Source organism: Carlito syrichta, unplaced genomic scaffold (assembly GCF_000164805.1).
Source record: "Carlito syrichta isolate Samal-C Ts95f unplaced genomic scaffold, Tarsius_syrichta-2.0.1 Scaffold303280, whole genome shotgun sequence".
Lineage (NCBI taxonomy): Eukaryota > Metazoa > Chordata > Mammalia > Primates > Tarsiidae > Carlito > Carlito syrichta.
The window spans coordinates 3,724-65,461 of NW_007247376.1; the positions used below are offsets into that span (position 1 = coordinate 3,724).

Here is a 61,738-nt window from a genome sequence, read left to right on the forward strand (position 1 = left end):
AGACTCACGGTGGGCAGGATGTCTCAGTCACAGGAGAGGTGGCAGTGATCCCAGCAGATCTTCCCTGAAGGGGCTTCAAGGACTGAAGTCATGGATCGCCTCCAGCCCAGGTGGTGCAATGTGCTACTGGCGGCAGCTGTGGCAGCTGCAGCAGTTGCGGCGGCAGTATCTGCACTGCAGTGGATGTCCAGTCCACTGCGATGCCCCAGCGGTGGCAACGGCTGGGCTTTGTATGAAGAGCAGGCTGCAATTTTGGGGTCTGCAGCCCTTGGGGCGAGAGCCAGAGACCCACTGCAGTTCTCCTTTGCAGAGGGTTTCACAAACCTGGTTGCCCCATCGCCATCTTGCCAGAAGTCCTCTAATAATTTTCTTTATAGATGAAAAACAAATTTTCAAAACGTGCTCTGAAAACAAAACATTACCAAGAAAATATAAGAAAGCCCCCAAATTAGGAGCAAAACCATATTCGTGATTTGAAAATTTGATGCATGAAAATGTTACTTCATTGTAAATTGAACTGCACATTGAAGCTCATACTGAGAAAAATCCCAGCAGAGTGTCTTTTTGAAATTGACAGATTCATATTTTTATCATTTATTTGGGTAAAACCTTTCTTGCCTTCAACAAAACAGCAGAAAATCCATCAAACTGGCTCAACTATGGGTTTTGCAACTCTCTCATCTAGTGTTGATAGATGGTTGGAACAATACTGTGGAATTGGGATTTCAAAGGACAGAAATGCAGTGTACGAGAAGCTAATTTACTTTGGGGATGAAGTAGTTTCTAAATGTAACATCACAGGTCACTGCATGGGGCAAGTTGAGGGGAAGGAGGTCAATGTATCTCTGGACCTCATGCATGACAGCATCCATGTAAGGCATGCAGCTCCTGTACTGCATGCAGGGGTTCCGGTGTCTCCCAATCACTTGATCAATCTCTTCTTGAATTTTAGCTGGTAAGATATGAAAATAAATGATGGAAAAGGAGAAAAATAGCACATTTGTTGTAGCAGTTCAAGGTGATGCAGTTAAAGCATGATGGAGGGGCCCAACAACATTACTAACTTGAATAATATTCCCAAAAGTACACCTCAACATATAAGGAGAATTTCCATAATATGAGCATACAACTTTCCTACCAACTATGCATTGGGAGGCATCAGTGCATACCTATTAATTAGCATACATGACAACTAATAAAAATTGAAGTAATGAAATATTTCAAAAGGTAAAAACAGCACAATTAAGTCAAAGATTAACAATACTTACAGAAAGAAAAACAGGAATCAAATGTTATGTTTCATCACAATAATATATGAAATTTAGAATTAAATTGTAATGGATTTATATATGCATATGTAGCTTTTGTGTCTTTGTGTGTTTGTGTGTGTGTGTGTGTGTGTGTGTGTGTGTGTGCAACTTGCAATGGGACTCACTTCATGTTTCCACTTCCCAAATATGGTTACTATGAACATTGTACACACTTTTCTAAAATTTATGTTCATGCTCCTAAATAATGATTCTCTGTTTAGATTTCTTACTTGACCATTAATAGATCATATTTAATAAGAATTTTCATTTCTGACTCTACCTCATATAGGCACACACTCACAAACAGGTATACACACACACACACACACACACACAGAGGATCCTCCATACTTTGGCTAGAATATATTGATACCAAAATTTCTGATTATATTAATATTGATTATTTACATCATCATGAGCATATACATATTTTTACCTGCTGAGACAACTATTGTTGCATTGCATTTTTTTGTACTTTTCTGGGACTTCATAGTGTCTCTATGCTAGATTTTATAATTTTCTATTTCTCAGGTTAGAATTATTTTCAAAGGCTTAGGTAGATGTTTCAAACTCCTAGTAATAATTTCCCAGTTATTGGGAAACCTCAGTCTATCCATCACTTCTCTTTTGTTCTCAGTATCTTCTCTCACAGCTACACCATCCACCTGGTCCATTCTGAAATGCATTTTCTAGGACAGGTGCTTGGGCAGCCTCCCTGACACTCTCATTCTCCCACAGGAGGACTCTTTCCTGAAAGTCATGAGATCCTCTGACTTGGTTTCAGACATTTGGCTGAAACACAACCTCTGGTATTGTAGCAAAGGAAAATGGAAGGCAACATTTTTGGCAAATATGTAATTTTTAAAATATATTTTTTTCTGTGAATGCAGTTATGCTATAAGAAAATAGTTATGCTTGAAAATTCTGGTACTGTTCTGACTCCTACTCCTTTATATATGACCTGATATATCTCTCTGGTAGTTTTAAAAGAAATTTTTTTCTTTAATCCTGGTATCCTGAAATCCCATGACCCTATGTCCTGGTGGGGAATGTTTTTATTTTATTCACTCTGCTTAACACTGTAAATACATTCCTATTAAGATGTTAAAATGCCAGTGTCTTTTCTCTGGATCTGTTCTCTATCTGCTGGATAGATCTGGCTATTGAATTTCAGGAAGAAAGGAACAAAAAGCTAAGCACCTCAGAATTCAAAGAGCACAAGCTTAGAAAGCCTTTCTCCCCAGCTCTACACATTAATCCTTTTCTGTCACTGCCCAGTGTCTCTGAGTATAGGACTTCTTAGGCTCAGTTTCTCTAGAGAGTGAGCCTCTGTCTTCCTGTGAGGGAGAATTAGAGATCTCACAGATGAACGAAGTTGAGAGCAAAACCTGAGCAGAGTCTAATGTTTCAGCCTCATTCTCCACCATCTTTGCCACAGTAGCTCCATATACTGAGCTTATCAAAAGTATAGGGAGACAGGTAAGTTTTTCTTTCTGGACTAATTTTCCTTTTTTGGTATTTAGGTTATAACTTCATCCTCTGTGATGAGCCAATATTTTCTCTTTTATCTCTTCTCTGTGTTTCAGGAATTTGTCAGACTTGTTGATGGCTTCCTGTACTGCTCTCTTTCTACTCTAAAACATGAATGCAAATCTGTAATTAAGTTACTAAAATTTCAGTTAAATTTGTACTCAGGAAAAAATATTCCTTGTTTTCCTTAGAACCATATCTGTTTAAGGTGAATTACTAAAACTGTGTGTTAAAATTAAGCAAAAAATAATAAAATTATTAACCCCTCTTCAAAAAATTTCTATTTTGTTAGAAACAAATTTTATGGAAAAGACTTCCAAATAATACACTTCCAATAAATACATTTTCTGCCTAAGTGAAAACATCATTTTTTTTGAGTTGGAGTCTCACTTTATCACAGAGACTGGAGTGCAGTGGCCACTCCTGGCCACCACAACCTTGACCTGCAGGGCTCCGGCAATCCTTTCGCCTCAGTCTTCTAAGTAGCCGGAATTACAGGCATGCGCTATCACACCTGGCTGATTTTTTGATTTATTGTAGAGATGTGGTCTCGCTGCCCAGGCAGGTCTCGAACCCGTGGGCTCAGGCAATCCACGCACCTCAGCCTCCCAAATATGTGGGATTACAGGCTAAGCCACCGAACCTGGCTGAAAACATCATTCTTGTCAGTCAAAATTTTTAGAAAATGTTTCAGACCAAAAATTATGTCAGGAAGCCTCAGTACATTTCTAAAATTTGCTTTTATGTTTTATTTTTTTAAAACCTTCATTTTTTCTACCCAAGCATTAGAATTTGGAATTTTCAGAAAGAGATGTATCTTTAAAATATATCCTACTGTTAAATGTAGACTTTTCATAATAAAACCAACATTCAATACCAGACCAATGTATTCTGCCTCTGCCTCATTAAAATGAAATGTCCATAAAATCTGGAACCTGCACTAGCACTTAGTTTTTTCTTCTGCTATGCTTTGTGTATTCTGTCTGTCCTTTCCTGTTTTGCAAAGATACCCATTTTGATCACATCATTAAATTAAGACTCTTTATAATCAGTGACATAGAAGTTTAAGTAATGAAGCTTCTCAAGGAGAAACAGATGAGACTATACTAGCAACATGTCAATTTCTTTCTGATATTCACTTTGCTCATAATTTGTGGTCATACCTGTGACCTCTGGGTGCTTCAGAAGGAGCAGAAATCCGTATCTCAGAGTGGTGCTTGCTGTCTCTGTCCCAGCAATAAATAGATCGGCGACTGTACTTACCAAGTTTTCAATAGTAAATTGTGTCTGCGAGTTGTGTTTTTCCTAGAAAAAAAAATTGAAGCCAGTATCTGACAATTTATTTTACCAGCTTATTTAATTATAGTGAATTTAAGACAACTCACAATGACACAAACTTTGCTAACAAATAACCTGGAGTGTGCAGTATTAGACATAACTGTATAGTATGGAAGAAACTGTATATCAGTGAACCCAAACTCCATTTCCTACCATCTGTTTTTGGCTTTCATATAAATTCCACTCATCAAAATCTTTGCTACTTAGGTTAGGCATACATCACATTTATTTCTGAAGAAAATATAAGCAGATAGTACCAGTTCCCTATCTTAGTCTGTGTTTTTTAACAGAACACCACACATTGGGTAACTTATCAAGAAAGAAATTTCTGTCTTATGGCTCTGATAGTTGGGAAATCCAAGAACTTGGCACTCATCTCTAGCAATCACCTTCATGCTATGCCATCACATGGCAAAAAGTGGAAGGGCAAGAAAGGCCAAGACCTAGTGAACAAGAGGTCTGAACTCCCTTTTATACATACATATATATATATATATATATATATATATATATATATATATATATAAACTCACTCTCTTAAGTACTTTTACATTCCTGCAGTAACAGCATTAGTGTATTAATGAAAGCAGAACTCCCATGACATAATCACCTCTTATTTGACCTTCTCTCCAAACTCTATTTAATAGAAATTTATTTTTACAACACACGAAGTTGGGGTGATACATTCAGATACATGCCCCTATTTATTTTCTGCTTCTTATTCAAAATACAGTCATGAAGGAAGAGATGGGATAAACCTCATCTTGGGACATGGATCATGAGAATAGAAGCCTCTATAGAGAGTATGGTAAGAAAAAATGGGAGGACCTTGACTCTCTGATGTTTAGGATTACCATATTATCACTAGGCAGGCCCAACATGAAACTCCTTGTATTTGAGACAAATAAATCCACTGTATGATTAAGCCATTATTTACTTTTTTATTTGAAAGTGACAATTTTAATGAATAGAAATAGGTGGATTGTGAACATATCATGAAAGGTGTTTAAAACCTGAATAAAAAACCTGCAATTCTTTTTCTTTGTCAAAAATCTACATATATTCAATATTGCCCCACTCTCATTTTGAAGTTGAAATTGTGTAAAACTCTATGGCAACAAAATATAGAATGAGTCACAGTGACAGAGAATGGGTTGATAAGGACAAGATGAGACCAAAACTGTTGTAATTCATAAGGAAGACAGCAGGCAACTTACCCTAGGAAACAACTGCATAAATAATTAGAGATAAACCAATTGAATAGACATGGAAAGCACAAAGACAGAGAGTTTAAGCAGTAGCTTTCCATATGGCATAAAGCTGAGAGTAAGGACAATACAGACACCAATGAAGAGGTTAAGTGAGTAAAAGTCTTATAAATTGAAAGATGTGATTTTAAAAAGGAATTGTCAAAGGTAACCAGTTTTATTGATGACTGAAATCATATGACACTGAATTGACAACAACAAGGAGACAGTTTTAAATAATGAATACAGGGGATTATAAATATACAAAAAAATCATTTTCTAACCAATTCTTAGTCTTTCTTAATTTAATGGTGCTTTAATGATGTCTGGGTACCTGTGTAATATCTAATATTATGCAATAAACAGCATTAAGCTAAAATAAGCCATCTCAAAATCTCTGTTTTTAGGAAATATTGCCAACTCTCTTGCTGTTGGCAGCTTCACAGTTTTCTAAGCTTGTGAAGTAAAAATTACTTTCAAGTCAGTAATAAAATCAGTACACTCACAGTGTATTTTCAGGATTTTCATCTGTTGAAGTGAATTTGGAGATTAAGTGGTCATGCACAATTAGCATATTATTAAGCTAAATTTTAGAAGAAATTAAGAAAATCTAAATACATGGAAGAACATTTCATGTCATAGATTGAGGCACCAATGTTTTTATAATAGTATTACTGGAGTAATGTCAAAATGATGACAGATCAGGAGGTATAGGGTTTGGTTGTGCACCAAAACAATCATTGAATTGACCTTGTTTAATCTTTCTGAAGAAACAATCTTAGAACTGTGAAGCAAAGTTAAACACTTACACATCTAAGGAGGTTCATGGTTTAAAAAAAAGTGTCTGGTAAATTTGAAATCTTGCATAGAGGCTAACATTCCTTAGACTCCTGATCCATGGAAGGCAGTTTTGGAGACAGTGTACTCTGTGGCTGGTGAAGTATATTTGTCTCATGCAGGATAATGGGAATATTTTTAAATTAAAAAAGATAACAAAGTTCTGTCTTTTGGTTGCTGATGGGACAATGCAGAATCTTGTCATTGTTTCATTTCCTATGGGCTAAAATAACTTCCCAAGTAGCACTAGTGAAGGTTATTTAAGGTGACAGAATACTTTGTTTATTTTCATAATTAATCTAGGAAATTAAAAATATTTTTCCAGATAATTTAGTGATTAAAGAAATATCAGAAAAGTTATTTAAACAATCGCTTAGGACAAAATAATATAGTCCTTACAAAAATGCTTTGTGAATGTAACAAAACAAATAACTGGATCTTTCATCAATTAAAACAGTAATTAGTAAAAGAGAAAAATATCTTATTTTCAGAGTTAATATATTGCCATATATTATAAGTTCAGTTTTCAAAAGGAAACAAGTAATATGGCATATTAATAGTAATAAGATAACGTGACAGAAACCACCTATGAGGAAGCCCTGACAATAAACTTACTAGATTAAGAATTTAAGTCAAATGTCTCACATATCCTCAGAAACCTGAAAGAAACCATGAAAAGAAACTATGAAAATTTTGGAGAGAAATGTATTAAAAGATCAGGAGTATCAATAATGAGAGGGAAATTATATTTAAAAATCAAAATCAAAATTCAAAAGCTAAAGATGCAATAGCTGAAAAAATTGTCACAGAAATTCAACATCGGAATTGAGCAGGCAGAATAAAATAAGAGCAAAAATGATGGAACACATTGGAAATTCTGCAGAGTGGCAGAAAGAAAAATGAACCAAGAAAACTGCACAAAGTCTAAGTGACCTATGGAATTCCATGAAGCATATCAACATACAAATTGTGTAAATACCAGAAAATTTAGAGACAGAAAAGGAAAAGAAAAAATATTTGAATAAATGACAGCCAAAAAATCTTTTCAATATTAATGAAATTAATGAACCTAAACACCCAAGGAGCTCAATAAATTTCACAAACAATAAAAGCTAAGAAACGGACTTCTGGCAAGATGGCGACCTGTTCTGTGAAACCCTCTGCAAAGGAGAACTGCAGTGGGTGTCTGGCTCTCTCCCCAGAGGCTGCGGTCCTCAACATTGCAGTCTGCTCTTCATACAGAGCTCAGCCGTTGCCACCACTGGGGCATCACAGCGGTCTGGACAGCCACTGCAGCACAGATGCCACTGTTGCAGCCGCCAGTAGCACATCGCACCACCCGGGCTGGAGGTGATCCATGACTTCAGTCCTTGAAGCCCCTGCAGGCAAGATCTGCTGGGATTGCTACCACCTCTCCTGCAACCGGGATGTCCTGCCCACCGTGAGTCTCCTGCCATGTACCTTGAGGCAGGCATCCATCTCCAGCCTCGGCATCCATCTCCGGCCTCTGCTGGTTCCTGTCCAGCCCCACCACCTCGGGGGCAAGCAGCTGAGATAGCACCACCTGCTGGCGATTCAAGGTAACAACACTGAAATGGGAGAAACAAGCTTGAAAAAGACATAGGCCAGAGTGGTGAGCGGAGGGTGATCTAAACTGTCCTTCACAGCAGACCAGGGGCAACTGACCCTAATTGCAAACTAATTTACCAGCTTGAAAAGAAAGGACATTGGACTTAAATGAAATGTCTCAGAGTACGTTTGATTGATTCTGTTAGTTTAATGACTTAATTCTATTACTACTGTATTGTTCCTTTTTTTCTTCTTTTTTTCCTCTTCCTTTACTTCACTTTTCTTCTCTCTGTAAACCATATCTTTGTATAGAGGAACAGCACACCAATAAGGTGGTTGTTTAGCTTGTATATTAGCATTATTATATGATTTTTTTTGGTATGGGAGTTGGTTCATCTGTAGCTGTGGTCTATTGTTTTTATCTGTTTCAGTATAGGTCTCTCTCTCCATTTGTTGGCACACTTGTTTGTTTCCCCTCTTACTCCTCTATCTCTCCACCCCCCCTCTTCAACCCACTGTCTGCTCCATTCTCTTCCCTCTGCTAACCACATTTTATTTCAGGGAGTAAACCTACAGCCCCACTGCATGGACAGATTCCAAGGCAGTGGGAAGTGGATTCCAGATTATCCATACACCTGTCAGCGAAAACCAGGACCTGCAGATAGATTTTGAATCACAGCTCCCCCCTTAAGTAAATCTCAAAACTGTAAAAAGGACCACCCCCAACCTACAGTGCAACTCCAGAATTGAACAAAGTAAGAGGGCATACATAAAGAATACGAGATTGAACAAGCAGAAGTAAAACCAATCCCTCTACCCCTGAATAACAAAATTAAAGAAGGCGGTGATGTGGAGGGAAGGAAAAAGTAGGGAGGGGGAAAAACCACACAAAGGAAGAAAAACAAAAGAAGAATATAGGTCTCACATAGACCACTGGGAGATCGGACACTGAGAAAAAATATTATGGAGCACAAACAATGAAAAGCCCCCAGAATGACTGGTCACATGCAACAAACCCAGACATCAAGACATTAATGGAGAGAATTTTAAAAATTGAGGAGAGATGAGAGGAAAATAGGAAGGAGCTGATGTCAGAAATAACAGCAGTAAAGAATACTGTGATGGAAATAAATAACAAACTAATAAGTATGGAAAGTAGAATTAGCCAAGCAGAAGTAAGAATCTCAGAACTTGAAGACCAAAACACAGAACTAACCCAAACTGTCAAAAGAACAGAAAAAAAGCTCAAAAAGACAGATCAAAGCCATCAAGAGATGAATGATCACCTCAAGAGACCGAACCTAAGATTAATTGGGCTTCCTGAGGCAGAGAGAGAAACAGAAGCCACACTGGAACAAACATTTCATGAAATCATTCAAGAAAACTTCCCTCATCTCATCAAGGATGAAAAAATTCAAAAACAAGAGATTCACAGAACCCCTGCAAGACAAGAAATGAGAAGATCAACTCCCAGACACATAATAATTCACCTAAACAAAGTAGCTATAAAAGAAAAAATCCTAAAGGCAACAATAGAAAAGGGCCAGACTACCTACCAGGGGAGACCAATTAGAATAGCAGCAGGTTTATCCACAGAAATCCTTTAGGCTAGGAGAGCCTGGAGCCCTATCTTCAAAGTTCTAAAAGATAAACAATTTCAACCAAGAATAACCTACCCAGCCAAACTAAGCTTCATTAGTGAGGGAGAATTGAAATCTTTTCCAGATATCCAATCCCTAAGAACCTACGCTGCCACCAGACCACCTCTACAAGAAATACTTAAGAAAGAACAGAACACGGAAGAAAAAGAAAAAAGAACAACAACATTCTTCATAATAGTACAGGCAAAAGATTAAAAACACACATGAGCCAACTCCAAAACCCAAAGAAAGACAACAAACAAACAGGAACAAAAAATCTGTAAGAACCTTATGACAGGGATCAACTCTTACATTTCAATTATTGACCTAAATGTGAAAGGACTAAATGCACCACTGAAAAGACATAGAATGGCAAAATGGATAAAATAGCATCAGCCAACAATCTATTGTCTTCAAGAGAATCACTTTACTAGAAAGGACACCCCCAAACTCAAAGTAAGAGGATGGGAAACAAACTTTCAGGTGAACGGAATACAACAGAAAGGAGGAGTAGCGATCTTAATTTCAGACAAAATACCCTTCAACTTATGAAAAATCAAAAAAGATACAGAAGGCCACTACATAATGATAAAAGGCTCAATCCAACAACAAGAAATATCTATCCTAAACATATATGCACCCAACATAGGTGCACCAACTGTCATAAAGCAACTTCTAGGAAAACTAAAGAAAGATATTGACTCTAACACTGTCATAACTGAGGACTTTAAAACCCCACTCACAACCCTAGAAGATCATCAGGACAAAAACTCAGCAAGGAGATCCGGAACCTCAATGTGACTTTGGACCAAATAGACTTAATTGATACCTACAAAACACTCCATCCAAAGACCACAGAATATACATTCTACTCATCACCACATGGAATGTATTCTAAGATCAACCATGTAATTGACCATAAGTCAAGCATAAGCAAATTTAAAAGGACCGAAATTCTATCATGCACCTTCTCAGACCACAGTGGAATAAAAATAAACATTGACACCAACAAGGTCCCCCCAAACCCACAAAGACATGGACACTAAACAGCATGATGCTAGACAACTCTGGGGTCAATGATGAAATCAAAACAGAGATCAAAAGATACCTGGAAACAAATGAAAATGAAGAAACATTTTACCAAAATCTCTGGGACGCCTTGAAAGCTGTAGTAAGAGGGGAATTTGTATCCCTACAAATACACAAGAAGAAAATGGTAGGAACAGAAATTCACAACCTAACAAACCACCTAAAGAAGCTGGAAAAGCAAAACCACAAACACCCTAATTTCAGCAGAAGAATCCATATAACCAAAATAAAAGCCCAAATCCAGGACTTAGAAGACAAAAAGATAATACAAAAAATTAATGAAACAAAAAGCTGGTTCTTCGAAAGGATAAACAAGATTGATGGTCCCCTAGCTAGACTGACCATGAAATAACGAGAAAAAAACCAAATAAGCACAATCAGAAACACAAAAGATGAAGACACATCTGACCCAGAAGAAATAGGAAAGATCATTAGAGACTACTATGTACACTTTTATGGAAACAAACTTGAAAACTTTAAGAAATGGAGGACTTTCGACATCACAAAACTTGCCTAGGTTGGAACAAGAAGAAATTGAGACCCTAAATAGACCAATGACAATCAAGAAAATCGACTATGTAATAAGAAAACTTCCTACAAAAAAAAGCCCTGATTCAGATGGCTTTCTTGCAGAATTCTACAAGACATTTAAGGAGGAGCTGATACCAATCCTACTGAAGGTATTCCAGGCGATTGAAAAAGATGGAACTCTCCCCAAATCATTTTACAAAGCCAACATCACATTGATACCCAACCAGGTAAAGATCCAACAAAGAAAGAGAACTACAGGCCAATATCTATGATGAACATAGATGCTAAAATTCTCAACAAGATCCTAGTAAACCAAATTCAGCAATACATCTCAAAAATCATCCATCATGACCAAGTAGGCTTCATTCCTGAGATGCAAGACTGGTACAACATTCGTAAAACCATAAATGTAATTAAATACATCAACAGATGTCAAAAGAAAATTCACATGCTTATATCATTAGATGTAGAAAAAGCTTTTGATAAAATCCAGCAACCATTCTTGATAAAAACCCTTGAACATCTAGGCATTCGGGGAACATACCTTAAAATAGTAAAAGCCATCTATGAGAAACCCACTGCCAGCATACTCCTAAATGGGCAAAAATTGGAAACATTTTCCCTGAAAACTGGAAGAAGAGAAGGATGCCCACTCTCACCCCTCCTGTTCAACATAGTATTGGAAGTCCTGGCTTGAGCAATCAGAGAAGAGGAGGCAGTCAGGGGTATTCAAATAGGAAAAGAGGAAGTCAAGTTATCTCTCTTTGCAGAAGATATGATTATGTACCTTGAAAACCCAAGAGAATCTGTCAAAAACCTCCTTAAACTGATAAAGTCTTTGGCAAAGTCTCAGGATACAAAATAAATGTACAAAAGACAATCGCATTTCTTTACACCAATAATAAACCAACAGAAACCCAAATAAAAAACACAATTCCATTCACAATAGCCACAAAAAAAAAAAATGAAATACCCTGGCATCTTCCTAACCACAGATGTGAAAGACTTTTACAATGAAAATTACAAAACACTGTTCAAAGAAATCAAAGATCACACAAGCAAGTGGAAAAATATCCCATGCTCATGGATCGGAAGAATCAACATTGTGAAGGTGTCCATCTTAACTAAGGCAATCTACAAATTCAATGCAATACCTATCAAATTACCAGCAACATTCTTCTCAGACCTAGAAAAGACAACACAGGAATTCAAATGGAAACACAAACGTCTGAGAATAGCCAGAACAATCCTCAGCAAAACAAACAAAAACAAAAACAAAGCAGGTGGGATCACATTACCAGACTTCAAACTTTACTATAAAGCTACAATCATCAAAACAACTTGGTATTGGTATAGGAACAGGCATATATATCAATGGAACAGAATTGAGATTCCAGAGGCAAGACCTCAATTTCTCAACCAACTCATCTTCGACAAAGCCTCCACCACTTACCACTGGGGAGAGGAGAACCTATTCAGTAAATGGTGCTGGGAAAACTGGCTGACCACATGCAGAAGATTGAAACAGGACCCCTATCTATCCCCATGCACAAAGGTTAACTCGAAATGGATAAGAGACCTAAATGTAAAACCTCAAATCATAACAACCTTAGAACATGAAGGAAATACCCTCATGGAAATCAGAACTGGCATCCAATTCCTGAACAAAACCCAAAACCCACAGATCATAAGAGAGAAGATAGACAAGTGGGACCTTATTAAACTCACTAGCTTCTACAAGGCCAGAGAAACCATCAAGAGATCAGGGAGACAGCCTACAGACTGGGAAAAAGTATTTGTCAGCACCAGGTCTGACAAAGTCTTAACATCCTGGATCTACAAGGAACTAAAACGTGCTGAAAAGAAAAAAAACAAACAACCCCATTATAAAATGGGCAAAAGATATGAACATACACTTCACAATAGAGGACATCCGAGCAGCCAACAAACACATGAAGAAATGTTCAACCTCACTAATCATCAGGGAGATGCAAATTAAAACCACACTGAGATACCACCTAACTCCAGTCAGAATGGCAATTATCAACAATTCAAAAGATAATAGCTGCTGGAGAGGGTGTGGCGAAAAGGGAACACTTCTACACTGTTGGTGGGAGTGTAAACTAGTGAACCTCTGTGGAAAGCAGTGTGGCGATTCCTAAAAGCTCTAAATATCAACCTCCCGTATGATCCCACAATCCCCCTACTGGGAATATACACTGAAGAACTCAAATCTCTCTATAAAAAAGATACCTGCACACGTATGTTTATCACAGCATTGTTCACAATAGTAAGATCCTGGAAACAACAATGCTGCCCATTAAAAGAGAACTGAATTTTAAAAATGTGGCACATATACATGATGGACTACCACGCGGCCATAAAAAAGAACAAAATTATGAATTTCATGGCAACCTGGATGAAACTAGAGTCTATAATACTGAGTGATCTCTCACAGAAACAAAGGTCCGAGTATCACATGTTATCACTCATATAATGGACCTTGAACATCCAATGTAATACTATAAGAAAATGACTGATGGTACTGGGAAACTATCTGGGGGGGAGGGAGATGGGATTAACAGTAGCAAATATCTGTCTGGGGATGGGGAAACACCTCTTATCAACAGGGTGCCTGAATGAAATGTAATTGTACACCTAACCCTTAACTGTACCCCACAAAACTATAATAAAAAATATTGATTATGAAAAAAATAAAAGCTAAGAAACTTATTCCACGTCATATTAATCAATCTGTCAAAAATAAAAGACAGAGAGAGATTGTTCAAAACAGCAAGAGACAAGAAATTCACCATATATAAAAGACCTCAATAAGAACAACAGGTGATTTTTTTGCAGAAAGTATGGAGGACAAGAATTGTTGGAATAAAATATTTAAAACATTGAACACATAGAAAAACTGTCTATGAGAATGCTAAAGTTGGCACACTCATCCTCCTATGATAAAGAAAAAATTAAGGCATTCCAAGATAAAACAAAAGTTAAGGGGTTTCCTCACTGCTTTAAAGAAATGCTAAAGAAACTCAACTTAGATCTGAATTAAAAGGTTACTGGAAAATAAATTAAAGTCATGTTAAAAATAGAGATTCCTGTGAAGAGTAACTGTATAAGTAAATATAAAAGCTAATATTATTGTCTTGTACATGTAATTCTTTTTAAAAGCTTTTATATGACCTTTAAATGCTTACAACAATAACTATAAATCTATGTTAATGGGCACATAGTGTATAAAAATGTAACTTTTAACAACAACAGCATAATGGAGTTGGGTGGAAGTGAAGATAAGGTCTATATTCAAAGCTAGTTTGTCATAAATTCAAATAGGTTTTTGTAAATTTAGAATATTAGCATAATTTCCTTGTTACCTACTTAAGAATAAATTTAAACATATTCAAAGAAAAAACTAAAAAGAAATCAAAAGCTTGTGGAAAAAGTAATTAAAAAGGACAAATTTGCAGACTTGAGGAACAGAAAAGAAATAAAACATATGAAAGGAAATAGCCTAATAGTTTAGAGAAGACCTTCAGTGTAATTAATCACTTCAATTAAAAATAGACCTGACTTACTATATAAAATACAAATCTCAAAAGAATAATTTTTTTATACAAAGATGTTTTCTGTCTATGAGAATCTCACTTTATACCAAAAAAATTGTTGAAAGTAATAGTATAAAAAATTATTTCCCATGCAAACTGTAACCAAAGAGATCTGAAATGGGTATACTAATACCACATAAAATGAATTTAAAGATAAAATTATCAAGAAAATAAGTAAGAATATTTCATACAGGGAAAAAATTATAAATTCATCAAGAAGATATTAGGTATGTGTATTCACAAATGAAGATAGCCCAACAATATATGAAACAAATATTAAAAGAATTGAAGGGACACATAGACAATCTATAATACTAGGTGAAACCCTCAATATCTAATTTCTGCTAGTAGAAAATCTAGATAAAATTGTTGATAGGAATATAGAAGATTTGAACAACAGTATAAATCACTATATCTAAGATATGTAAAAAGAAGAGTTTACTCAACAACAGCATATATACATTCTTCTCAAGTGTACCTAAAACATCCCATGTACACTATATTTTAGGGTATAAAAAGATCAAAATTTTTTTTTGAGTCGGAGTCTCCCTGTCTCCCAGACTCATGGCCACCACAGCCTCAACCTGCTGGGCTCAGGCAATCCTTCCACCTCAATCTTCCAAGTAGGTGTAACTACAGCCACGTGCCACCATGATTGGCTTTTTTTTTCACTTAATGTAGAGATGAGGTCTTACCAAGTTGTCCGGGTTGATCTTGAACACCTGGTCTTAGGCAATCCTCTCTCCTTGGCCTCCCAAAGTTCTGGGATTACAGGCTTGAGTCACTGTGACTGGCCCACAATATTTTTAATGATCAAAATTATATGAAAAGCTCATCAGGACACAACAGAAACCACTTCAAAATTAATAACAGAAAAAATAAATGTTAAACAACATACTTTTGAAGAATCAATGTGTTAAAAGAAGAAATTACTACAAATATAAGAAAATATTTAGAGATAAATTAAAATGCAAAATAAACTAAAATCATGATATGCAGAAAAAAAAATTTAGAAGGAAATTTGCAGGTGTAGACATCTAAGTTTAAAAAGAAGAAAGTGCTCTTATCAATGTAACTTTACAACCTTGAAACTAGAAGGACAGCAAGCTAAACTAAAAACCAAAAGATGGAAATAGAGATTAATGAAAAAAGAAAATAAACAATGGAATAATCAATAACACCAAATACTGATTCTTGTAAAAAAATCAACAAAATTGAAAAAACTGTTGGAAAGACTGACTAAATTTAAAGAAAAAGAGAAAACACCAATAACTGAACTCATAAATAAAAACAGAAAAATTACTGCTGATTTTACATAAAACGGACTATAAGAGACTTCTATAAACAATTGTAAATTGACAGATTAGTCAATCTAAAGAAAATCTTCATAAAAGTGAACAAAATACTAAGCCTGACTCAAAGAGAAGTAGAAAGTAGAAACACATATACAGCCAGTAAAGACCAAGAATTCATCATCAAAACCTGCATTACTCCACCCAGCTCCACCCAGCCTCCAGCCTGGGACCAGAGGTTATCTCCTCAGGCACAGGCACATCAGATCTGAGTGGAAGACTTGACAGCAGCAATAAGAAGTCAGGTGAGTCCAGATCTGATCCACCCTCCTCTCACAGTAGTCTGTGGGACATCTGACCCACACTGAGAGCAAACCTATAGCCTGCACTAAGAATGGAGGAGAGGGGCTGAAGACCAAAGCAGCTCCTCAGTGGAGACAGCAGTCAAAAGGAACTTGGAGTTACAGAAACAGTCACTGAGCAAATTTTGTTTTTTGTTTTTGTTTTGATCTCTTTTTGCTTTTATGATTTCATACTTGCTTTGTTTCTGTTATTTTAATCTTTTTTTAGATTTTCTGTTTGTGTATGGGTATTTTTGAGGGAAAGTATGTCAGCAGGGAGGTTTTGATTTGTATGTTTGTTTTTATGTATTTTTTTTTATTTTTTGTTTTTGTCTTTGTGTCTCTGTTTATTCATTAGTGGGTAAATTTGTCTGTTTTCCCTCTTCTTCCCTCTTTCCATATTCCTTTAATCTACCTCCTTCTCTTTTCCATTTTTTTCCTTTTTCTTATTTCATTTTCTTTCAGGGGGAAGCACATACCCCCACTGCATGGACAGATTGTAAGACGGTGGAAAGTGGGTTCCAGGGGGGGCACAAAACTGTTAGTTGATACTGGAATCTGCAGATAAATTCTGAATCACAACTCTCCCTCAATTAAATCTCAAAACTGCAAAAAGCACAGCCCCCCTACCCTCAGTTCAGCTTCAGAGTTGAACAAAACCAGAGGATCTACATAAGGAAGAATAGAAGATTGAGCAAACAGAAGTACCTCCCATCACTGAGCAACAGAATTAAAGCAGAGGTGGGGGGAGGAAAACCTACACAAATGAAGAAATACAAAGGAAGAATATGGGTCCCACACAGATTCCAGAGAGGTAGGTCATTAAGAATGCAGACTTTGGAATGCAAGCAATGAAGAACACCCAGAATGAATGATCTCAAACCACAAGCCCAGATATCAAGATATTAATAGAGAGAATAAATAAAAAAGAAAAGAGACAAGAGGAAAGAATGAAGGAGTTGATAACTGAGATAACAGCAATAAAAAGACAGTGAATAAAATAAATAACAAACTTATAAGCATGGAAATCAGAATTAGCTAAGCAGAAGAAAAATCTCAAAGGTTGAGGAATAAAATATGGAACTAACCCCAACTGTCAAAAACATAGAAAAGAAGTTTAAAAAGAAAGAACAAAACCTCCAAGAGATGAGCGATTATAGAAAGAGGCCAAACCTAAGATTAATTGGAATCCCTGAGGCACATAGAGAGACAGAGTCTACTCTGGAACAAACATTCCATGAAATTATCAAGGGAAACTTCCCTCATCTCATCAGGGACGTGACCATTCAAACACAAGAGATTCAGAGAACCCCTGCAAGATGACAAATTAGAAGACCAACTCCTAGACACATAACAATTTGCCTACACAAACCAGGTATAAAAGAAAAAAAATCCTTAAAGCAGCAAGACAGAAAAGTCAGACTACCTACCAGGGAAGACAATTAGCATAGCAGCATATGTATCTACAGAAACACTTCAGGTTAGTAGAGATTGAAGTCTAATCTTCAAAGTTCTCAAAGGTAAACCATTTCTTTCTTTCTTTTTTTCTTTTTTGAGTCAGAGTCTCACTCTGTTGCCCAGTCTGGAGTGCAGTGGCAGCCTCATGGCAACTGCAGCCTTGACCTTCTGGGCTCAGGTGATCCTTCCAACTCAGTCTTCCAAGCAGCTGGAACTACAGGCTGTATTACCATGTCCAGCTAATATTTTGTTATATTGCAGATATGAGGTCTCACCAAATTTTTCAGGCCAGTCTTAAACCCCTGAGCTCAGGCAATCCTCTTATCTTGGTCTCCCAAAGTGCTGGGATTACAGGCTTGAGCCACTGTGCTTGGCCCAAGATAAACAGTTTCAACCAAGAATTACCTACCCAGGTAAGCTAAGTTTCATCAGTGATGGAGAACTAAAACCCTTCCCAGACATACAATCTATAAGTTTTCACTTGCTTTAGACTAGCTATTAAGAAAGTATTAGAGAAGAAGGAAAAAAAGAATGACAACACCCTTCCCAAGAATGCAGGGAAAAGATGGAAAACATACATAAGTCAATCCAAAAATCAAAAGTAAGACAACAAACAAATACACAAACAGCAGCAGCAACAACAAACCCTATAAGAATCTCATGACAGGGATAAATTCTCACATCTCAATAATTAGCCCAAATGTAAATGGACTAAATACACCACTGAAAAGACACAGAATGACAAACTGGATAAAATATCATGATGCAACAATATGTTGTCTACGAGAGACTCATCTCACCAGGAAGGACACTCATAGACTCTAAGAGGATGGAAAACAAATTTTCACGTGAATAGAGCACAAAAGAAAGCAGGAGTCATGATCTTAATATCAGACAACATACTGTTTAAGCTATCAAAAATTTAAAAAGATACAGAAGGACACTACATAGTGATAAAAGGTTAAATTCATCAATAAGAAATATCCATCCTAAACACATATGCATCCAACATAGGAACACTAACTTTCATAAAACAGCTTCTAGGTAAACTCAAAAAGGATACCGACTCACTCTAACACTATCAAGCTGGGGACTTAAATACCCCAACTCACAACCTTAGACAAATCAACAAGACAAAATATCAACAAAGAAATGTGAAACCTTAATGTGATACTTGACCAAATAGACATAATTGATACCTACAGAAAACTACCCAACAACCACAGAATATACATTCTACTCATTGCCACATGAAACATTCTTCAAGACTGACCACATCCATGGCCATAAATCAAACATAAGCAAATTCCATAAGATTGAACTACTGCCATGCACCTACTCAGACCAGAGTGGAATAAAAATAAATATCAACACCAACAAAGTTCCCCCAAAACCCACAAAGACACGGACACTGAACAACATGACGCTAAACAACTCCTGGATCAACATGGAAATCAAAACAGAAATTAAAAGATTCCTGGAAACAAATGAAAATGAAGAAACATCTTACCAAAATCTCTGGGATGCCATGAAATCAGTACTAAGCAGGGAATTCATATCTCTGCAAACAACATGAAGAAAATGGAAAGATCACAAGTTAACAGCCTAAAAAATTGCCTAAGAAAGCTGGAAAAGCAAGACCACAAAAACCTTAACTTCAGCAGAGTAATCTAGATCACCAAAATAAAAGCCCAAATTCAGGACATAAAAGACAAACATATAATACAAAAAATCAATGAAAAAAACAGTTCTTTGAAAGGATAAACAAGATTGATGGACACCTAGACAGACTTATCAAGAAAAAGAGAGAAAAAACCCAAATAAACACAATCAGAAATGCAAAAGATTGTCACATCTGACCCCAAAGAAAGACAAAAGATTATTAGAGATTACTATGTACACTTGTATGGAAGCAAACTTGAAAACCTGGAGGAAATAGAGGACTTTCTGACATCACATAACCACCCCAGATTATTACAAAACAAAATTGAGACCCTAAATAGATCAATAACAACCCAGGGAATCAACTGTGTCATAAGAAAACTTCCTATAATAAAAAGCCCTAGAACAGATGGTTTTCTAGCAGAATTCTATAAAACATACAAGGTGGAACTGATACCAATCCTATTGTAAGTATTCCAGGAAATTGAGAAAGATGGAACTCTCCCCAAATCATTTTATGAAGCTAACATCACATTGATACCCAAACCAAGTAAAGACCCAACAAAGAAAGAGAACTATAGATCAATATCTTTAATGAACATAGATTCTAAAATTCTCAACAAGATTATAGCAAACCAGATTCAACAACACCTCTCAAAAATCATCCCCCATGACCAAGTAGGCTTCATCTCCAGGATGCAGGGCTGGTTCAACTTCTGCAAAACCATAAACATAATTAAATACATTAGCAGATGTAAAAACAAAAACAACATGATTATATCATTAAACACAGAAAAATCTTTCAATAAATCCAGCACCTCTTCTTGTTAAAAATCTTTCAACATCTAGGCATAGATGGAATATACCTCAAAATAGTAGGAGCCATCTACAAGAAACCCACAGCCAACATACTGCTAAGTAGATGGAAATTGGAACCATTTCCCCTGAAAACTGGAACAAGACACGGATGCCCATTCTCATCCCTCCTGTTCAACAGTTTTGAAAGTCCTACTTAGAGCAATCAGACACAAGAAGGAGATAGAGGTATTCAAATAGGAAAAGAAAACTAGGTTTTCATGTCCTCTTTGCAGGTGACATGATTGTATACCTCGAAACCCAAGAAAATCTGTCAAAAGCTTTCTTGCACTGATAAAGGATGTTGGCAAAGTCTCAGAGTATAAAATAAGCATGAAAAAGACAGTCACATTCCTATACACTGACAAAAAAAAACAGAAACCCAAATAAAAAGCACAGTCTCATTCACAATAGCCACAAAAATACTGAAATATCTTGGCATCTTCCTAATCAGAGATGTTAAAAACCTTTACAATGAAAACTACAAAATACTGCTTAAATAAATCAAAGATGACACAGAATAGAAAGCATGAAATAGAAAAATATTTCATGCTCATGGATTGGATGAGTCAACATTATTAATATGTCCATTCTACCCAAGGTAATCTACAGATTTAACACAATATCCATTAAATTACCAGCAGCATTCTTCTCAGATCTGGAAATGACAATACAGAAATTCATATGGAAACAGAAATGATCAGGAATAGTCACAACTATAACCAGCAAAAAAAAAATAGGTGGAATGTATCACACTTCCAGGCTTTAAACTTTATTATTAAGCAACAATAATTAAAACAACCTTGTATTGGTACAAGAACAGGCATATAGATCAATGGAATAGGATAGAGATTCTAGAAAAGCAAACCCTCAGTTTTTCAACCAATTCTTCTTCTACAAAGCCTCCACCACCAACCACTGGAGAAAGGGGAACCTATTCAGTAAAGGGTACTGGGAAAACTGGCTGCCTACATACAGAAGATTAAAACAAGACCCCTACCTATCACTGGACACAGAAATCATCTCTAAATGGATCAAGGACCTAAATGTAAAACCGCAAACTATAAGAATCTTAGAAAATGCAGAAGACACCCTTTGAAAATTGAAACTGGCAACCAATTCCTGATCAAAACCCCAAGTGCCCATGCCATAAGAAATAAGGAAGACAAGTGGGATCTCATCAAACTGACAAGCTTCTGTAAAACCAAAGATATCATCCAGAGAACGGGGAGCCAGCCCATAGACTGGGAAAAACATTTACCAACTGTATATCTGACAAAGGTCTAACAGCTAGGATATACAAGGAATATAAGTATGCCAAAAAGAAAAAAAAAATCCCCATTACAAAGTGGCCAAAGATATAAATAGACACTCAAAAGAAGACATACAAGTAGCCAACAGATATGTGAAAAAATGCTCAGCTTCACTAGTCATCAAATAAATGCAAATTAAAATCGTACTGAGATACCACCTAACTCCAGTCAGGATGGTCATCATCAATAACTTGAAAAACAAAAGATGCTGGAGAGGATGGGGGAAAAAGGAAACATTTCTCCACTGCTGGTGGGTGTGTAAACTAGTACAACCTCTGTAGAAAACAATTTGGCAATTCCTAAAAGATTTAAAAATCAGCCTTCCATATGACCCCACAGACCCCTTACTGGGAATATACCCAGAGTACTCAAACATTCTATGAAAAAGATACTTGCACTCATGTTTATTGCAGCATTTTTCACAATAGCAAACTCATGAAATGAACTATGTTGTCTATCGAAAGAGGACTGCATAAGAAAATGTGGTACATATACACAATGGAATATTATTACACAGCCATAGAGAAAGACAAAATTATGAACTTCACTGCAACTTGGATGGGCTTAGAGTCTCTAATACTGAGTGATCTATCACAGAAACAAAGAACTGAGTAGAACATGTTCTCACTCATAAGTGGACCTTGAACAATTATCATAATACTATAAGAAAAGGATTGGCAGTAGTGGGAAATTCCCAGGGGAGGAGAGCCAGGATTGGCAATCAGGGGAAACCGATTGAGGGGCACACCTCATCAACAAGGGTACTTGCATAATGAACATCTGTATACCTAACCCTGAAATGTATCACACATCTTTAAAATAAAAATATTAAAATTAAAAAAGAAAAATTGATAAGAAAAAAGCTGGTTCTTTAAAAGAATAAATAAGATCTATGAACTCCTAGCCAGATTGGCTAGAGAGAGAGAGAGAGAGAGAGAGAGAGAGAAGATAAACACAATTAGAAATGCAAAAGGTGAAATTACAACTGACTCTGAAGAAATTCAAAAGATTATCAGAGGTTACTATAAAAATCTGTATGGAAATAAACTAGGAAACTTAAAGCCTAAAGGAAATGGAGCACTTTCTGACATCACACAAGTTTCCTAAGGTTGAAAAAAGAATCGAAACTCTAAATAAACCAATAACAATCCATGATAGACTCAGTTATAAGAAATTTGCCTACCAAAAACCAAAACAACCCTCCCAAAAAAACCTCAAATCCATAGCTTTCCAGCTGAATTCTACAATACATACAAGAAGGATCTGATACCAATCTTACTAAAAGTTTTCCAGGCAATTGAAAAATTGGGAATGCTCTCCATTTTATGAAGCCAACATCATACTGATACCCAAACCTGGCAAAGATCCAACAAAGAAAGAGAATTACAGACCATTCTTCTTGATGAACACAGATGTAAAAATCTTAAACAAGATTCTAGCAAATCAGATATAATAACACTTCTCGAGGATGATCCACCATGACCAAGTGGGCTTCATTCCTGGGATACAGGACTGGTTCGACATGAAGATCTTAAACATAATTCACCACATCAAAAGATGTAAAACCAAGAACCACATGAATATATCATTAGATACAGAAAAAGTATTAGACAAAATTCAGCATCCATTCTTGATTAAAAACTCTTGAGCAACTAAGCATAGAAGGAACATTCCTCAAAACAGGAAGAGACATCTATGATAATCCCACAACCAACATATTGCTCAATGGACAGAAATTGGAAGCATTCCCTCTGAGAATGAGAACTAGATAAGAATTCCCACTCTTACCTGTCCTGTTCAACATAGTATTGGAAGTCCTTCCCAGAGCAATCAGGCAAGAGAAGGAGATCAGGGGTATCCAAATAGAAAAAGAGAAAGTTAAGCTATCCCTCTTCGTAGATGATATGATCCTATATCTTGAAAACACTAGGAAATCTATCAAAAGCCTCCTTGCACTGATAATCGACTTTACTACAGTCTTGGAGTACAAAATTTAATGTACAAAAGACAGTCACATTTCTATACACCAGCAACAAGCAGACAGACTGCCAAATAAAAAGCACAATCCCATTCACAATAGCCACACAGAAAATGAAATACCTTGGCACCAACCTAACTAGAGAAGTGAAATATCTTTACAATGAGAACTACAAAACATTGCTCAAATAAATCAAGGATAACAGAAACAAATGGAAAAACATTTCATGCTCGTAGATCGGAAGAATCAATATTGTCAAGATGTCCATCCTACCCAAAGCAATCTACAGATTCAATACAATACCTATCATCTAACCAACATCATTTTTCTCAGACCTGGATAAGGCAATACAAAAATATATATGAAAACAAAAAAGATCACAAATAGCCAAAACAATCCTCAGCAAACGAATCAAAGTGGGAGTTATCACACTTCAACAGATTACTTATATTACAAGCCTACAGTAACGAAGACTGCATGGTATTGGTACAGGAACAGGCGCATAGACTACTGGAACATGACAGAGATAATGGAAGTAAAAACTAGATCTCTCAACCAACTCATCTTCAACAAAGGTACCAATAACAACTGTTGGCAAAAGGAGACCATATTCAGCAGATGGTAAACTGACTGGCCACATTTAGAAGAATCAAACAGGACTTTTACCTATTGCCATATGCAAAAATCAACTCTAAATGGATCAAAGACCTAAATGTAAAACCCCAGACTATAAGAACCCTAGAAGAAAATGTAGGAAACAGTCTTATGCACATTGGAGTAGGCAACCAATTCTTGATTAGTTCCCTAAAAGTGAATGCCATAAAAGATAAGATAGACAAACGAGACCTCACCAAACTCAAAAGCTTTTGCGCAGCAAAAGAAACCATCAAAAGAGGGGGAAACAACCCATAGAATGGGGGGCGGAAGTGTTAGCTAATTATATATCTGACAATAGCCTAACATCCAGGATCTACAAGGATCTCAAATGAGCTGAAAGGAAACAACAAACAATACTGTTCAAAAGAAAGCAAAGGACAGAAATAGACTCTTCTCAAAAGAAGAGATGTAAGCCACCAACAGATACAAGACAAATACTCAGCCTCACTAATCATCAGATAAATGCACGCCAAAACATCAATGTGACACCACCTAACTCCTGTAAGGATGGACCACAACAATTAAGAAAAAAAAAAAAACAGATGCTGGCCAGGGCACAGAGAAAAGGGGTTGTTTCTACACTGTCGGGGGAAGTAAAGTCTAGTTCAACCTCTATGGAAAGCTATGTGGCAATTCCTAAAAGAACTAAAAATTGGTGTTCCATGCAATCCAGTAATACTTCTGAAAATATACCCAGGGAAACATAAATCATTGTAAATAAAAGACACCTGTGCATGCATGTTCATAGCTGCACTGCTCATAGTAGAAAAAAACATGGACCCATCCCCACTGCCCATCAAAGTGAACTGGATAAAGAAAATGTGGCACACATACACAATGGAGTATTACACCGACACACATAAGGACAAAGTCATGGAATTTGCAAGCCAGTTGGACGAAGTTGAAGACCATCATACTTAGGGATCTATCACAGAAACAAAGAGCGGAACACCGAATGTTCTCACTCATAAGTGGGACCTGAACATTGATGACATTACCACTAGGGTGAGATCAGCAGTTGATGGACACTGCTAGGTGAGGGGGTGAGGGAGAGGGCACTTAGCATCACAAAGGGTACCTGGTACTAAACCAGGAGAAGTGAGTGTTAGTTGGAGGTCCAAACTTCACCTACATGAAGGCTGCTTATGTAGCTTATCCTGATATTCTGCATATTTATAATAAAAAAATAAATTTCAAATCTATTTAATACTACATTGTGAAGGTCTAAAAGCTCATGACCTAAAAATCATGAGGAGGATAAAACAAAGTATATCTGCTTTCACTACTGCTACTTGACAAAGTATTGAAAATCCTATCCAGAACAATTGAAAAGGGACAAAAACAAATTTAGATAAAAAAGAAAGATGAAAATCTATTTTTATTGCAAGATAACATGATTCTCCATGAAGAGAATAAAAAACAAAACAACTACATCCACAAAAAAACACAGCTACATCTAACAAATGCTATCAGCACAATTTCAGGATAAAAGGTCAATGTAAAAATCAGTCGTGTCTCTATACTGCAGTATCGAAAAATATGAAAAACAAGAAAATAATGACATTTAAAGTTACATCAAAAATGATAAAAAGTTTAGTAACTATAAGCAAAAAGGTTAAACAACAACAACAACAACAAAAACAGAAAATCTAACACACCAGAAACTATCAAATGTTGGCCAGAGATAGTGGCTCATGCTTGTAATCCCACAACTTTGGGAGTCCAAGGTGGGAGGATAGCTTAGGCCCAAGAATTCAACCAAGCATGGGCAACATAGCAAGACCTCAGTTCAAAAAAAAAATACAGAAAGAAAAAGGAATAAAAAAACTCATCAAATATTCACGTATGTTTATCGCAGCATTGTTCACAATAGCAAGAACCTGGAAGCAACCATGCTGCCCGTCAAAAGAGGACTGGATTTTTAAAATGTGGTACATATACATGATAGAATACTACGTTGCCATAAAAAAGAACAAAATCATGAATTTCGCAGCAACCTGGATGGAACTAGAGTCTATAATACTGAGTGACCTCTCACAAAAACAAAGGTCCGAGTATCACATGTTCTCACTCATATAATGGACCTTGATCATCCAATGCAATACTATAAGAAAATGACTGACAGTAGTGGAAACTATGGGGGGAGAGGGAGATGGGATTAAAGAGCAAATATCTGTCTGGGGATGGGGAAGCACCTCTTATCAATAGGGTGCCTGAATGAAACATATCTGTATACCTAACCCTTAACTGTACCCCACAACATCATAATAAAAAATATTGATTATATAAAAAAATTTCCTAAATAAATGAAAAATCATCCCATTCATATTGTTGCAATGGCAATGCTCTTCAACATAACTTAAAGATTTAATGTTAATTCCTATCAAAATTCCAGTGGCCTTTTTTGCAGGTTTGGAAAAGTCAATCCTTGGTTTATATGGAACTATAAAAGGTGAACTGAATTTCTTCAATTCAAAACTTAAAAAAAAACCCACCAAAACACAGCACTAACTCAAACTGTCAAAACCATAGAAAAGAAGCTCAAAAAGACAGAACAAAACCTTCAAGAGATGAATGATCACTTCAAGAGACCGAACCTAAGAGTAATTGGCCTTCCTGAGGCAGAGAGAGAAATAGAAGCCACACTGGAACAAACATTTCATGAAATCATTCAAGAAAACTTCCCACATCTCATCAAGGATGAAAAAATTCAAACACAAGAGATTCAGAGAACCCCTGCAAGATAACAAATGAGAAGACCAACTCCCAGACATATAATAATTTGTCTAAAGAAAGTAGGTATAAAAGAAAAAATCCTAAAGGCTGCAAGAGAAAAAGGTCAGACTATGTACCAGGGAAAACCAATTAGAATAGCAGCAGATTTATCTACAGACACCCTCCAGGCTAGGAGAGCTTGGAGCCCTGTCTTCAAAGTTCTAAAAGATAAACAATTTCAATTGAGAATAGCCTACCCAGCCAAGCTAAGCTTCATCAGTGAGGGAGAATTGAAATCTTTCCAGGATATCCAATCCCTAAGCACCTACACTGCCACAAGACAACCTCTACAAGAAACATCTTAATCTCAGACAAAATACCCTTTAAGCTATCAAAAATTTAAAAAGATACAGAAGGCCACTACATAATGATAAAAGGTTCAATCCATCTCCAAGAAATATCCATCCTAAACATATGTGCACCAAACATAGGAGCACCAACTTTCATAAAACAGCTCCTAGGTAAACTAAAAACAGATATTGACTCCAATACCATCATAGCTGGGGACTTCAATACCCCACTCACAACCCTAGACAGATCATCAGGACAAAAAATCAGCAACGAGATCCGAAAACTCAATGTGACTCTTGATCAAATGGACTTGATACCTACAGAACCCTCCATCCAAAGACCACAGAATATACATTCTACTCATCACCACATGGAATGTACTCTAAGATCAACCACATACTTGGCCATAAATTAAGCATAGCAAATTTAAAATTTTTTCATGCACCTTCTTGGACCACAGTGGAATAAAAATAAACATTCACACCAACAACGTCCCCCCAAAACCCACAAAGACATGGACACTAAACAGCATGATGCTAAACAACTCCTGGGTCAATGATGAAATCAAAACAGAGATTAAAAGATACATGGAAACAAATGAAAATGAAGAAACATCTTACCAAATTTTTGGGACACCATGAAAGCTGTAGTAAGAGGGTAATTTATATTCCTACAAACGCACATGAAAAAAATGGAAGGATCAAAAATTAACAGCCTAAGAAGCCACCTAAAAAAGCAGGAAAAGCAAGACCACAAAAACCCTAATTTCAGCAGAAGAATCCAGATCACCAAAATAAAAGCCCAAATCCAGGGCATAGAAGACAAAAAGATAATACAAAAAATCAATGAAACAAAAAGCTGGTTCTTCAAAAGGAAAAACAAGATCGATGGTCCCCTAGCTAGACTGACCAAGAAAAAGAGAGAAAAAGTACAAATAAACACAATCAGAAACACAAAGATGAAGTCACATCTGATCCTGAAGAAATACAAAAGATCATTAGAGACTACTATGTGCACTTGTATGGAAACAAACTTGAAAACCTTTCGGAAATGGAGGACTTTCTGTCATTACACAAACTGCATAGGTTGAAACAAGAAGAAATTGAGACCCTAAATAGATAAATAACAATCAAGGAAATTGACTATGTAATAAGAAAACTACCTACAAAAAATGATTTGTTATCTTGCAGGGTTCTCTGAATCTCTTGTGTTTGAATTTTTTCATCCTTGATGAGATGCGGGAAGTTTTCTTGAATGATTTCATGAAATGTTTTTTCCAATGGACCAGATGGCTTTCCAGCAGAATTCTACAAGACATTTAAGGTGGAGCGTATGTCAATCCTACTGAAGGTATTCCAGGTGATTGAGAAAGACAAAACTCTCCCCAAATCATTTTATGAAGCCAATATCACATTGATACCCAAGCCAGGTAAAGATCCAACAAAGAAAGAGAACTATAGGCCAATATCTTTGATGAACATAGACGCTAAAATTCTCAACAAGATCCTAGTGAACTGGATTCAACAACACATCTCAAAAATCATCCATCGTGACCAAGTAGGTTTCATCCCTGGGATCCAAGGCTGGTTCAGCATTCCTCAAACCATAAATGTAATTAAATACATCAACAGATGTCAAAACAAAAACCACATGATTATATCATTAGATGCAGAAAAAGCTTTAGATAAAATCCATCACCCCTTCTTGATAAAAACCCTCGAACAGCTAACCATACGGGGAACGTACCTCAAAATGGTAAAAGCCATCTATGAGAAACCCACTGCCAGCATACTCCTAAATGGACAAAAACTGGAACCATTTCCCCTGAAAACTGGAACAAGACAAGGATGCCCACTCTCACCCCTCCTGTTCAATATAGTATTGGAAGTCCTGGCTCCAGCAATCAGAGAAGAGAAGGCAATCAGGGGTATTCAAATAGGAAAAGAGGAAGTCAAGCTATCTCTCTTTGCAGATGACATGATTGTGTACCTTGAAAACCCAAGAGAATCTGTCAAAAACCTCCTTACACTGATAAAGGCCTTTGGCAAAAAACAAAAAATAAAAAAACAATAGACCATGGCTACAGACTAACTAACCTCCATACAAAAAAAAAATAAAACATACAATGATGCTAACATACAAGCTAGCCAACCACCTTATTGGTGCACTGTTCCTTTATACAAAGATATGGTTTACAGAGAGGAGAAAAGAGAAGAAAAGGAAGAGAAAAAAAAGGCACAAAACAGTAGGAAAAGAATTAAGTCATTAAACTAACAGAACCAATCGAGCATACTCTGAGGCTTTTTGTTTAAGTCCAGTGTCCTTTCAGCTGTAAATTCTAGCTGTCTTTTCAAGGTGGTAAATTAATTCGCAGTTTGGGCCAGTTGCCCCTGGCCTGCTGTGAAGGACAGTTCAGATCACCCTTCGTTCACCACTCAAATCTGTCCTGTGTCTGTTTTTCAAGCTTATTTCTCCCGTTTCAGTGTTGTTACCTTTAATCGCCAGCAGGTCGTGCTCTCTCAGCTGCTTGTCCCAGATGGGGTGGAGCCGAACAGGAGTTGGGCAGAGGCCAGAGATGGGAGTTTGCCTCAGGGCACACGGAAGGAGACCCATGGTCAGCAGGACATCCTGGTGGCAGCAGAGGTGACAGCTATCCCAGCAGATCTTGCCTGCAGGGGCTTCAAGGACTGAAGTCGTGGATTGCCTCAGGCACAGGTGGTGCCATGCGCTATGGCTGCTACAGAGGCTGTGGCAGCATGGTGGCTGCTGTGTCTGCAGCTGCAGTGGCTGTCCAGACCACTGTGATGCCCCAGCGGTGGCAACGGCTGAGCTCCATGTGAAGAGCAGGCTGCCGATGTTGGGATCTGCAGCTGCTGGGGAGAGAGCCAGAGACTCTCTGCATTCTTCTTTGCAGAGGGTTTCATAGACCAGGCTGTCCCGTCGCCATCTTGCCGCAAGTCCCCATAAACTTCTTTGAAGAAAATGATATTATTTTCCTAAAATTCACATGGAGATTGAAGGGACTCAGAATAGTCAAAAATAATTTTAAAACAGACCAACTTCAAAAACTCACGCTCATTGTAAAACATCCTACTAAGCTACAATAAGACTTCCAACAGTGTATTCCTGACTAGAGGACAGATGGAGAGATCAAAAAAAGAATTAAGAGGTCACAGACTTTTACATTTCTAGTCAATTTCTTTGTGACAAGGGTACCAAGAGAATTTGATGAAGATAAAAATCTTTTTCAATAGATTATGCAGTGACAACAGAATACATGCTTACATGTTACCTGATAGGCACCAACATCTAACTTCTTATTTGTGCAAATTGATTTTAGTTTATACTCAATTAAGGCTTCCCTCTGCTGTCTACCTACTCTTTATTATCACACATCTCTATGCCTCTATACTAACCACACAGCCTATCTGTAAACCCCTTTCTGTCTCTCACTGCAAATGTTGAGGTCTATTTTAATCTGCATGACATACAGGAAGCCCATTTAGGTTAAGCCATTCTTTTTATATTCTCGTATACATTGTGGCAAAGATGATTCTCACCTTTGCCTTATGACATGATATTTTTATATATTCTGAGTTATTTGTAACTGTTTCCACTTAACTAAAGTGCCCACTGTATTCTCCTCTGGTGTATTATTTTTATTTTAAAAAGTGTTGAGAGAGGGTCAAGATGGCTTACTGGAGGCAACTAGCTAGCATCTCTAAGCCAGAAGATCTAAAAAAGTGAGTAAATATTGGCTTTTCAGAGGACCATCTGGAAGTTAATACTGAAATGCAGCAGAACCACTAAGAGCAAAGTCCCAGTCACTTTCGGTTTAAGCCCTGATATGAAGCCAGGAGAGGACCTCCTATGAAGGGAAGGGGCAAATCAGTGGGAAAGTTTTTACAGTCCTCTCATGGACCTCGGCGGTACTCAACATGGGAAAGAAATCTTCACACTCTCCAACTCCTCACTCTGCCTGAATGCAGGAGGCTATCTGTAGTCTGGAAATAGGCACTGTTCAGGACTACATGGATTTTGGGGGGATTTCTTGTAACCTGTGACATTGAGAACCAGCTACCACCATCCCAACACATAAAGACCCTGAAGATCACATACTGGAGCCTTGGACTACTCCATGTGGGAGATCCTTTCTCTTTCTCTGGTCCAAACCTGGGCAATTCTCCCACCTCAGACACATCCTTCTCATATCACATCCACCACAAACTTAATCAGTAGCTGCATTCGCAGCTTGACCCAAGGAAGCTGCTTGTTGCAGAATGGGAGGATGGCCCTCTCACACCCCCTGTATTTTCCCATTATTGCATTTGCCCCTGCAGTGGAAAAGTGAAGGAAAAAGTAGGCGGATTCTCTCTACAACTCCTAGCCAACAGAACCACAGCCATTCTTAACAAGGCTGCCCAGGCAGGAAAAGGCTTCCCCCAACACTTTCTGATTATTTAGGGGTGCTGAACCTGCTGGGCTTCTTCCATCTCCCACCAACATGGTTATTATGGGCTTGCCTTCATGTAGGCAAAAACGCAAAGTGTTGGGACTTCCCGTCAGGCAGGGCCCTTGATTTCCAACTCATGCAAAAAGAAAAACCCTACCCCGGAAGGAAAATCTTGCCATACTCCAGCCTGAATTTTGGCAGGCACTGGGACTTCTATCAGATACCCACATGTGGGCAGAGAAAAGAAGTATTAGGAGTCTAAGACAATCAGAACCCCTGCTTCCTAAACTGGAGTATGAAGAAATCCCTCTTAATCTAGGCTGCTGCCAGAGGGGCTTTTTGGCACTGTTTGATTGCCATGCACTGCCTGAGCACTATAGCTGTGAATCAGAGCTCCCTTGAGGATACAACTTCAAGAGCTTATTGTTGCCCACCCCCAAATGATGCTGTTACAGCCTGCAGCCTGTGGGTCAGGTAGATAACAGAAAGTTGGGACACCAAAGGAAGCCAATAGACCATACACAGTCACACCACAGACACATCCATAAGAAAAAAAATAAGAAAATATTACAAAGCCACATTCCAATAATAGCAACTTCAACTAATAAAAAATAAATTTTAAAAAAGAAGAATCTTTCCCCACAGATGAGAAAGAATCAGTGATCATATTCTAGCAATGAGAGCACCAGCAATCAGAGCACGAGTAATGCCAAAATACAAATAATTTTTAAACCCACAAAGGGTCCCTCAAGCATCTGAGCAATGGATTCTAATTAGAATAAATTGTCCCTAATGACAGTTAAAAAGTTTAGAATATGGATAGTAAAGTGACTCAATGAGATCTAAGAGAACACAGATACCCCAAGAAAACGGGCCACAAAAATAGTCCAGTAAGATTACTTGAAAATCTTAAGAAAGAACCAAACTAAACTGCTGAAATTTAGATATTTGCTCCAGGAATTTCAAAACACAATTGCAAGTCTATATTGTAGACTCAACCATTCAGAAGAAATAATTTCAGAGTTGAAGACTGATTCTTTGGATTAATCCAGTCTGATAAACAAAAGCCTTTGAGAGGTATGGAATTATATAGAGACACAATCTATAGCTGATCAGTATTCCTGAGAGAGGAGAAAAGTGAGAAAACATGGAAGAAGCTTTTCAAGATATTATCCAAGAAAAGTTCCCCTATCTTGCTAGAGAAACCACCATGCAGATACATCATATTAAGGGAACTCATGAGAGGTACTATATGAAGCTATCATCCTGAGACACTTTGTCATTAGACTAGACATGTTCAGCCTGAAATAAAAAATCTAAAGGAAACTAGAGAGAAAAAACAGACCACTTACCAAGGGAGACTCATCAGAATAGCAGCAGATCTCTCAGCAGAAACTTTACAAGCCATAACAGATTGCGGAGCCAATTTTGACATTCTTAAAAAAAATTAATGCCAGCAAAGAATTTCCTGCCTGCCAAAATAAGCTTCATAAATGAGAGAATTAAAGTTCTTCTAGACAAGCAAGTGCTAAGGGAATTTGTCATCTTTAGACTGGCCCTGCAAGAGATGCTTAAGGGAGTTTGAAACATGGAAACAAAAGAGCCATGTCACCCAACACAAAAACGCATACAAGCACATAGTTTACAGACCATACAAATCAATCACAAGCGTAATACACAAAACAGATTCATGAAAATACTATGACAGGAAAAAACCTTCACGTGTCAATACTTAACTTCAATGTTAGCTGAAAATGGCCTGAAAACATTACTTAAAAAGCAGAGTGGTAAATTGGATTAAGACAAAACATGATTCATTTTTCTGCTATCTTCAACAAACCAACTTCAATTCGAATGAAACCCTTAGGCTTAAGGCAAATGGATGGAGAAAAGTCTTCCATAGAACCAGAAAACAAAAAAGAGCAGCAGTTGCTCTTCTTATAACAGGTAATAGACTTTAAATGAATAAAAGTAAAAAAGGATAATAAAGGACACTATATAATAATACAGTGCTCAATTCAACAGTAAGGCATATCCATCTTGAATGTATACGTACCCTATGTAGGTGCACTCAGATTTATAAACAAATTGCTAACTAACCTAAGAAAGTACATAGATAGCCATACAATAGTAGTGGGGGACTTAAGCATTTTGCTAACAGATCTAGAGAGAATATCAAGGCACAAAACTAACAAATAAATCTGGGACTTAAACTCAACACTTGACCAAATAGATCTAACAGACATCTACAGAACACTCCACCCAACAACCACATAACATATGTTCTCCTCCCCATATCCATAACGTACTCTAAGATTGACCACATATTCAGCCAGAAACCAAGCATGAATAAATTCCCAAAAGTCAAAATCATACCAACTGCCTTTTCAGACTACAGTGGAATACAAATAAATATAAACAGCAAGAGGAAACCTCAAAAACACACAACTTCATAGCAGTTAAACAACAGGCCCCCGAATAATTTTTGAGTAAACTCTAAAATCAAGCCAGAAATGAAAGGATACCTAGAAACAAATGAAATAATAACACAACATACCAAATCCTCTGTGATGCATTATGCCATCAGAACAGTGCTGAGAGTGAAGTTTATAACATTACACAACCGCATCAAGAAAATAGAGAGATATCAAGTATGTAGTCTAACATCACATCTTACAGAACTGGAATAATAGAACAAACTGAACTCAAAACTAGCAGAAGTAAATAAATAATCAAAGTAAGAACAGAACTAAACAAAGTAGAGTACAAAAAAAAACCCATACAAAGAATAATGAGTCAAAAACCCATTTCTTTGAAAGCATAAATAAGATTGTCAGACCTTGGCAAGATTAACAACAACAACAACAAAAGATAAAGAAAATCAGAATAAGTACAATAAGAAATGAAAAGGCAATGTTCAAGCAATCCTGAAAAATACAAAAGACAATCAGAGATTAGGCTGTGTATCATTATGTGTGTAAGTTAGAAAGTGTAGATAAAATTGAAAAGCAAAGCTTCTTAAGATGGAAACAGGAAAAAATTGAAACCCTGAACAGACAAATAAGCCAAGAAATTGATTCAGTAGAAAAAAAATAGTTTTAAAAAAAATCCTAACCAGATTAATTCACAGACATACAAGGAAGAACTAGTGCCAATTCTACTGAAAGTATTCCAATCAATCAAAGAGCAATGGCTTCTTGTAAATCATTTTTCAAAGCCAATATTAATCTGATACCCAAAAGACACAGCGAAGATTGAAAACTACAGGTTGATATACCTGAGGAACATAGAGGCAAAAATCCTCAAACAAACAAAAAAAACCACTTGCACACAACAATGCATCACAAGGGTTATTTAATATGAGCAAGTGGGCTTTATTCCAAGGATGCAAGGTTAGGTTAACATATGCAAATAAATAAATATAATTCACCAAAAATCTGTAAAATCAAGAATTACATGATTATCTGAATAGATGCAGACAAAGCTTTTGATAAAATTCAATATTCCCCTATGATAGAATCCCTCAACAATCTAGGCATTGAATAATTATTCCTCAAAAGAATAAGAGTCATCAGTTATGAATCTGCAAGCAGTTTTATACTTAATGAACAAGCTGGAAGCATCCCCCAAGAACTGAGACAATAAAAAAAGTCCACTCTCACCACTCCTATTTAACATAGAACTGGAAGACCTATCCAGAGCAGTTAGGCAACATAAATAAATTAGAGGAATCCAAATAGGAAAACAGGAAGTTAAATTGTCTCTCTTTACAAATGATATGATTCTATACCTGGAAAACTCAAAGGGTACCATCATAAAAACTTAACCGTGAAAAATGATTTCTGTAAAATCTTGCAATACAAAACAAATTCTCAAAAATTAGTTGCATTCCTATACACCAACAGAAAGCAGGCTGAGATCTAAACCAAAATGTCAGCCCCATTCACAATATCTGCAATTAAAGAAAATGCATATGAATATATCTAACAATAGGGGTGAACAACCTCTGCAATGAGAACTGCAAATGTTGCTGAAAGAAATCAAAGATGGCACAAATAAATGAAAGATATCTCATGCTCATGTGTTGGAAGAATCAATATTAAAATGTCTATACTATGCAAAGCAATTTTCTGATTCAAAACAATCTCTATCAAACTGAACCATCATTTTTCAAAGACCTAGAAAGGACAATACTTAAATTCATTTGGAAGCAAAGAAGAGCCAAAATACCCCAAACAATCCTAAGCAAAAAGAAGAATGCTAGAGGCATCTCACTGCTAGGCTTCAAATTTGACTATGAGGCAATTGTAACCACAACAATATAATACGGGTACAAAAATAGAAACATCAACATATGGAACAGCACAGAAAACCCAGAAATAAAACCACTGACCTACAACACTCTCATCTTTGAAAAAGCTGACAGAAACAAATATTGGGGAATGAAAACCCTATTCAACAAATGGCATTGGGAAAAGTGAATAAACATATGCCGAAGAATAAAGTTTGACTCAAGCCTATCGTCATATACAAAATTTTTCTCAAAATTGGTGGAAGACTTAAATAAAAGATCACAAAACGCTAGGGTATGTTCTCATTGACATCAGCGTAGGCAATAAATTAATGACCAAGTCTGTAAAAGCAAAGGCATGAAAAACTGAAGTTGATAAATGGGACCTTATTAAGTTAAAAATATTCTGGACAGTGAATGATGCCATCAGCAGATTAAAGAGGCAACCCACGGAATGGGAGAAGACATTTGCAAACTGCATCTGGCAAAGGCCTAATATCCAGAATCTACAAGGAACACAAATGAATTGACAGGAAAAACAACAAACAAATAAAAAACAAATAACTCCAATAAAAAGGGGGCAAAAGACATGAAAAGACCAGACATTTCTCAGAGACATGAAGGTGGCCAACAAATATGAAAAAATGCTCAAAATCACTAATCATCAGAGAAACAATCAAAACCACAATGAGATACAATCTTACACCAGTCAAAATGGCTATTATTAAAAAGCCAAACAACAGATGTTTGTGAGGCTGTGACAAAAAGGGAATGCTCGTACATATTGTTAGAAACTTAAGCTAGTTCAGCTCTTGTGGAAAACAGTTTGGAGATTTCTCAAAGAACTGAAAATAGATTTACTGTGCAACTCAGCCATTTGCGTATATACTCAAGTGAGAATGAATCATCCTACCTAAGAGACACTTCATCTGCAGTCATATGTTTATCACAGCACTACTCACCACTGCAGAAAACATGGAACCAGTCCAGGTGCCCATCAATGGTTGGGTGGAGTAAAAATATATATATGGTACATACACACCATGGAATACTACACAGTCACAAAAAAGCATGAAGTCATATCATTTGCAGCAACATGGATGCAGCTGGAGGTCATCACTCTGAATTACCAGAGAAACAGAAAACCAAATACTGCATGTTCTCACTCAAGTGGAAATTATATACTGGGCTACATGGGCACAAGGATAGAAACAACATAAGAGATCTGACAATGAAGTTCACAAACTATCCTAGAAAAAGTGCTGTATAACTTGTAGCTGAACATCACTATGGTCACCTTCGAAGTGTTCTCCTTGGGAGGCTATGCACCAATGCCAGTGCCTAGACTACCCGTCAAAGCAGTTTTGGAACTTTGTCTGGAATGACCATCAGAGCTGTCGATGTTATTCGTTGAGGTCTGACAAGTTCACAAACTTGCCACCGTGCGCTTATGTTGGCAGCACTGTACAAATAACTGTATTAGAACAACCACCCTACTCACCTGATCTGGCCTTCAATGACTTTTCTCTTTATCTAAAGATAAAGAAAATATTGTAAGGCAGACATTTGATGACATTCAGGACATCAGGGGTAATAGGATGACAGCTCTGATGACCATTCCAGAAAAAGCGTTCCAAAATTGCTTTGACGGGTGAACTAGGTGCTGACATCAGTGCATAGCTTCCCAAGGGGAGTACTTTGGAGGTGGCCCTAGTGATATTCAGCAGTGAGGTATGTAGCACTTTTTCTAGGACAAGTTTGCGAACATAATCATCGAACTTCATGCACTTGACCATTAAGCAATATGTAGCAAATCTTCACATCTAATTCTGAATCTAAAGTAATATAAAACTAATTTGTAAAAAAGAAATCCCATGAAATAAAAAACAAATTCTATTCCAAACCAGGATCTCCTAAAAAGTAGAATCTGAATAAAGGCTTTAAAAACACAAATTTTTATGATATCTAGAATTTTCTAGTATGCTACTAAAAAAGTGATAATAGATTGAAATCTTAAAGTCTTTATGCAAAAATGCAATTGTAATAATACCATTTCCTCATATCTTACATGTTTCATATAAATAAAATCGCTTATTTAAAAAATGAGAAAATACAAAATAGTCTGTGCATTTTAATCAATTGACAATTTTATGTTTTCTGTGATGGTTAGTGCAGATTCATACATACAATATGCAATGAAAATGCTTGGCAAGCATTATTGGCCTGACCATTTAGATATCCTTAGTAAATCCCAGAGCTATTTAATGAATCACAAAATGAACAAGAAATCAAAACACTGAAATCCTGCTAACATTTTACCTGCTCCATTTTGATCAGAAAGCAATCAATAAAGTCCTGAGGGCTGTTAGCATCCAGTAATTCTTTGTGTTCTTTTATTTTCTCTAAAACATAACTCTTTGTAAGAGTAGTGTTTTTAAGTAATTTGTTATGAGTCTCTGAAAAATAATCCAGAAAAACAGGGAAAGTATTGTATAGCTAAAAAAGAAAACAATAATATATTAAATACATAAGACAAAAATATATGTATTATTATATGTATTTGCATATTAACATACATTTATGTACATATATAGTTGATATGTCATATACCAAGACCTGATTAAAAATATAGTCATAAGTGTAAATAAAATACAATGCTCATCCTGACAGGAAAATTTTTATTGTGCTATATATGATAATTTTTAAATGTATAGCACACTTACAGAAAAAGTTGAGGGAGAAAATTCTGATGAGACTATCAAAGACAATAATCATTTTACAGAATCACACATTTTCATTGTATAAAATATCTTTATAGCAACTATCTCATTTTGTTACAATTTTCCCCACAGTTTTGAAATAAAGAATGATATGAATCACTATGATTCACATTTTGTAGATGATTGCAGAGGTTGAGGGTGTGTGGTCTACTTAACTGAAAGCACAAAACTATTTCGACAGTATTAATTTCTAAGCTGATTCAGAAATAGAATCAGTTTTTTAAACTTTGTCAGGAATCAAGATACCTTGAATACCAGCTATAAACCAGAGCAGGTAAATTACTTTTCAAAGACTCCACCATTATTATTTAGGCAGTGTATAGAACAGGTCAGTTCATCACAGAAGACTTGGGATGATTGTTTATGCTTCATACACCATGAAATCAATGATTTTGTCATTCATAACCCAGTTACCATATCAGTTAGGTTCCCAACTGAGGCTTCAAACATTCCTGCTTTACTCAGTGTTTTCTGGCAACTTCTATGGGTCCAAATAGTCTCCCCCCACTTTTTTGATTTAGAGTTTCACTCCAATGCCCAGACTGGAGGCAGTGGGCGCTCCTGACCACCGCAGCCTCGACCTGCTGGGCTCCGGCGATCCTTCCGCCTCAGCCTTCCAAGTAGCTGGAACTACAGGCATGCACTACCACACCCGACTGATTTTTGATTTATTGTAGAGATGAGGTCTCGCCAAGTTGCCCAGGCAGGTCTCGAACCCGCTGGCTCAGGCAATTCACTCACCTCAGCCTCCCAAAGTGCAGGATTACAGCCTGCACCACCGAGCTCGGCCTCCCTTTCTTAAAAGATATTTTCTTCCTAAGTTTGGATGCTTTTGCCAAGTGATATGATAAAGAGGTCTCTAAGTGCTGAATGAAGGACAAGTCTTGTGGGTAATGGAGTGCTTCAAAAAGAGCCTGGATATACTTTGAGTGATACGGATATGCATTGAGGTGGTCACTAAAGTAATTTGTAGAAATAGTCCTTTGATTTTTAGTGGGAAAAATCACTGGTCAAGGAACTGGAAGGACTGCCCTATATGTGGACATTTTTTTCCTATGCGGGCATTTGTTTCCTATGCTTAAATAAAGAACTCAGCCATCTTTTCTAGATGGTCACTTCATGAATTTCTGAGCATGACTGTGGTACTAAAAAGATGCACTCCACAGCTTAGTATTTTGGACTTTTCATTGAAAAGAAGATAAGAGGTTTCTCAGGAAGAAAAATTATTGGTCTCCCATGAATCCATGGGGAATTTTGAATCCTAAATTTTTCATTGAATCTTTCCATCAAGGTAAGAAAATTCGGATCTTTATAATCAAATCGATTCTGGAAAGCAACGGAGCAGATCACATTGCAGGGAGCACAGCCCAGGATAAAAGTAGGATCACAGGATGAACCTAAAGAATTGGAAACAAGTTTAAAATATAACTAAAATGTAAATATAAAACATTCTGCATTTTTAAAGAAGGAAAAGAAATTTAACAATTTTAAGACTCTCTTAAAAACATATTTTCATTATATAAAAAATTCAGCATGCATAAAATCAACATAACTTTTATCTTAAACATGCACTAAGCATTACAACCAAGCTGGTTAAATAATGGTAATTTACTTGTGGCAAGTCACATTCACTGCCTTTCTTTAAACGCGTTTAGCCCAAAATGACTATTACTTTGGAAGGAAAAGGAAGACTTCAAAAAACAATAATTGAAGTTTTTACAGCAGAATCTCATTTGTCTGCAAAGTCTATAAACAACAAAGCTCAGAGAAAGAAAGAGAACGAATAGTTGTGGACTTGGAAACTTTTTATTTATAGTAAATAACTGAAAGAATCGTGTGTTGAACCAGTAGAAAGAAGCTAAAGTTAAAGAGCTTGTGTGTGAATTCATGTATTTGAAGGTACAAATGTGAAAAGCAGAATGTAACCATGTAACATAATAAGAAAATCTAATATAAATAAACCATAAGTATGAGAAGGATTTGCTTGTTTAAGATTAAATTATGACTTTTATTTCAACTATAAATCCTAGTAAAGCAAACACTGAAGGAAATTGATAAATGAAATCTTTTTATTTCTCACTTTACTGTTTAAAAAAGCTGAATTCTATTCCTTAGGATGTAAATGTCCATCATTTGCAATTGTCCTCCAAATTCAATTCATGTAGGAAAGCTGCTTTTTTGTGGATTCTGGGATATTCTGTGTAGCCATCAGGATAAGTATGTTTTAACACGTGTTCAAATTTCATGGCAAGTTAGGTCAAGTCTATTTTATTACAAGTAAATAAAGTAAATTATAAGATAATTGTGGTTTTATTTGGTGAGGGTTCTCTAAAATTGATTTTTAAATCAAGTGATCAATAAACTTTATATGTAAAACACACTATGAAATTCACATCTACTGACACTAAATAGAGTGACTTGAGTTGAATGAGTGCCTGCAGGATAATTTGGAAAGCCTCGGGAATTGTAAGTGTTGTTATCCACAGGGAAAATCTGATTTCCAGTCTTGCCTTTCACTTCATTTGGAATACAAAGTTTTAAAGTAGAGCACTCAGAATCTGAGTTAATAATCACATTCGTGGTGACAATCCCTTCATTGGTGAGTAGAATTGGAAGTTGGAGAAAAATAATTACCATATATTTCTGTGCTAAAATGCTACAGTGGGAGAAAGGACAGAAGGATAAGAACAACTGATAACTGAGCCAGATTATAATTAAGAATGTCAAGGTAAAGAGCTATTGATGACTTTAAAAATCTAGTTAGATAAACTATTTTAATATCGGTATTGGTATATTTGGCAGAGCTATACTTTTGGATATATTTGCTAAAAATATATACATCATTATAGTAAGTATAAACTGGAGGTAATTAATAGCTGATATTTTAAAATAGTACAGTGTTTGTAGAGACTGCTAAAGAATGATAATATACTGAGACATGCCTAAGCAACTAAACCATAATTAGTGTCATTATTGGCCAGGACTGTAGACAGGAGCCTGGGAGATACGAGATACACTAACATGTAAGTACAAATATAATTGAAATAAATGAAAGAACATGTGACTTGGTACACACTTCATAAGGTTGTGATGGGATTGTTCAGATCCACTTGGCCCATATATTGGTAAAATGTTCCAGAAAACATACCCCACATTTATGCTGTGGAGAACATATTTTTCTTAAATTATTCCTGAAAACGAATTCAAAAACCGAGTGCATGATACCTGATTTGAAAACAAGGAAACAAAGTTGAGGAGAAAATGGAATTAGATGATCTTTTATATGACATTCTATGATCAGCCATATTTGTACACACACAGCCCACGTACACACAAGCTTCCTTGGCACTTTGATTCAGATCTCCACCCTCCATATCAAAGTTGACAAGTAGGGCCTATGATGAAAGATCTGGATCCTCTGAAATGTTTCCAAGGACATACAGAAGATAATCATCTGTTAAGGTCACTGATAAACAATAAAGTGTCACTTACCCTTGGTTTTCCTCGACTCCTCAACTAGGAAGCAGGCTTCTTCTTGAACATGATCCTCAATGTTTCTCTTCCCACTTCCAAAATTCCGCAGGGTCATAAGGGAGAAATGCCAGATATCCTTCTGTCTCTTTCCATTGCTGAAAATAATTCCTAAAAGAGGAAAGAATAGATTAGGAGAGAGATCCCAAGCAAGGGATCACAGATTTGACTCTGGACATCTATGGAAGTGAGCAAAACTCTGCCTGAGAACGTCTCCAAAGTCTGTTTTCCATCCTCCTCACCCACATAACCAATGATGATGCAGGGACTTATACACTTACCAAGTCTTTTGGTAATTCTTTCAGAAACTGACAAAACTCCTCTTCCAGAAAATTACTCTCCAAGATCAATCAGGGCTTCCTTCACCACTTCATGATGGGCCTCTTGCCAAAATATATAGTGAACACAGGGCCATAGACTTTTGAGAACTGGGAAAGAATATGTATAGAGCTGAAAAGAAGTTACTCTTTGGTTCACATATTGTGCTTAATTCAGACTAACATCATTATATTTTTTAATGGTTTTATTTGCCTCATAAATTTAAATATTTCTAGGTTTACACATAGATGTGGTAATGATTGTTATTTCTGCCATTTATGGATGGTCTTTGAGGTACAATGGCCCAGCAAAGCTACACAGGTAACAATTAATCCTCACTTACACACTTTCAGCACATTTATTCTCCCTGTGTACAAATAACAGAACTGAAGTTGGAGAATTCCAAATTTATTGACAATGTCCCACAGGCAATATATGGAAGCTCCAAATTTGAACCTCTGCTTATTCAAATTCTGATGCCTGAACAAAGTTATCAGTCCCCCTTTGACCACATTGTAACCAGTCCCCAGATCACAGCTTTAGGATTAACTGTAAAGCTCTTGCCATGGGGATCCTGAAACCACAGCCTTGTGATGAACGCTATATATCTATATATGAAAAGTCGCCAAGGTGACCCTAATGCCTAGGCCAGTTTGTGACAACCAATATTACTGAAAAGAAAGATTGAGCACCACAGAGACAGAACAAGGGTAGGTAGCATCTCCTGGAAAATATGTCTTCCATCCTCTGGTTTCTTCCATCCTCTGGCATTTTTGTGCACAGAGAGCAGCTTGTGCAGAAAAACAAACAAACAAAAACAGCAAACAAAAATTCTGATTCTACCTATTGAGTTCTGACTGATCATTTGTCTATTTCATTCACTACTCTTGGTTCTGAATCCGTACCTATTTCCTTGGCATCTGGCATAAATTGATTCTTCAGATAACTCCAATTCTAGTGGAATATACATCACATGGTTAATATAGCAGATGATGTATTGAATGAAATCTCTAATCACAAACATTTCCCTTATTATTTACCTTCAGCCCTAAATCATTGCAAATGGCTATAAAACAAAGAAGGAAGTCACCAATCAAAATTTTGCCCCTATATTATATTGATGCTACCATACAATAATCTAAATGTTTCTTTACTCACAAAATGCATGACCTCATTCCACTATTTCTGCCAATGGCAGATAAGCTAAGGCAATAGAAACATCAAAGTTTACAAGGAGCATTTTGTTTTATAATAATCTCTTTCAGTAGTGTGCTTCCTGAAAGATATTATATTTTAAAATAGAAGCCAAATACCTTTCACCCTTTGCAAGCCACTAAAGGACTAAAGGAACTTAAACCATGCTTACATTACTGAAGGATTTGCCTAAGTTCTTTGCATCTATTTGTAGGATATTTCCAATAATAGGTAGTGGAGTGGGACCAGGAGGAAGCTTTCTTCTCTCCGAGCTCTGTCTCCAGAATGAAAGGAGAAGCAAACAAGAGAGACAAAACACCAGGACCAAAAATAGATCCACTGAAGCCTTCTTTTCTTTCTAAGATAACTGTGAGCTTACTCTAGAAACTTTGTATAACACTCTCTGCTAATTCGTTGTGTGGGTCTTTGACATATAAAGTGACCTATCATCTAAATTTATTCTATGCTCTCTTTTGAGCTTACTTTGAAACACTACTGGAGATCAATTTAAAATGGTCTTTACTCTTTGTAATCTTTTTCCCAGTCCCTATTCAGGCCATTCTGGTTTAGTGCTACTTGATTAGAGCCCTGATATAGGTTTTCTGTTTGTTTGTTTGTTTGTTTGTTTGTTTGTTTGTTTTTTAGGCTTAGTTTTTCTAATGTGAGGGATGATAGAGAAGCATTGAAGTAAGTGATTGAATGCAAGACAATCACTCATAATTTTGGGTTCTCAGATTAATGACCAATTTTGAATTTTTTACTGTTATTGAATTCAGTGTATTTTACACCTTTTAATTTAAAAATGTGCATTGTCATGCTGTATCAAGCATTAAAATACTTTGTCTTTTATCATAAAAGACTTTCAAATATTTAATATGCTTTAACAATACAGTTGCCTAAACATGAAATAGTTAACTCATACATCACGAATGACCAAGTATAAATCAAGTTGATAGCTAAAAACTTTATAACCTTTTCGTGATTAAATAAAAACAGAACACTAGAAGATGGAAAGTACCAATTTTATTTTTCAAATGAAAAAAGGAGACTAGTAGAACAAGACATTATAGATGACACACAACTCATAGCTGGCAAAACAAGGATCTGAAAAGAGATAGTATGATATCCATTGGAATGCATTGTCACAATAGAACTGCTTTTAGAACTATTTTAGTAAAACAAAATAAATCCTCATACATTAGTTATTCTGAATGTGCACCACATTGTCTAAGTTCCTAAAGCAACAGACTTCACATTAAATAGAAGCTCCTTATTTGTCTACAAAGATAACAGGACTAGATGTGTTCAAGAGAAGAAATAAAAGTTAGAGTTGTTTCTTCTGCATCTCTGTACAGGTAATAATTGCTCACTGTATTTGAGGGAATAGTCAATCTCAGACAATTTAGTAGGAAATTGAGAAGCTATGGCTTCTTCACCTCTCAGGCACCTCCAGACATGCCTGTTCCTGTTATTTTTCTGTCTACTATAGTGAAAAATAATAGAATGCAATAATGCATCGTGACTCAGGGGAATTACAGGCAGAACAACAGTTGTGGATTCAATGCAAAATGGAAGATAGGGAAATTAATAAATGGATCCAGAACACAGAACACCACAGTATGGAAACCCGAATGTGAGCGGAGAGGTAGTAGTCATGAGGATCTCAAAACAGTAGGTTATTATACGTGACTGAATCATTAATGACAATGCTTCTTCTGCAAATGCAGGTCATGTAAGCATATCACATTTCTTCTAAACTGATTAGTGTAGGTGTTTCTAGCTCTTTTATTTAGAAAAACTGAGAGATGTTATGACACAACTATACCATGTAGCTCATGTGTACAGGGATTTTGAACATTTGCTGAAAATTTTCATAGCTATAACAGCACTTTTGATTTTCTAAATTAATTTTGCTTATGGAAAAGTTATTCCCATTTTATCGAGGAAAATGTTGGACCTAGAGGTTCAGTACTTTTGCCAAGAACACACAACACACTGCATATGCAAAAGAAGAATCTGGAAGCTGTATCCCCTGATTCTTGCAACCTCCCCACCATGAAGAACACTTAGTTCAACTGGGTCACCAAGGTTTACTGACTGTGTACTGAAATTCAGTATTCCAGGATTAATCAAAACAGTAACCTTCAAAGTAAAGAATTTAGTTAATAATTATAACACTGATTGAGTCAACTAGGTCAGAAGAGCTTGGTTTTAACCTTTAAAATGTGAGTGAGTTCAGATCCTGGTGAAATCTTTCTGCAGGGCCAAAAGAAGCCTTTATTTACTGTCTGACACACAAAGATATAAACTCTTAAAGAACTGCATTAGCTTACTAGGATCAAATGAACTCAATCACTTTCTTTAGAGCAAGCATTTCATTCCTTGAGTGATAGGCGTCCCTGCTCTGTCCCCCTTTACTTTTACGTAGCTGAGTCTCCTGCTTGGACCTTTCTCTTTATAGAATAGAAGAATCATAGATAATTTAAAGGCAGGAGGGATCTCTGAGAGTCACCAGTGCATCAGTTTAGCACTTTGTCTTAGAATCCCTATTTTCAAAATCTAGGTCAGAGACAACAATTCATCTCATTCAAAAGAATTTCCATCTCAGTTCAAATGATCAGGAGAATATCAGCAACAGAACCACTGCAGTATCAGCTTGGTTAGTGTGGTTAATTGTAGCAGTTGCTAAAAACTTATAGAGCTAAATATTTAGAGGAGCTTTATTTTTCAGTGACAGCATGTGAGAACTATGCAGTTCCAAATTACCTCTGCCCTGAATCCACACATAGCCATGAGAGTCTCCCTACCCTCTTCTCATTTGTTCCTCTTGTTCTTATCTTTATAAAAACAACGTGGCTGTCTGGGACTCTATTTTCTTACTTGTATCATACACAAAAGGATGAAAGTATGAAAATCGACCACACACTGTATAAACTTTTTTAACTTGGAACATACACAGAAGACATTAAATGCATCTGAACTATCATACAAGAATCATTTTTCTTGGTTTCATAGTGATAATCCATTAATAACTCATCACTAGATAAGTATAAGCATAGGAGGGGCACCCATCAAAAAACCAAAATTATATTTTAGTAGACTTAGAATCTTTTCTTCCAGATCAAAAGGTCAACCAAAGTTTTTATTTGGAAGTTTTGAGAATGTTGAGTCACTATGTGCAGAAGAAACATCCTAAGTTATAGCAAACAGATGACTGGTTCTTCCACCATGATAATGCACCTGAGTGTTCAGCAGTTTTTGACCAAAATCAGCATGACCATTATGCTCCACCTTCCCTTTTCACCCATCTCTCCTTGAGCAAATTTTTTCTTTTTCACCAGATTTAAAAAAATGTCTCAAAGGGAAATGTTTGCCAATGTAGAAGAAGTAAAAAAAAAATGGCAGAAGCACTAAATGACTCCAAAATTGAAAAGTTCAAAAACTGTTTTGAGTTGTGGGAAAAGCATCTTCATAGGTGTACTGCAACAGAAAGCACTTTGAAGGTGACTGAAGTTTAAACATGTAGAATAAATACACAATTTTTAAATAAACAAATTCTCTTTTTGGGTCCCTTCTTGTATGTGGCCATCACACAAGTTTTACAGAGTATGAATAATAATAGCACATATACTTACACAGTGATGTGACAAACTCTCTTTAATGGTGGTTGGATGTTCACTGGATCTTGAGAAAGTGGAACATGTGAGAGGAGGTTAATAGAGAAGACACCCCTAAGAGTGGAAATGTGCCCAGTTAGGAAAAATTGCAAGTAACAGCACATCAGTAGCCATATGACCCCTTTTTCTTTGGGCAGGAATGAGGCAGATCTGGAATGATGGTGCATAGAAACAATCCCATTTCCAGCTTTAGTGATATGGAGGTTCTTTGGATTGTTCGGAGACCAGGTTACAGCTGTGTAAAATGGTGATAGGAAAAAAACAAAAACAAAAAAACAAAACAGCTCCATGTGGACCAGTCCCTCTCCCATATAGCTATGTTTTCCTGGAAAAAACACATAAACAAAACAAACAAACAAAAAACACAGACAAACAAGACACACACACACACAGAAATTAGTTATTCCTTGTGTGTAATTCCTTGTGTGTAACTGTGACTGTGACAAACACTGTGATTTTGTCCTTTGGAGAGGACCACTTTGACCTACGTGATTCTCCATATTCAGGAAGACCATTTGTGCTTTGATGAAGACAAGTTAAATACTTTATTCCACAGCAGTCAACCCAAGAATTGTTAAATGTGATGAACTGTGACCAGCCAACCATTGTGTGGCATTTGCATTCCATGGGCAAGCGAAGAACGCTGCAGACTTATGAATCAATCCAATACCTTGGTGCCAGATATAAACCAGACATCAAATGTCACAGAATAAAGTGAGGAGATATCATGGCCAGGGACACGTCACATACAATGCAGGTGTGGATATTCAGGTTCCAAGATGTATTGTCATAATTGGAGGAAAAGCAGGTTGCTCTGCGATCTTCACAGAGTATTCTGCAGCATTCTCAATGTTTGCCTGATTCCATCGTTCTTTTGCACAGGTTCGCCTTTCTTGATTTGGAGTAAATACTCTCTTCCTGTGATTCATTACCTTCTTAAGAATGCCCCGCCCTCTCTTTTCATTTTCTCTGCCTGTCCTGAGGCAGCCAAAATGTCACCTGCTATTAGATAGTTGCTTACTTTATCTTGTGCCTCAATGTGAGTTATTAGAGGGCAAAAGTCAGCCAGCTACACCCTCTGTCTTCTATTTCCAGCAGACTGCTTTACTCACTGACAGCTTCAGACAGTCCAACTGAATTACAATGATCTGGGTACTCATCTGTTTCCCTAACTTGTATGAGGTCCTTTGGTGCCCATTCTGTGCTTTTTGATGCTTGTATCTCTAGAACTCAGCCTGAGGCTTGAGAGACACTACGTAAAAGACACTTAGTAAAGTTGTGGAGTTAGACACATTACTCGTGGCAGGCGCGGAAAGTCTAAACAAGTTTTTACCTTCCAGGAGGAGTTTTTGAGTACTCAGTGGATGAATCAGCAGGATTCAACGAACTTATACTTTAGCATTCTTTATTTAAAAGTGATGTCCACTCCCCAAACCCCCACTAATCTGACCAAAAATGAGGATGTATTGTGAGAGAGAAACATATGGGCATTGACAGTGGAGTTTCTGATGATGTAAAAAGTGTAATACTACCAGCTGCACAGGAATCACTGTATAAGTTCCAACTGATTTCAAAAATGTACATTGTTCCCTGTAATACAGACAGAAAATATGCCATTTTGGTTATAGTAAAGCATTCATCTAGAAAACATTGGAAACTTCCATTGAGATATTTTCTTTGTAGCTGAGTTGGGCTAAATATATAAGCCGCTTAAATTTAAAAATGAGCATTTTTTCCATATCCCCTTCACTGCCCTTGGTTCTTGTAATGTTGCTGTTACAGAGGGGAACAAACCATTTGCAGTGAGTCCCCTAATAAACAGGAATGTAACAAACAAGCACGGCATGTCCCTGGAGCAGCGTCTGCCAGACCTAGATAAAAAATGGATTCTGCTAAAATTTCCTAAAACCTAGGATGTATCTGTCCCCTTCGTTTTTAGATGACAATCACTTTCTTTCATGTCATTGTATTAGTTTTATGTATGTTTAACTAAGCCTTGTGAACCTGAACTCCCAGAATAAGCAAAAGACTTTGACCAACTGCAAAGTATGCAGTCCCAAATTGTTCAGAGTAATTATAAATCCGAAGAATGGCAAGATTGATGCAATCTGAACACTGGTTTATGTCAGCAAATTCTTGGGGTGCAAACAGAAATTTTTAAAAAGAAACTAAGTAACGGTCACAAGACATGTAATCATTATTATTACTATTATTTTGAGTTGGAGTCTCACTCCATCATCCAGGCTGGAGTGCAGTGGCTTGCTCATGGCCACCCCAGTGCCGAACTGCTGAACTCAGGTGATCCTTCCGCCTGTCTTCCAAGTAGCTGGAGCTACAGCTGAGTGCCACCATGCCTGGCTAATTTTTGAGTTATTGTAGAGATGAGGTCTCGCCAAGTTGCCCAGGCTGGTCTTGAACCTGCAGGCTAAGGCAATCCACTTGCCTCAGCCTCCCAAAGTGCTGGGATTATAGGCTGAGCCACCAAGCCTGGTCATGTAATCATTATTAATTAATAGCTGAAGTAGATAACACACTGCCTGCTTTGCTGTAAATATCATGTAAAAACTTTGCCTAAACAAAGAGCTTCTTAGTGAATACAAGCCTATTTCCTGATCCTATGGTATCAGAATAAAACCTTCTTCTCCCAGCTCTCTGCCTCCCATATTTTGATTGACCATATGGGAAGTAGCTGATTATTGGATTGAATCATAACACCTGGAGTACAAATGGAAATTAATTTTTATTATCTGTTGAGAAAGGCATGAAGTAGTCACTTTTCTTAAAGTTGCCACGTTCATCCAGAAAGTGACCAGGGCCAAATATCTCTGCATTGTCATTGTGCAGCATGGATGTTAAGGATGTTAATATCATTGAGTCCTGATAATAATAGACATAAGTAAATCAACTAATAAGTAATACAGCTGTAAGAAACAATAGAAATCACCTTTTAAATTTTTTGATATATAGATGTGTAACTGTTGGTCCTAGAAAGAACAATGACATTTCTAGCCAGAATGACCCACTAATAAACAGAGATGAGTTTAATTAATGATTCTGAAGAAGTTTCCTCCAGTCACACTTAATGTCCTGAGTACCTGGATATTTGGGTGTAAACTTCTCAATGTCCTCTGTTTATCATTAAGCTTGTATAAGGGTGTTAGTCCACAAATACTACTTATTGCATCACTTAATTTTTCACAAAGGGACGCACTATATGTAGTGGCTATGGTTTAAAATGGAAGTCTGGGCCGGGCTCGGTGGCTCAGTCTGTAATCCTGCACTTTAGGAGGCCGAGGTGAGTGGATTGCCTGAGCCCGCAGGTTCAAGACCCGCCTGGCCAACTTGGCGAGACCTCATCTCTACAATAAATCAAAAAATTAGCAGGGCATGGTAGCACGCACCTGTAGTTTCAGCTATTTAGAAGGCTGAGGTGGAAGGATCGCTGGAGTCCAGCAGGTCAAGGTTGTGGTGGCCGGGAGCGACCACTGCACTCCAGTCTGGGCGACAGAGTGAGACTCCAACACACACACACACAAAAGAGATAGACAAGTAAAGATAGTAGAGATAAATTCACTTTGCAACAGTTCAGGTTAGAATCATCAGGTCAGGCAAGTATTTTCAGTTAAAGCAAAGACTATTGGTGCCTGATTTTTGGAAGCAGGAGTTTTATAGAGTTTTAAAATACCATGTCATAGATTTTTATTAATTATTTTTAAGAAACAGAACCTCTTCAAAGGAGATATCTGGCAGATACCACTTTACTACGTGAAAAACTTAGTAAAACCAAAATATAGATGGCATTATGCTCCCCCAGTGCATCAATATGTTTCAGTGCAATCTTCATAGTGAAGTTTATGTCAAAAACATAACCAGAATTCAGGTTCTAGAAAGCAATTACACAAAACTAGTGCAAACAATATTTTAAATGACCACTGGTTTAGACTCTTCAAAAAGGTAAAATGCTGAAGTGTTGAGGTGAATGTATATTCCAACATTGACAAATAAAAATCTTTTTCTTGTGGTGTTCTTCAGTGAAAACACAGTAGATTGAAGTCCTCACACTTATACCAAATTAGTGGTCCTCAAGGCAAACCATAATCTCTTGGTAAGTTATCAATTCAGCCTTCTCCAAAAGATAACATTAGTAATTGTAACCTGACAAATTCCATTGATTTTTGTCAGCTTCAAGAACTACAACTTAGTTATATTATTTTTAATTTAGTAAGAATGATATATGGAAGATAGAGGCTTCTAGCATAGCAACTAAAACATCTGAAAAAATACAGAAACCTTATGATTAAAAACATGGTAAAGTTATTAAAAGAAAACATTTTCTCAAGTTTCCAGAGATGAAATAATCTCAGAGATCTAGCCTAACATCTAGACTCAATTTTTGACTGTGCTTCCATCATGACCAATTCTGAATCATGGCAGAAGGTGTTACATCATCATGGCTGCCAATGTAGGAGGAACAAATTCTTTCTTGAAGAAGATACACATCCTCTGAAGTCTATATTTTTTCATATATAATATCTGGTACTTAACTAAAAGTAGTTAGGCATGTCAAAGATACAACAATGTGGTCACAAGAAAAAAATTGGGAAGGGTGAGAGGAAACAGAAACAGACCTGCATTAAGAATCATTTCTGACCTAAGTTAATGGGGCCATCAAAGTCCTGATATGAAAATGATACTGACAAGAAAATTCTGAAACAGAAAAATGTCAAATCTGAAGTTTTCATAATTTAAAATACAGAAGTCCTGAAACACATGCAGCAGACCAAATCCATGTGTATGTGTGTGCGTGTCTATTTAGTGAGAAAAGTAAGAACAATATTTACAATTATACCAAGAGATGCACAGATCTAATTTAGTAAAATTGTACACATATTCATGATGAAAATTATTCAAAAAAAATAGAAAAGGGTGATCTTTCCTAATCAGATAAAGAATATCTACCACAATATACTGAAAACATTCTCTGTTGTCCAAAATGAAACAAGGATGCCCACTATCACCAACTCTGATGAACACTATCATGGAAATCCTGGCCAGTGCAATACAACAACAAAGAGAAATTAATGACACTTTAATCAAAAAATAAAACAATTATTAATCCAGATCACATATATAAATTCCAAATAAATCTACAACTGAAACAAAGAAATGAAAGAGTAATTTTTAAAAATCTATGTCAACAATCAAATATAAATTTTCTATAAAAAAAACTAACAAAAGATTTTCAAGCCTCACAATAAAAACAAAATATTACCCAGAAAGCCAAATAAATTAGAAGCATAGCCATAGTCATAAATAGAAAGATCAATGCATCAAGATGTTGATTCTTTCCAAATTGAACTAAACATTGAATGTCACCTTGATAAAAAAAAAATTTGAGAAGAGTGTTTTGGAAGATAGGCTTAGAGCTCTTAACATTCATTTGATAGTGTAAACACCTAAGACCTTTGTAACCATAAATAAAACAGTAGAAAGTTCATCAAACGGGTATATCTATGAATTTTGCAACTTTTTCATCTGCTATTGGGAAGATTGGAGCAATACTGGGAATTTGAGAATTTCAAAGCACAGAGACACCATGTAGCTTACCTTGGGGGAGAAGTAGTCATAGGTCAATACATAGGGAAAGTTGGAAGGGATAAGGTCAATGTATCTCTGAATTTTGTCCAAAACAGAGTCCATGTAGAGTCTGTGGCTCCCATCCTGCATGCAGGGAGGCTGATATCCACCAACCACATAGTCAATCTCTTCTTGAATTTTAGCTAATAAGATATAAGTAAGAAATGATGGGAAAGTAAAAAAAGCCAGCACATTTGTTGTAACAGTTCTAAGTTACATGAAGCATGATGAAGGTGTCTCAAAGCATTATAAACATAAACTATATGCCCAAAATTACACCAGTAAAAATAAAGGGAATTGCCCTAGTATGAATACATGCAACTTTCCTACAAACTAGGCACTACAATGCATTTGTACATACCTATTTATTAGCACACATGACTACTAACAAAAATAGAGGTAATAATATACTTCAAAGGAATAACATGGGGGCGGAGCTTAAGATGATAACCAGACAGGTCAGACTGTAAGAGTCTCTGCAAAAACAAGTGGCCATAAAGACTCTCTGTGTGAGTAGGTGTGCACTGCTGGGAGAGTCAAAGTCCATCTGAAGGGAGACTCAGGCTCATGAACCCAGGGACCCCTCTGAGGGTGACTGCAAGCCCCCATGGTCCAGAGATTGGAGCACAAGAACACAAGATCATTCACGGGGCGCTTCTGAGAAGAGCCTGCCAAATCCAGCTGATTCTCATTGCCTGCTACCTGACTCACATCATCACCTGTTATAGTGGATCAGTTGGAGCCCTGGATCTGATCAGTGGAGAGAGTGGATTGGGAAGAGCTGGAAAGGATCCTCATTCCCAGTGAGGACATGCCAACTACAGCCATTTTCTCTGTCCCAGGACCAGGCAGAGACCTGCATTGCCCCACCTAGCTCTGCCCAGCTCCACTCAGCCTCCAATTTGGGACCGAATATAATCTCATCAAACTGGGAGAGACAGAAGTCCCTCCCTCATGCTGGATCAGACACAGACAGGTCAGATCTGAGTGGCAGACTTGACAGGCAGCAATCAGGGTGAGTCCAGATCTGATCCACTCTCCTTCCAAAGTAGGCCTGGGGCATCTGACCCAAGCTGTCAGCAACCCTATCTGCCTGCACTGAGAGCAGAGGGAAGGGGCTAGAGATCAGAGTTGAAAGAATGTTGGACTTACAGGAATGACCTCAGAATGAGTTTGGCTCCTTGTTTTTATTTGTTTATTTAGTCTGTTTTAATAATTTGTGTTAGTTTTTTGTTTTAGTTTTTTCCTCTTGCTATTTTTGATAATGTTTTCATACTTGCTTTGTTTCTGTTATTTTACTGATTTTTTTTTGTTCTGTTCTTTAGACTTCCTGTTTGTGTATGGGAAGAGTACATGAATAGGCGAGTTTTTGCTGAACTGTGTGTTTGTGTGATTATCTGTATATTTTAGTTTTTTCTCTTTTCTGTTTTTGTGTCTCTTTTTATTTGTTAGTTGATACATCTGTTTATTTTACCTCTTACTCTTCTCTTTCCACCTTCCTCTTGCCCCTCCTTCTTCCTTTTTCCATTATTTTCCTTTTTCTTACCTTATTTTGCTTCCAGAGAGCAAACCTATAACCCTACTGCATGAACAGATTTTAAGGCAGTGGGAGGTGGATTCAAGGGTGCCCATACACCTGTCAGTAAATATGGGGATCTGCAGATAAAGTTTGGATCACAGCTCCCCCCTCAATTAAATCCCAAAACTGCAAAAAGTACAGCCTCCAATCCACAGTCCAGCTTCAGAATTGAACAAGCCAGAGGATCCACATAAGGAAGAATAGGAGACAGAGAAAACAGAAGTAAAAGCGACTCTGCCATCTCTGAACCACAGAATTAAAGAAGGGAGTGGGGAAAGGTGGGGGAGGGAGGAAATCTACACAAATGAAGAAAAACCAAAGAAGAATATGGGTCTCACACAGACCCCTGGGAGGTCAGACACTGAGAAAACAGACTACAGAATGCAAACAATGAAGAGCCCCAAAATGACTGGTTTCAAGCAACAAACCCAGACATCAAGACATTAATAGAGAGAATAAAAAGAATTGAGGAGAGACAAGAGGAAGATAGGAGGGAGTTGATAATTGAGATAACAGCAATAAAGAATACTGTGAATGAAATAAATAACAAACTGATGAACCTGGAAAGTAGAATTAGTCAAGCAGAAGAATCTCAGAGCTTGAGGACAAAAATAAAAAAAAAACTCAAGCTATCAAAAACACAGAAAAGAAGCTTTAAAAGACAGAACAAAGCCTTCTAGAGATGAGCGATTATTTAAAGAGAGCACACCTAAGAGTAATTGAACTTCCTGAGGCAGAAAGAGAGACAGAGACCACCCTAAAACAAACATTCCATGAAATAATTCAAGAAAACTTTTCTCATTTCATCAGTGATGCAACCATTCAAACACAAGAGATTCCTAGAACCCCTGCAAGATGACAAATGAGAAGACCAACTCCTAGACACATTCGCCCAAACACAGTAGATATAAAAGAAAAAAATCCTAAAGGCAGCAAGACTACCTACCAAGGAAAATCAATTCAAATAGCAGCAGATTTATCTACAGAAACACTTTAGGTTAGGAGAGCTTGGAGTCCAATCTTCAATGTTTTCAGAGATAAACAATTTCAACCAAGAATAATCTACCCAACTAAGTGAAGCTTCACCACTGAGGGAGAATTAAAATCTTTCCCAGACATTCAGTCCTTAGGAACTTACACAGCCTCTAGAACAGCTCTACAAGAAACACTTAGGAAAGTACTAAACACAGAAGAAAGGGAAAAAAGAATGACAACGTTCTTCACAAGAGTGCAAGAGAAAGATTGAAAACACACATAAATCAACCCAAAAATCAAAACAAAGACAACAAACAAACAGGAACAATGACAACTCTATAAGAATCTTATGACAAAGATAAACTCTCACTTTTCAATAATTAGCCTGAATGTGAATGGATCACATGCACCAATGAAAATACATAGAATGGCAAAATAGATGAAATATCATCAGGCAACAATATATTGTCTCCAAGAGACTCATCCCACCAGAAAGGACACTCACAGACTCAAAGTAAGAGGATGGGAAACAAAATTTCAGGTGTACAGAATTAAAAAGAAAGCAGGAGCTTCAATCTTAATATCAGAAAAATATCCTTTAAACTATCAAAATTTAAAAAGATACAGAAGGTCACTATATAATGGTGAAAAGTTCATCCATCAACAACAAATATCCATTCTAAATATATATGCATCCAACATAGGAGCACCAACTTTCATAAAGAAGCTTCTAAGCAAACTTAAAAAAGATATTGACTCTAACACTATCATAGCTGGGGACTTTAATACCCCACTCACAACCCTAGACAAATCATCAAGACAAAAAATCAGCAAGGATATCTGTAACCTCAATGTGACTCTTGACCAAATGGACTTAGTTAATACTTACAGAACACTCCACCCAACAACCACAGAATATACATTCTACTCATCACCACGTGGAGCATACTCTAAGATTGAACCCATCCTTGGCCATAAATCATGCATAAACAAATTTCATAAGATTAAAATTCTGCCAGGCACTTCTCAGACCACAGTGGAATAAAAATAAATATCAACACCAACAAAGTTCCCCCCCAAACCCACAAAGAAATGGACACTAAACAGTATGATGCTAAGCAACTCCTGGGTCAACATGGTTATCAAAACACAGATTAAAAGGTACCTGGAAATAAATGAAAATGAAGAAACATCCTACCCAAACCTCTGGGATGCCATGAAAACAGTAGTAAGAGGGGAATTCATATCTCTACAAACACACATGAAGAGAATGGAAATATCACAAGTTAGTCGCCTAACAAGTCACCTAAGGAAGCTGAAAAAGCAAAACCACCAAAGCTCTTACTTCAGCAGAAGAATCCAGATCACCAAATGAAAGTCCAAATCCAGGACATAGAAGACAAAAAGATAATACAAAAAATCAATGAGATAAAATGCCAGTTCTTTGAATGGATAAACAAGGTTGATGGTCTCCTAGCTAGACTTATCAAGAAAAAGCAAGAAAAAGCCCAAATAAACTCAATGAGAAACACAAAAGATGAAGTCACAACTGACCCTGAAGAAATACAAAAGAGTATCAGAGACTACTATGTACACTTGTATGGAAACAAACTTGAAAACCTAGAGGAAACAGAGGACTTTCTGACATCACACAATGTCCCCAGGTTAAAACAAGAAGAAATCGAGTCTCTAAATAGGCCAATAACAATCTGGGAAATTGACTATGTCATAAGAAAACTACCTACAAAAAAAAACAACCCTGGACCAGATGGTTTTCCAGTAGAATTCAACAAAACATATAAGGAGGAACTGATAAAATTCCTATTGAAAGTACTCAAGGTGAAAGAGAAAGAGGGAACTCTCTCCAAATCATTTATGAAGCTAACATCACATTGATATCCAAGCTAGGAAATGATCCAACAAAGAGAACTACAAACCAATATACTTGATGAACATAGGGGTATCCAAATAGGAAAAGAGGATATCAAGTTATCCTTCTTTGCAGATGACATGATTCTATACCTCAAAAACCCAAGAGAATCTGTCAAAAGCCTTGCACTGATGAAGGACTTTGGCAAAGTCTCAGGGAGTAAAATAAATGTGCAAAAGACAATTGCATTCCTATACATCAATAATAAATAAACAGAAATCCAAATAAAAAGCACAATTCCATTCACAAAAGCCACATACAAAAAATGAAATACTTTGGCATCTTCCTAACCAGAGATGTGAAAGACCTTTACAATGAAAACTATAAAACACTGTTCAAGAAATGAAAGATGACACAAACAAGTGGCAAAATATTCCATGCTCATGGATTGGCAAATCAACATTGTTAAGATGTCCATTCCACCTAAGGTAATCTACAGATTTAATGCAATGCCCATCAAATTACCAGCAACATTCTTCTCAGACCTAGAAACAGCAATACAGAAATCATATGGAAATATAAATGACCACGAATAGCCAAAACAATCCTCAACCTACAACAAACAAAAAAACAAAGCAGGAGGTATCAAGCTCCCAGACTTTAAACTTTAATATAAATCTACAATAATCAAAACAGCCTGATATTGCTACAAGAACAGGCATATAGAACAATGGAATAGAATTGAGATTCCAGAAGCAAAACCTCAAGTTCTCAACACACTCATCTTTGACAAAGCCTCCACCACCAATCACTGGGGAGAAGAGAACCTATTCAGTAAATAGTGCTGGGAAAACTGGCTGACCACATGCAGAAGATTGAAACAGCATCCCTACCTATTCCCATATACAAAAATCAACTATAAATGGATCAGAGACTTAAATGTAAAGCCTCAAACTATAAGAACCCTAGAAAATGCAGGAGACAGTCTTATGGAAATTTGACTGGCAACCAATTCGTGGTCTAATCCACAAGTACCCATGCCATAAGAGATATGATAGACAAGTGGGACCTTATCAAAATGACAAGCTTTTGCAAAGCCAAAGAGACCATCAAGAAAGCAGGGAGACAGCCCACAGACTGGGAAAAAATACTTGCCAACTCTATGTCTGACAAAGGCCTAACATCTAGGATCTACAAGGAACTCAAAAGTGCTGAGAAGAAAAAAACAAACAGCCCCATTACAAAGTGAACAAAAGATGTGAATAGACAGTTCTCAAAAGAAGACATATGAGCAACCAACAGATACATGAAAAAATGTTCAGCCTCACTAGTCATCAAAGAAATGCAAATTAAAGCTACACTGAGATACCACCTAACTCCAGTCAGAATGTCCATCATCAATAACTCAAAAAATAACAGATGCTGGAGAGGACGTGGTGAAAAGGGAACACTTCTACACTGTTGATGGTAGTGTAAACTAGTATAGCCTCTGTGGAAAACAATGTGATGATTCCTAATAGTTCTAAAAATTGACCTTCCATATTACCCTGCAATCCCCCTACTGGGAATACCTTGAAGAAGTCAAATCACTCTATATAAAAGATACCTGCACATGTATGTTTATCACAGCATTGTTCACAATAGCAAGAACATGGAACCAACCATGCTGTTCATCAAAAGAGGACTGGATTTAAAAAATGTGGTACATATACACGATGGAATATTTCACAGCCATGAAAAAGAGCAAAATCATGAACTTTGCAGCAACCTGGATGGAACTGAGTTTATAATACTGAGTGATCTTTCACAGAAACAAAGAACTGAGTATCAAATGTTCTTACTCATAAGTGGACGTTGAACAGTAATCATAATACTATAAGAAAAAGATTGACAGTAGCAGGAAATTGCAGGGGCACGGGGGAGCTGGGAGTTGGGATCAGCAATAGTGGGAAACTGTCTAGGGAAGGGGGGGCACACCTCATCAACAAGGGTAACTGCAGAATGAATATTTGTATACCTAACCCTGAATTGCACCCACAATTTAAAAAATAAAAATTTTTTAAAAATTTTTAAAATTTAATATCTCAGTCTAATGACGAGTTTGGGTTGTATTTCTTTGAGTGAAATCAGTGAAATCTATGTCTTGTATATTTAAAAGTTTGTTGTAATGTTATGTTAAGCATTAGGAAACTTTGTCCTTGATAGCAAAATCCTTTCAAATATTTAATATCCTTTAAGAATATGGCTACTTAACCATGAGATAATTAAAATAGTTCCTACATGGTGAATGACCAAGCATACATTTAGTTATTTGCTAATAACTTTATACACCTTTCTTGATTAAGTTAAAGAAAACCAAGATGATGGAGTTTAACCATTGTTTATTTTTCAAGTACAGAGACTGAGAGAACAGGAGACCAGAAATGTCACACAGCTCATAGCTGGCAAAACTCGGATGTGAACTGAGATTTTCTGATGCCCATTGGTTGCATTATCAGTTACATGAGAACTGCTTCAAGAAGTCTTTGACAAAATAAAACAAACCCTCAAACATTATTTACTCTGAATATACTCCACATTGTCTCAGTTCATAAAGTGACAGGCTTCACGTTAAATAGAAATCCTTCATTTGTCTACAAAGATAACAGGTCTAGGGGTGTTCAAGAGAAGAAATAAAAGAGTTATTCCTTCTGCATCACTGGACTGGTGAAAGTTGCTCAGTGCACTTGAGGGAAAAGGCAATCTCTGACTTTAGTGGGACATTGAGAAATTATGGCTTCTCCACCTTCCAGTCACCTCCAGCATGGCTATTATGCTGTTTTTGTGCCAGCATGAAAAATAACAGAATGTAATAATGCTTCATAACTCAGGGAAATTATAGACAGAACAACAGTTGTGGATTCAATAAAGGACAGAAGTTTGGGAAATCATTAAAGGGACCCTGAACACAGAATCATCACAGTATGGAGACCTGGATGGGATCCAACATTTAGCAGTGATGAGGATCTGAATACACTTGGGCTATCAGACATTATTTATTCACTTATGACAATGTTTCTGTTAATGCAGGTTATGTAAAGATACCAAATTTCTTCCAAGTTGATTCATGAGGTGTTTCCAGCTTTTTCTTCAGAAAAATCGAGTAATGTCATGATACAACTATACAACATAGCACAAGTATACAGGGATTCTAAAAAATTTGCTGAGAATCTTCATACCCATAACTTTTGATTCTTTTAGTTGCCCTTTGCCTAAGGAAAAATTATTCCCATTTTAAGGAAGAGAATATTGAGCCTAGAAATTCAGTACTTGTGTCAAGGACACACAACATAGCTGAGGATGAAAGAGTTGAAGGTGGAACCTATAACTCCTGCATCTTGTATCCTTCCCACCATGCAAACCATTCAGGTTTACTTATTGTGTACTGGAATTAGTGTTTTGAGAATCAGTCAAATCAGTACTCTTCAAAATAAACATTAAATTTAGTTAATAATTATAGCACCAATAGAGTAAATTGGGGTTCAGAAGAGTTTGGTTTTAATCTTTAAAATGTGAATGAGCCCAGGTCCTGGTGATCCCTTTTTGAAGGGCAAAAAGACGACGCTATTTCCTGCCTGACACACAAAGCAGTAAACTCCAAAAGATCCATATAAGTTTATTTGGAGGAAAAGAGCTCAATTACTCTCTTTAGAGCAATCATTTCATTCCTTGAGTGATAGGTGTTCCTGCTCTGCTCCTTTGTCCTTTTACTGAAATGAAACTGCTGCCTGGGTCTTTCTTTTAACAGAATAAAAGAATCAGAGGGGAAAATGTGGTACATATATACAACAGAATATTATGCAGCCATAAAGAAGGACAAAAGTATGGACAGCACAGCAACTTGGATGGATTTAGAATCTATCATATTCAGTGATCTATCACAGAAACAAAGAACTGAGTACTACATGTTCTCACTCATAAGTGGACCCCTGATCATTTATCATAACACTACAAGAAAAGGTTGAGGAGTAGTGGGACACTGCCAGGGAAGGGAAGGAGAGGGGGCACATAACATGAATAAGGGTACCTGATGATAAACCAGGCATAGTGAGGACCAATGAGAG

The 61,738-nt window shown here is 36.7% G+C and overlaps 1 pseudogene; it reads right to left on the reverse strand.

Annotated features, from left to right (window-relative positions):
* Positions 1–755: 755 nt before the first annotated feature.
* Positions 756–53,274, reverse strand: LOC103260642 (annotated as a pseudogene).
* Between the last annotated feature and the right edge of the window lie 8,464 nt (positions 53,275–61,738).